The 59219-nt window shown below is 49.0% G+C and overlaps 1 protein-coding gene across 1 annotated transcript; it reads left to right on the forward strand.

Moving 5' to 3' along the window:
• The first annotated feature begins 253 nt into the window (after positions 1-253).
• On the forward strand, positions 254-58885 carry CARMIL3 (capping protein regulator and myosin 1 linker 3). Its single transcript, XM_054994609.1, has 43 exons — positions 254-308; positions 11764-11858; positions 20245-20295; positions 20420-20479; positions 20580-20701; positions 21918-22015; positions 24437-24507; positions 25326-25399; positions 26704-26779; positions 27548-27636; positions 28076-28170; positions 28269-28355; positions 30284-30393; positions 30626-30703; positions 30818-30894; positions 31385-31489; positions 33068-33137; positions 34632-34713; positions 34798-34894; positions 38380-38434; positions 39423-39595; positions 39936-40004; positions 42775-42868; positions 42974-43072; positions 43280-43408; positions 44777-44890; positions 45939-46114; positions 46305-46392; positions 46981-47109; positions 47223-47286; positions 49533-49739; positions 50009-50014; positions 50082-50108; positions 51106-51181; positions 51549-51876; positions 51964-52098; positions 52200-52266; positions 52977-53066; positions 53519-53661; positions 54670-54868; positions 56977-57087; positions 58168-58284; positions 58370-58885. The coding sequence occupies exons 1-43, from the start codon at positions 269-271 to the stop codon at positions 58393-58395; spliced, it is 4299 nt and encodes a 1432-aa protein (XP_054850584.1). The 5' UTR covers positions 254-268; the 3' UTR covers positions 58396-58885.
• The last annotated feature ends 334 nt before the right edge of the window (positions 58886-59219 follow it).

A 59219-nucleotide genomic window follows, 5' to 3' on the forward strand; every position in this document is an offset into this window, starting at 1 on the left:
CCTCCGGCTTTCCTGGGGGCGCCGCGCCGGCTGCCAGAGGGGAGGGACGGAGGGAGGGACCCAGGCGTCCGGCGGGGAGGAGGGCGGGAGGCGGCGGGCCGGCCCAGCCCGGCCCAGCCCAGCGCGGCGCAGCCGGTGCCTGCGGGAGGGAGCGAGGAGGAAGCGGCGCGGGGCGGGGGGCGGGCGGGGGAGCCGAGGCTGCGCAGCCTCCCTCGCTCGCTGGCTCCGCCGCCCAGGCGGGCATGTGCCGGCTCCTGCCGCAGCTGCCATGGCCCAAGCCGGAGGGGAGGTCGCCCGGGAGCTGCAAGGTACCTGCCGGGGCTGGGCTGGGCGGGGAGGGAGGCCGCCGGGGGGAGCCGCCGCCGCCCTCGCCCCGGACCAGCCTCCTGCCCTCGCCGGGGGACGGCCTGGGGCGCCCCTCCCCGACCGGAGCCCCCTTCACCCCCCACGGCACCCCGCCTCTCCCCCCACCTTCCGCCTCCCTTTCCTGCTCTCCCCCCTCCAGGCAAATGGGCCCCTCCTACGAGAAGGACCCCCCCAATTCCCAGAGAAGGGGTGGCTTCTGCCCCAGCCCCCCCTGTCGCGCTCCTCCGCCCGCGCGAGGCGTCGTCTTGGACCCCCCCCCCCCGGAGGGATGCCCCCCACTTTCTCGCCCCCGGTCTAGCAGCCCCTGCCTGCCATGGCCAGCCAGGACCAGGCGCTGGGCTCCCCCCTCCCTCCCAGATGCCAGCGGGATAGCGGAATGCCCGAACCCCGTTCCCGAGAGCATCCACACATTCAAAATGCCATTCCGAGGGGGTGGTCTCTGCCCCCTCCCCCCATCTCTCCAACACCCCAGCCCCAAATGAGGGGACAGAGTCATGTTTGCCCCTCCAACCCAGCACGCCAGTGCCTTGTTCTTTCTACCCACCCCCCACCCCCTTCCAGGGATGTATCTCCTCTGCCCCACACGCTGGTCTTCGCCACCTGCAACTGGGCACCTTCCTGGTTTTCCCTTTTGCCTGATCTCTAAGGATGTCCTCCAACCCCCCATCACAACCCCTCCCTCCCTCCCTCCCAGGGAAATTGTGTGCATCCTCCAACCCCCCCACCCCAGCTACAAGTGTTGGACTCTCTGTACCCCCCCTTTCTCCCCCCTTCCCACCCCAGGAATATGGGCCTGGACCGCTCCCTCCATCTCTGTCCATGGTCCTTAACCCCCCTCCATCGCCCACCCCCCTCTCTGTCCTCTGCCCTTCATCTCCTAATGGTCCCCTGAGAAAAGATAGGGAGACTTGGGAAGGGGGAGGTGGAGCAGGGAGGTGCCTGAGCCGGGGAAAGGCCAGGGCTCCTGGGTTTGGAGTGCGGGGTGTGGGGTGGCCAAGGTGGCCTGGTGCTTGGGAGAGGGGGCTCGGGGCACCAGGATGGCGGGGGTTTCCTGCCTGCGGCTCTGGTTGTGGAAGGCTGTTTATCTGCCAGGACTCCACCTTGTGCTGCCCGGTGGATTATTGCTGAAGGCGGCTTGCTGGGTAATGGGTTGTCTTCAGAGGCTGTGGATGGGGTGGTGTGTGTGTGCGTGTGTGTGCGTGTGTGAGAGCGTTGGATGCCGGTGTGCTCCCCCCCCCATGACTTCCCACCGTCCTCATTCTTCACCTCGCTACCTGGATGCTTCTTTTCCTATAGGCTGCAAGGAGTGGTTGTAGGGGAAAGAAGAGGAGGTATGGACACAATCGGGAGTGTGTGCGTGGGGGGAAGGGATAGCCTTGTGCAGAGGAGAAACACACCCGTAAAGCATCTCCTAAGGAGATGCGCAGACAGGCAGAGTTCATGCAGATGGTATTCAGGAATGTCTCCTGGCCCTCGGCGCACTGCAAAAGCGCATGCAAAGTTTAAGTCGGGTTTGCCTGCATCTTCTCTCTAGCTCTGTCTGCCCGTCTGTCCCTATTTCATCTATGGGAAGGGCTCAAAGCAAACCCCCCCCCCCCATGCACGTGGCAGGGCCCTCGACAAGCACTCTCCCCAGCCACCTTGGGCCTGTGTGGCAGCCCAAAAGCCATGCCTCCCTTTGATTTCTTTTCAGATCCAGCGGGCCACTTTCTCTCTCCCTGTCTCCCTCCCTCCACCAAGATTTTTAGCAAAAAACGCAAACCTCTTCTCACTCACACACTCCACTCGGCCTGTTCCTTTATTGTGTACCAAGTAAAGATTATCTTTGACAACAGCTATACAGTCATTTATAGGGGGGGAAATAGCCTCTCAGTTGTCCAGGTGACACGGTGAAAAGCAGCGAGCCCACTTGGGCACGCCATTCTCTTATGGAAGACCTCCTCTCTATCATACCCAGGATTGCACAAAGATGCGCATACCACAGCCACCTTGCACAACCTTCAGTGCTGTGGACTTTGTTCCATCTTACAGGTGGTGGCACAATCTCTTTAGTGAATAAAGGCTACTTGGGAGCTAATTTGGGGATGTAGAGAAGCTGAGGCTTAATCCTACCTGAAGGCCAAGCTTCCTAAAGTTAAGAGGTGTGAGGATTTCTTTGTGCTGTGGGAAAGGTACTCTGTTCGTGCTCAGAGGCATCTTCCACCTTGGTAGTGCTACACGGAGTCCAACAGGGCATGCTAAAGTAATTCTCTCCTGCCAAGGGTTAGTGCATTCATAAAACAAGAAGGAAGCCTACAAGCTCCGACACCTTTGGCACTCGTGCGGAATGTGCCGGCTGAATGTCACACTTCCTCCCGGGGGCTCTCACGCATACGCACTCGAGATAGTAAATAAAAAGGATGGCGACTCAGCTTGAAAGAGGTGGGCGCAAGCGGGGATATGTAGATTTGTCTGCTTTTGAACAGCTCCACTCATTCTGCCTCTGGCTGGAAATTTCCACTTCTCAAAAATAAGATAAGTTGATGGTGTGGACTGTACAACTACAGATGCCGTTTCTTGCCCTTCTCCACACAGGCAACCTCGGCGGTGGGGGGGGGGAGATTACCCCGGTGGCGTTCTTCCCTGTTCCATTCCTTATTGTGCTAGTTTTCTGCTTGCAGGGAGGTGAGATTATTTGTGTGTTTTTTAAAACAGAGGGAGCATTACAAAACATAGTTCCACACCCACAGGATGAAGTGGTACAATCCGTCCATTGCTAAAGGACTCTACCACTTCTGTCTGTCTCACATATAGACCCAAGTCTTCAAGGGAGTTGTGGAAGGTGCAGCCCTAAAATGACTGAGGTAGTTACAGCACCTTTCCTGTGAGTAAAAACTAGAGCCTGGAGTGGGGGTGAGGTTTAGAAGATTAGGAGCTGTGCGTGTGCCTGTGAGAGGCCAGAGAAAACACCCCATGCGGCTGAATGGTGTGACTCCCTAAGGAAGCATTCCTTCATGCAGCATTTGTGAAAGAATGCTTCCTTCCAGCTTATAAAGTGAAGTGGCTCAGTATGGTGGTAGCTCAGTGGCTTGGGACAGCTTGTGGGGGCTACCCAGGGCAGCCAAGAGGGAGGCATGCAAATCGCCAGCTTGTGGGGGCTACCCAGGGCAGCCAAGAGGGAGGCATGCAAATCGCCAGCCACCGGGGAGGGGCTCATTCCAGCCTGCTGTGCTTGGGAGGTCCCAGGTGGGGAGCGGGTCAGGTCGTAGGGGCACAGCACGGGCGGAGATGAATGGATGCTTCAATATGGTCCAGCAGGGCGGAGAGCCTTCCCAGTTGAGTTCTTGTTTACTTCCTTTAAACACGTATTCCTCATACAGCACATCAATGAAAGAGACAATATTGGGAAGAGGGAAGGGGGGGGAGAGAGAGGATATGCGGCGTTGGGGAGGGGAGAGATCAGGCAATAGTGCAAGCAGAGGAAACCCAGGAGAAGTGATGGGTATTTGGAAAGAGGAGGACAAATGTAGGGGTGACGAAGCAGGCAAGAGGATCTCTTGAACCGGACTGGATTAAGTTGGTGGAAGGAATGTGCAAGTTTCAGAGAGTTACAACAGAATTCTAAACATGTGTTACTCAAAAGCTTGCATCAGTCTCTCTCTCGATTTGATAAAAGCCTGTCAGCTTGGGGCCAGCACAACCATCTTCATCCTGTGAACTGCTGGGGGAGAAAAAGGAGAGGAAGAAGACCTGGCGGAAGCCAAAGGGAGGGAGTGGAAGACACAGATAACCTCTCTGTTGTCTTCTTGTTGGGTGCTGTTCAGTCCACGGTTTTGAAACTCATTCATCGTGTATACCTCTTGGGGTGAGTCTCTGCATGTCCCATGGAGCTTACTCTTGTGTAAGCATTCATAGGATTGCTACGTTAAGTCTACTGAGAGCAGGCCTGAGCAACAGTGATTCAACAGGTTGATCGCCCCCGTACCACGGCTTGGAGGTGGCACGTGTGCCGTGGCCTTCTTCCTTCCATGTAGGTTCCCCCTTCTCTCCTGTGGGTTGCTCTAGCTTGAAGTGAGCATTATATCCGGATTAATGATAACTAGGTTTAGAACTGACTAGCATTGCCTGAACTCATAGCTGGTAATCCCATTTCCAACTATTTTTTTCCCCAATGTAATCCTGGATTGCTCTAACCCAAGTTAGCCCCGATGAGGATGCAACATTTCAGCTGTGAAGCCTTGGAGAGAAGAGAGGGGGAGGAAATCCTCTTCACGTTCTTGCTCTCCAGAGCCAGGAATTCTTGAATGCAGGACAAGGCAAGGTATACGCGTGGAACCTGGTAAATAAAAGAGAACCCGTCAGCTCTCCTAATAAAGCAGCGAGTGTGTTCTTCCACGCTCGCATCCGAAAGACAGAGATCTGCAGCATCTAAGGGCTTCCGCCCACGCCTCTCAGCATGCCAACCTGAACGAATAATTTATAGCGATGCCATCACTAATCCAAAGCACGGGTCCTCTACCCAGACAGGAGTATTCGGAAAATGCAGATGTGCAAACTGAGGAGAAGAGCTGGATATTTCTCCCTGTCTCTCTCTTCTCTCTCTCTCACACACACACAATATTAATGCTGCTTTTAACCAAAGGAAGCCAGCTTTAACCACCCGTTTAAATCCCCTAATCCAGCTCAAAATGAATGTGCAAAAGGTGACCCTACCCAAACGGTTGGGAGTGTTTTGTTTTTATCCGGAGGGTGAGGCTGCAGGGAGCTGATGGGACTTTAGAGGGTGAGGAAAGGTGGCCTCTTGCCTCAGGCCTCTGAAGAAAATCAGCCGAACTTCCTCAGTTTTGAGGTTTTCTTGCCCAAGAGCCCAGCTCAGCGGAGAGCACACAGGAAAAGCCGATGCGCAGACCTAAAAATGGACTTTGCTTCTCCTTTCCTCTTGACTTTAATTTATCATAAGACCAATGAGGTAAGAGGGGCCTGAGCCTTGGCGCTTCCTCTCTGTGAAAGCCCTGGTTCCTAATTCCGCATGCATCTGGACTCATGCAGAGATGCAATGGACAATCTCCTCAGATAGCAGACAATTCTGTTACAGCTCTACATCAGGAGCAAAAAATCCGTGTGTGCACAATGCAAAGATCTTGCAGAATGCAGAAGCCCTGGAGGAGGAAGAGTGGAAGATTCAAGGCCAGATTGCTAAATCATACAGGGGTGCACCAGGCAGTTTCCTGAATGGATAGTTTGAACAACTCGTTCATTAATGAAGTAATTCCTTGCAGTACACAAATCCCTGCTACCTGGAATTCTTTAACTGGATAGGCTAAAGATTTCACCAGGGACTGTATCTACACATGAAGCATTATATCCTGCCTCTTAGTTATGGCCGCTCTTTCTACCAAAGGAAGGGCTTGCCTACATGCTCAGAGGCGCTCTTTCCCCCCCTATTGATCCTGCACATGCACAGAAAATTGCTTGCCGTTTGCATGATAATGTCTAGATGGATTTGGGGGAAGGAGGAGAGTCTAATTCCAATGAATGTGATATTGATAGGGCACTATCCCAGGTTTATTAATGCTTAGCACAAACAAGTATAATAATTATCTGTATCAGCCAAAAAGACAAACAAGTGGGTTCTACATCAAATCAAGCCTGAATTCTTCCTAGAAGCTAAAATGACAAAACCAAAGCTATCGTACTTTGGTCACTTCACAAGAAGACAAGACTGTCTGGAAAAGTCAATAATGCTGGGGAAAGTGGAAGGCGGGAGGAAAAGAGGAAGACCTAAAACGAGATGGCTTGACTCGGGGCCAAGCTACACATGACGAATGACACTTGAACGGCAAGTGGATTGAGTGGAGGGCAAGTGAACAGGGAGAAATACACTTGCCGTTCAAGTGTCATTCGTCATGTGTAGCTTGGCCCACAGTCAAAGAAGCCACGCTGTTCAGTTTGCAGGATTTGAGCAAGTTTGTTAACGATAGGACATTTTGGGGGTCTTTCATTCATAGGGTCGCCATAGGTCAGAGGCGACTTGACGGCACGTAACACACACACACGTTAATAGTAATTAATAAACTGCTCCATCAGTCATGATAGGTGAGCCAGGGCTTAATCTAACCTGGGTTTTCCTCGAGATTTCGCCCTGGAATGTTAGTCCCTTTGAACGAAGATATAAATATAACTCACTTTTCAGCAATAGGAGTTGGGTTGAAAAGGGAATTCTAGGGTACAAGGACTGTGTCTATGCTATGGACATAGGCTATAAAACTGTCATGGCTTCCTCCAAGGGAATTCTGGGAACAGTCGTTCTACAAATGCTGTCTAACAGAGACCGTGTGCTGCCCTCAATATACTACACATTTTCGAGGGTCCACTGATGGAAGCCAAGACAGATACCCAGTTCGAAATCCACTCTGTTTTCTGTTTACCTTGGTTGTGTAGAGGAGGGCAGGAGACTGGCACAGCACCCTCTCTTGCTGGTAAATAGTATTTCGCTCTCGTCCCCTTTGGCTTCCGCCAGCATCCCGTAATGTTCTTCAACCCCATTCAATTTCCCATCTTTTTCATGTCAGCAGTTGTGGCAATATTGGTTTCTATCTCTGTGTGTCAATCTCTCTACAATGGGAAAATTGGCCAGGAGAAAAAAAGACATTAAATCGCAGAGGCCCGAGACGTAGTCTCTGATAACATGACTTTAACCACAATGGCCTGGATTTTTTCCCAGCAGCTATGAAGTTGGGACGGAGGCAATACAGTGGTTCGTTTTTCTTTCAACTTCCTAAGGCTAGCCGCCAGGTCTCGATGCCTTGATCCGTCTCTTCAGGTGCTAGGTGGCAGAACACGGTTGGTCCTTGGGAGTGTGAAACACTCTTCATTTGTTCAGAGACATTTTAGAAGGTTATATTTCCAAGTCGATAGGCTGGCATTTTTTAAACCAGGTGCCTATCGGTAGCCCTGGGTGTGAGAATGCAACAGTACCTCCCTGGGAGACCATGACCTGCGTTGTTCAGTTGGAGAAGCATTCCGGGGAAGGCGTTGTTTCGTTTCTCAGCTCGTCATCAAAAAGTCTGGGGCGCCTTTGCTTCAAAATGTGGAAGCCTTGATAAGCGGAAGAAATGGGTTTTATCGTCATATTTGGGGCTGGGAAGGGATTTCCCTCCGTCTCTAATCGGTTGTTGAGAGCAGGGCCGGATCGAGGGGGGGCAGGGGGGGTAGTCTGCCCCCCCAGCGCCGCCAGGGAGGGGGCGCCGGGAGCAGCTGCCAGCTGCCAGAGCGTGCGGGCAGCAGCACGGGCAGCCTCACAGCCCCACGTACTGCCTTTCGCGGCTGGCTTGCCGCACACACCCTGTTCTGCAGGGCAGGCAAAGGGCAGCATGGCCACCCACACCATTCGCCTGCCCGCAGGAGAGGGGGAAGCTGGCTGCCCTGTCCTGCAGGGCAGGCGCATGGTGCGGGCGGCCTCACAGCCCCCCGCGCTGCCCTTTGCCTACCCTGCAGGACAGGGGGTGTGTGGCAAGCCGGCCGCCCCCTGTCCCGCGGGGCAGGCGAAAGGCGCAGGCGGCTTCCCAGCCCCGCACGCTGCTTCCGCCACCCTGTGTGATGACATCACCAGAATGACGTCATCACGCTGTGCCGGGAGCACTCGCACAGGTCGGACTAGGGTTGCCCTGGGCGCCGGCAACCCTTGATCCGGCCCTGGTTGAGAGGGAGAAGAGTGCATGGCTGGCACAGGTTTTCTACTCTTCTGCAGCACTCTTCATGTGAGAACAGGGGAGAATGCCAGGTTGAATTTTGATCAAGGGTTCAACTTTGAAATCTGTTCTCACTGCAAAGACAGAAGCCCAGAAAGCACGATGTCCAGATAAATGAGAGCGGCTCTGAGCAGGTGAAGAGTGTCTACTAGAGATAGGCACGATGATTGCTCTCTTTAAATATTTGAAAGGCTGTCATTTGGAGGAGGGCAAGGAGCTGTTCCAGTTGGCAGAAGAGGGTAGGACGCGAAGCAATGGGCTTAAATTACATGCAGAAAGGTACCGGCTGGATATTAGGAAAAACTTTTTCACGGTCAGAATAGTTCAAAAGTGGAATCAGCTGCCTAGGGAGGTGGTGAGCTCCCCTTCACTGGCAGTTTTCAAGAAGAGGCTGGATGAATATTTGTCAGAGATGCTTTAGGCTCATCCTGCACTGGGCGGGGGGTTGGACTAGATGGTCTGTATGGCTCCTTCCAACTCTATGATTCTATGTATGGGGCACCCTGTGGTCTGGGATGATTAAGTTTGAATTAGGGTAGAGTGGGAGCATTTGGATAGCAAGCGGACTCCTAGCCAATGGGGGAGCATCTCTTGGGGAGCATTGAGTCCGTTTTGACAAGCGTTGTGAGGGCAGAGAGCGGTGTGTGTGTTTGTGTTGGAGCCCTGCTGCCTTCTCTTGCAAAAGTGGGTTTTCTCTGCCTTGACTGTCAGGAGTGATCCATCACCTCTGCTGGGCCTGTCGCCTCTGATACTTCACCCCAGTTCCCAGCAAGCCCAGCTGGGGACATGCCCCCCCCCGCCCCGACTCACTCAGATCATACAAGGCAGAGAAGACCGGTGGCCTCAGTTTACCCCGCAGGCGTTGCAAATGGAAGCAAAACATTCCGGGCACTGTTTCATCCACACACTCTTTGCTTGGCGGAGGCATACAAATGATCCAGAGCTTGATTGATTTGCGGGTGTTTTTGAGTTTGTATGGGGAAGATTCATCAGAGTCAGGCCTGAGCCTCCAAATTTGATTTCACTTCCAGGGCTAGTTGCAACAGTTTTGTGAAATAATATGATGACAGTACTTCTGAACATGTGCAGAGTGCCTTTGGCGAACAGGAGGGAATGCCAGGTTGAATTTTGATCAAGGGTTCAACTTTGAAATCTGTTCTCACTGCAAAGACAGAAGCCCAGAAAGCACGATGTCCAGATAAATGAGAGCGGCTCTGAGCAGGTGAAGAGTGTCTACTAAAGATAGGCACGAACCAAAATATGAACCAAAGTTTATCATGAACTGGGCCGGTTTTTTGGTTGGCAAACCAGTGTTTCATCAGAGGTCATGTCTAATGAACTGCAACAATTTTTAGGCCAGTTCATTTGGTTCATTTTTCAGTTTGTCACTGCAGACAGCCTGGCCCTGAACAATCAGTTTCCTAGGCAACGTGGGGCGGGGTGGGGAGTGAGCTTTCTGCAGACCTTCTGCTGCCCCGGAAGTGACGTATTAATGAACCAAAAGAACCAGTTCCTGAACAGGGCAGTTTCATGCTGGTTCATGGTTCGTGGTTCATGACAAACTATGAACCGCAATGAACCGCCATTTTCTCAGTTTATGCCCATGTAGTGTCTACCAACCATAGCTAGCAATCTGGGGTCAGAGGCAGGATTTCTAATCCACAGGGAAGGGGGATACCTGTGTGATGCTATTGCAGAAAAAACAAACACCAAAGATTAGCAGAATTTTATTCCAGCGGAAGATTTTGTGGATTGCAGTCCATTTCTTTGGATGCAATAGATGGATGCTTACTACATGGTCTTTGTATGGAAAAGGTTAGAAACAAACAGCATAGTCAAGGAGCTATGAAATACAGAAATTACTGGATGAAATGTAGTGGTGTAATTTTAAACTCTAATCAGGAAAGATACAGAGGCTGTTCACTATTTGTGCAAAGCTAGTTAATACTGATAGTAATTCGGAGCCCCAGGTTTTGTCAAGACAATCACAACTAGAGGTGGGCACGAACTGGGAAAATACTGAACTGTGCGGTTCATGGTTCATCGCGTTTCACAAACCACGAACCATGAACGTTCATGAACTTGCCCTGGTTTGTGAACCAGTTTGTTTGGTTCGTGAAAACATCACTTCCGAGGTGGCAGAAAGTCTGCAGAAAGCCCCTCCCCCCATTGCCTAGGAGACTGATCGATTGGTGCCAGGCTGTCTGCAGGGACGAACCAAAAAACGAACCAAATGAACTGGCCTAAAGTTCGTAGTGATTCGTCAGAAATGGGCTCTGATGAACCGCAGGTTCATGAACCACGAACCGTCCCAGTTCGTGACAAACTTTGGTTCATATTTCAGTTCATGCCTGCCTCTAGTCACAACTGTAGTCAGATGAAAAATCCTACAGATTCACGCATTGCATTTGAAGAACGGGATGTAGTCTGTGAACGCTGATGCTGGAATAAAATGTTACTAGTCTTTAAGACCTCTCAGCGAAGTTTAGTTTCTAAAACCAGGTTTCTTGTGTCTCTCTGACTGGGCAGCTGATCCTCTCTTGCTCCTGGATCTATTGAGGCTTGTTACCATTTGGAGCTGAAATTGTTTTTGTTTTTTGCACATGCTGGAAATTGGCCTAAATTATTTGATGTCGGATAGTGCATTTTTGGAATGATGTCCATATTCTGTTTTAGAAACGAATCTTTGAGGGCCTTCACTTTACCTCTCGAACACTACTAAAGAATTTCCCTAAAATCTTTAAAACCTATAAAAAGGAACACTGAAAACTCTAAGCTAAGAGAAGAAACAAATCCAAGCCCAGAAAATATACTTGTAACTTTTCCATTTAGGTTCTATCATGATTAATTAAGTGGTTACGGAAAGACACTTTGCATATGCTCAGAACGCATTATTATTGTTTTCATATTCCAAGTTTAAGCCTTGATATGGAATCCATTTCCAGGACAGAGCCTTTAAAACAATCCCAGTTCGGCTAGGGATCTTGACTGTATTTTGCCATCTTCTGGGCATGGTGCAACGGTCATTGGATATGTGGGGGGAGGTAGTTGTAAATTTCCTACATTGTGCAGGACAAGGCTCATTTCAAGGGGGAATGCACACAAACACAGTTCCGGCAGTTCCCCAAAGAGGTCACATGTCAGGTAGCCCCGCCCACCTGAGACTCAGCCATTTTGGGCCCATTTCAGCCTGGATTGGGGCCGAAACGGCCCGGATCAGGCTTCTGATAGGTGGTGGATTATTCTCCTGCTCATCAGCAGCCAAATCTGATTCCTGACCATTTTGGGCCCCTTTTCAGCCATTTTCAGCCCCCTTTGCCATTTTGGGCCCAATTTCAGCTCTGAATGTCCAGGATTGGGTCCAAAACAGCCAGGATAGGTGATGCCAGGGGTGTGTGGCATATGCAAATCAGCTATACTAATGACACACTTCCAGCGATGGCAAGAGGCATGGCATATGCTAATAAGTTATGCTAATGAGTCATGCTAATAAGTTCCTCCAGCTCTTTTTCTACGAAATAACCCCTGGTGCAGGAGGTTGGACTAGATGACCCTGGAGGTCCCTTCCAGCCCTATGATTCTCTCTGGAAAGCTAACAAGTGGGATGTTCGCAGCAACAAGAAGAGATCCTTTCTTCCTGCTTTAACCACATCATTGTTCTTTGCAGACAGCATCCGGAAGTCCCTGAACCGGCCTCCCATCCACCTCCTGGTGAGGGTGAAATTAGAAACCAAGCCCAAGAAAACTGAAGATCGGGTGCTGGTAAGAACAATCTTGGGGCCTGGGAGGGGAGGGGAGGGGAGGGATCGATGACGGGGCTGGATGGTGGGTGGACCTGCTGACACCTCCCCACAAATCACAGTCTTCACCCTAATGGGTTCTACTGTACAGAATGGTTTAGAAAGCTGTGCAAGTAAAGGTTTAGGGACTGTCGTCTGTACTACTTTGTACAGCTCAGGCTGCCTGTTGCTCTAAGTAGGATCCTACTATCATTTTTGCATGCTTTAATGCATCGTGTTAATACTTGGGCTTTGCTCAAGTTCAGTTCCACCTTATTTGAGTGGAACTTATTTATTTTATGTCATTTATGCCTCCCGCCTTTCTCACCCATGGGGACTCAAAGCAGCTTACATTATTTTCCTCTTCTCCATTGTATCCTCACAACAACCCTGTGAGGTAGGTTAGGCTGAGATCATGTGACCGGCCCAAAGTCACCCAGTGAGCTTCCATGGCAGAGTGAGGATTCGAACCTGAGTCTCCCAAATTCTAATTAGACACCTAGCCACCGTCCCACATGACTCTTGAGGTTTTTGTGTCCAAAAACGTATCATAACCCCCACCCTCATTTTTGGGCTCTCTTACCTCAAATACCATTTTTTTTCTAGTTGTGTTATACAGATAGCGTTGATGCACTTTGAACATTTAGTAAAAACTCAGTATAAATATTTAGTATTATTAACCAATTGAGAGAACGTAAAGGTGATTAGTTAATTAATTAATTGGATATATGCTTGTGTGCCATATATTGAGTATCACAGGCTGCACTAAAGATTGGCATGAACTAGGAAAATAGCAGTTTGTTGCTCGTCACATTTCATGAACCATGAACCGTGAACCGGCATGAAATTGCCCAGTTCGTGAACCGGTTCATGTGGTTCGTGAAAATGTCACTTCCGGGTCAGTAGAAGATCTGCAGAAAGCCCATCCCCCCCCACCCCCATTGCCTAGGAAACTGATTGATTGATGCCAGGCTGTCTGCAATGAGGAACCGAAAAACGAACCAAATGAAAGTTCACGAACCACATACCGCCCGGTTTGTGACGAAATTTGGTTCGTATTTTGGTTCGTGCCCATCTCTAGACTGGACTCATTCCTGCTAATCTCACACTGTGGCAGACTATAAATGACATGATAGATAGATAGATAGATAGATAGATAGATAGATAGATAGATAGATAGATAGATAGATAGATAGATAGATAGATAGATAGATAGATAGATAGATAGATAGATAGATAGATAGATAGATAGATAGATAGATACTCCCCTCCACCGATTCATGGAATTGCATAAGCCTTCCATCCCCCCAGCCCTCCAATGCAACAGTTGTGTTTGTGGAACACCAGCGCTTCTGGGGAAAAAGATGATACATCTGCCATGATGCCCCGGGTGGTGGGGGGGGGGCAGCTCTCCTCCTCCTCGCCCTTCTTTCTCTGCCTTTCTGTAGCTTTCAGGTTCTGTTCTCTCAAATTAGGTCACAGTTTGCAGATTTGCTACTGGCAGCAAAATCTTGGGTCACAGGCGAGGGTGGGGGGCTCGAGTGACAGAGGGGTTCATGCCACTGCTAAAACAAAAGCGGCTTGTGTGTGCCTGTGATTCCGAGAAGGGAGGCATTGGCTGAAATGGGAGGTGGGCGAGAACAGGGGTCAGGGCAAGCAACCGGAGCTAGTGGATTTCCACAGAGCTGGGAGAAAGGATGGGAAAATAACCTTTTGGGAGGTGGTGTGTAAAAGGAGCCAAACTGGGCCATTTGAGGTGGGCAGACTGGAATGAAACTGGGTGCAGCCAGATCAAGAATTTGAGAGCAAGCAAGCAAGCAGGCAGGCAGGCAGGTGTGTTTGTATAAATCTGAGGAGGGGCATGTTTAACATCTGAACCTGCCATAAACCAAGTCAGACCACTGAGTTGTTTGGTCCAGTACAGTTAACTCACTCTGCCAGTAGCAAGCAAGCCAAGCCATCTTTCTCAACAATTTTTACCTGGAGATGCTGGGAACTGAACCGGCGACCCTGTGAGCTCTTAACAGTGGACCATGGGCCATCCCTTCTTAGAAATGGCAGGACAGCAAAAAGATTTGTGGAATAGATGAGGAAACCCTGGGGGCTTTGAGGGGGGAGCCCAGAAGAAGGAAACAGAATGAGGTCCAGTTTACACGTGAGGGTCAAATTTGAGGTATTCAGAGACAGACTAAAAAGAACAGCCCATTGTGGCCTGAGGAATCCATCAGATTTCCTTCCATAGGAAGCATGGCTAGTGCCACCATTTTGCACACTCTGAGCACATCCAAGCTAGACAACTGTAACGTGTTCCATGAAGGGCTAGGCTTGAAGACTGTTTCAGAGCTTCAACTCACACAAAATGTTGTAGCGAAATTGCTTACTGCTGCGCACTACAGGAAGTGTGCTTCAAGTCACACAAGATTTCTGCCAATGCGCTTCGGGGTCCAGTTCAAAGTGCTGATCAGTACCTCGAATAAAGCTTATCAATATATATTTTTGACAAGAGATATTGCAAATTCTTGTTATAGGAAAAAATGCCCAAATGCTGCTTTTGGGATTAACTATTTTATACCGAAAATCAATTAGAATACCTGAATAAATTCAGGTAAAACAATAAATTCAGGTATTAAAACACCAAACAGGTGTTAAAACAAGGCAGTTTCCAGATGGCTTACCTGCACCCGCAACGTCGCGCCACGTTGCGGGGAAAATGCAAAATACCGTGTTTTCTTGTGTGAGTTTTGCGCGACATCGCGCAAAACTCGCACGAGAAAACGCGATATTTTGCGTTTTCCCCGCAACGTGGCGCGACGTTGCGGGTGCAAGTAAGCCATCTGGAAACAGCCCAACTTGCGTTATTTGGATGTCACCTAATTCAAATGGTATAAAATGTAACACGACCAGTTTAATAGTGTATTAATTTATGTAACGATTATTCAACCATTTTATGTTTGTGTGGTAAGCAGTCATAATAATGAACAAACAATTTGTATTAATTTATATAACAATTATCCAACCGTTTTATGTATGCCTGGTAAGCAATCGTAACAATGAACAAATAATTTGCATTAATTTATATAACAATTATCCAACCATTTTATGTATGCCTGGTGAGCGATCATAACAATGAACAAATAATTTAATTGCAAATATTAACTAACAAATAACACAATAATTACACCACCACAAACACACATGACTAGAATTGCCAACCTCCACATGGGTCTTGGAGGTCTTCTGAAATTACAACTGGTCTCCAAACTACAGAGATTGGCTATCCCTTGGAGAAAACGGCTGCTTTGGAGGGTGGACTCTATGGCATTATACTCCGCTGAGGTTCCTTCCCTCCCTAAAACCCCACCCTCCCCAAATCTTCAGGAATTTCCCAAGCCAGTTGGCATCCCTTTACAGGGCCACTCCCTCATCAGGGTATCCCATCCCCCATGTCTCCAGGACAAATATCCCAACAACTAGGAATTGCCGTAACGCCACTTTAAGTGCTCTCTGCTGTATCACGGCCAACTCAGTGCCATTAGCAGGTCTGCTCGGGCCAGGAGGCCCATTTCTGCTCTTCTCTCCTCCACCTGTTCTCCAGCCCAGGCTCCAGCTTTGGGCATGGGCTCTTGCCCAGGCCTTTACATCCCAGCTTAGGGTTGCCAGCTCCTGGTTGGGGAATTCCCGGATATTTGGGGGTTAGAGCCTGCGGAAGGTGAGGTTTGGGGGAAAGAAAATGCCACTGAGTCCACTTTGCAAAACAGCAGTTTCTCCAGGGGAATTGATCTCTGTCACCTGGAGATCAGTTGTAATTCCAGGAGATCACCCGGCTGCTGGCAGCCCTGTCCCAGCTTCAGGCTGTTGGATTTTCCTTACAGAACTAAGCCTTGATCTGGCTGGACTCTCACTATCCCAGCTAGGGCTGCCAACTCCAGGCTGGGAAATTCCTAGAGATTTCGGAGGTGGAGCCTAGGGAGGGCGGATGTTGAGGAGAGAAAGTGGGGTATAATGCTGGGGACCTAAGTGGGGTATAATGCTGTGGAGATGGGTTCAGTGGGACCTCAGTGGGGTATAATGCTGTGGAGATGGGTTCAGTGGGACCTCGGTGGGGTATAATGCTGTGGAGATGGGTTCAGTGGGACCTCTGTGGGGTATAATGCCTGGATGAAATGGGTTCCGCACCAGAGTGAGGAAATGCTTATTACAGGCAGGCAGCACACGGACAGATGGATGGATGGACATACAGATTCTTTTATTATGATAAAGCCTTAAGCAGCCTGGGAACAGGGTATCAGAGGCACTGCTGTCTGCCCATCTGTTGCACGTAATCCCACTTTCTGTAATGCGGGACACACCAGGTGAAGTATCTTTCTACATAAAAGGGAAGCCGTATTGGCGATGACGCACATTTATCCTGGTGCACCTGTGCAGGAGCCAATACGGCCTGCAGAGGGCAGAGCCACCACAGGAAGCCCAGGGGAGCCATCCCATCCCTCCAGAGGGCCTGGCAGCCACAGAGGGGGCAATGCCCACCCAGCACTCCCCCTGCCCAGATGGGGTGCAGGGGAGGGGCCCATGCCCAGACTGGCCACCCTGCACTCCCCCTCTCAGATGGGACACAAGGGAAGGGCCCATGCCCTCTTCCCTCCCCCCACCGAGATTGAGGCATAGGGGAGGGATCTATGCCTGGCCCAGGTTCCCTTCCCTCCCCCCACTCAGATGGGGTGTGTGGAAGACGGCCATGCCTGCCCGCCCTACCCTTTCTAGAACCCATTGTATTTTTTCCCATAATGGGCTTTGTTGCTAGTTTCTTCATGTAATGTGATGACTAAATTGAACTTCCATGTATATCTGATTGCTGATATGCGACAGGAGGTGGTTTGGTCTCTGTGCTTTTGACTGGAGGCTTTGTGGATCATCTGATAGCTTCTTGTGGGGAAAATGCTAGAATAGGTGGGCCTCTGGGCTGCTTGAGCTGGGCCTTTCCTGCCTTGGCCCCTCAGCTGTGGATTTCCATTGCTACATTGGTTTTCCTTTTGAGATTTAGGCCCCAGGTGAAAATGTTTCTCTTTTCACAGGCTTTTCCTTGGGCCGTGATTCCGTTTCCTGCTAGCTTTGTCATTGATCCTACTCTTTTCAACTGTTTAATTTTAAAACATTATTTGGCTTCTGATGTCACCCTCGTCGTGGGCTCATGTAAGCTGTCTGTCCCTGCTGAGTCACAGTTTGAGTTGCTCTGTTTTCTGCTGATTTATAAGGCTTTAAAGAAAGAAAAATTAAAACCTTTTAACCGCTAGATGCAACAGTCTTTGCATGAGTTTCTAACTGAATGGTGTTAATTGTTTTGACTGTTTTTCCTTTGATGTAGAAGGCACCTTGACAGTGTAGTGCTGGGAGGGTGGGAACATAAGTACATGAAAAAAAATGAATGAACAAGTGAGAAGCCACAGACTGGCAGCTTCGGCAGTGGTTCTTACGGATCACCCTCCACCCGTAGTGGAGCTCCTGATGTTTTGGACTGAAAGATATTGAGAAGTTTGTTCCAGCAATTTCACTGGCCGTTGAAAGGACAATACTTTGTATGTGGCCATTTGAGGGCAGTCCTTAAAGCACCCCCCCCCACACCCTCCCATTTGCGCAGGCAGTGCGCTTTTGGCTTCACGCGGTCCCAGGGGTATTTGAGCATCCATGCAAGCTCTCAGCAGGCCTGAGCTACTGATAAGAATGGTGGCAGCTAGCAAAACTCTAGTCTGGGCAAGTTTATAGTAGAATAAAAAGTTTTGTAGGTGCCCCAAGACTCGATTGCTTTTGCTGCCAAAACTCTTCTGGAATTAAAAAGAGAGACTGGTGGGACTCCGAAGAGGATAAAAGTGGTTTGCAGCCATGCTGGTCCAAAATCAGATTCTATAAACAAGCCACAGTCCATATAATACCTTTTATTAGTTTAATTTAGTTTATTACATTTATATTTCACCCTCCCTGCTCACAGACTCAGGGCGGCTCACAACAATGTTTGAATGCAGAGTTTAAAATAATACACCTAAAATGACGATAAAACACATAAAACCAATCAATAAATACTGGCATCAATCAGAGTCTGAACTAAGGCAGCCCAGGCAGCAGCTAGGTTGTTAGGGTCGGGGCTAGGAGGTGGAGGCTGGGATTGGTGAAGGGATAAAAGGGGAGTCCCCCCTACAAGCGAGGTGGAGAGTAAGGAGTCAGATGAGAAGTGTGGAGAGATGAGGAAGAGACAGGAGTACCGTGAGAAGGCAGGGACTGCAGTTAAAGGGGCAGTGGCTGACCCCAAACCCAGGGGTGCTACTAACCCAGAGGGGAGAGCATCACAACGGAGTTCTTTGAGGTCCAAAGATGCCATCTCTTCTGTGAAAATGTACAAGCTTTTGAGTTCTCCAGAACTCTTCTTCAAGTTGCATGTTACAAAATAAAAAAAGAGGTGAAAGGAGAAAAAAATGTTTCATGCTGTGATTTTTAGGTTTTTTCTTACCAGCATCCCTCCACTCAGCGCCAGTGGGAAAGTGGATGTACGTTGGTGCCTTAGATGTCAGGTGACATCATGATTTCTGTGAGCAAGGGAAACTAAACGATGTCTCTCCACTAGAATAAGGAAGGCATGCAATTTTCCTTGTATCTCTCTGGCACCCAGCAAGATTCACAGATCTCTTGTAGGGTGAAAGCAAAGGAATTACTTAACAGTCATTGCATTAACAATTATGGAGATAAATTTAGGGTGATGCACGAGGTGTAAAGTCAATTAAAGCCAAATTGGGTAGTTTTAGCTCATGTCGTGGGTTAATTCCCATATGCACAGTCTCTTGTTAGTTCATTCTCTTCCAGTTCACACTCTTCTTGGCTGAATTCAGGTATATCTAAGGTAGCCAAAAGTTGTTTGAGGCCCTGCATGCTGGGAAAAACAATGTCTGGTTTGCAGAGTAAGAGAAGAAAACCCTACAGGGGACAGCAAGGGATTGTCAGATAGGAATGTGAGGTCAGCACCTCTCTTTCTATTCAGTGTCACTTCCTTGTCTTGTCTCCTAACGTGTGGCTTTCGTTGTGTAAGGCATTCTGCCAACAGGGTTATGGGCCCAGAGCATGTGCATATTGATTTAATGTAGAAAACTGCCTGAGGCTCATACTTGCCGGCAGGGGCAGTTTTCACATGTCGTACCAGCCACGCAAAATCACACAAAACTCCCAAAACGATGGCGTTTTCCTGGCACGATTTCCCGCCATGACTCCAGGAAATCACATCACAAACCAGAGTCATGCGCCAGGAAGACGCTGTCGTTCCTGGAGTTTTGCACAATTTTGTGTGGCCAGTAAGACATGTGAAAACGGTCAAAGATAGATGAGTATGGCGGAGAACAAAGGATCAGAGATGGCGACCTCCTGTGGAGCACATCACAGCCTTTGGCTAGATAGACTAGCAGATGATAATTATCAGATTTGGAGTGAAAAAATGAAAACCCATCTGATCGAACATGATCTTTGGGATGTCACCCAAACTAGCAGACCTGTGGATGGAGAAAAGGAGCAAGCAGATTGGGATTCCTCTAACCGTAAGGCACTATGCCAACACCGCAGACCCCTCATTCTACCCAAAGCCAGCCCTTCTGACCTCAAACTTGTTGGTATCACAGGTTTCCCAGACTGCCGCAGGGGGTGTTCTGCACTGTTGTACTGTGGGGGTGGGGGTAGGGTTTCTTAACTGATCACCCCCTTCCTCATGATGAACGTGTATATTGCCAAACCTTAATGAAAGTGCTTTTTTGGGGGGGGGAGATATTGTGTGACTTGAGAGCAGGAAATAGGGAATGAGATCAGATTTGCAAAGCGCATCTAGTGACGTCTGGCCAGAGGGAATCACTTCTAGGCTATTAGGCAGGGATTCTTTTTTTCTCTTTGACAACGGATAACTGAACCAGATGCTTCTTAGTGGGCTTTTGGGCTAGTATGAAGGCATCGTAGGCTAGCAACTTCCGTAGATTTCTTTGGCACGAGCACTTCCTCTTTTATATATTGAAGCTGCCATTTGCCCTCTGGAGAAGAGTCTTCTCTTTAAATGTTTCTTTTCCATCATATTTGAGGAACAAGCAATCATATTTCAGAACTAAAAAGGCTTAAGCGTAAACAAGTTCAAGACCCATTAGCATTGTATAAGATCCAGGTTGAAAAGACATATTAAGATGGGTGTTAAGTGGATTCGGGTCTGGGGAAACTGCTTCTTACAGGGGAGTCTCTGGTGCCAGAAGTCCAAACAGTTCACAGGGCATATCCTCTTAACTACAATTGTGTCCACCTATTTTCTGGTGAAAATCAAAGGTTTGCGTATCATTCAAGTGAATCTTTCCTTCTAGGTCCTGACTGCCTGGCGTGTCTATCTGTTTGGGGTCAAGGTGCCAGCCAAGGTGAGTGGGGGACGAAGGAGGGCTGCTTGCTATTTCGCATCCTCCCGACTCTGGATGAGCAGCTCAGGTGCCGGCTGCCGAGTCTTGATTTGGTTGTTTCTCTCCCCTCCGGTTTCCTATGCAGATCGAATGCTCTTTCAATGTGCTAGAGATCCGTGCTTTAAACGCCCTGAATCACAACCAGGTCAGTGGCTGAATCTCCCGCCCCAGTGTCTGCTACAGTCTTGTGGGTGTGAGACTGGGTGTGTATTGATTCTTCCCTCATTTCCCCTTTCCGCATTCAGATCCTGGTCGAGACAGAGAAAGCAACTTACAGCTTGAAATTCCCCACCCCAGAAAGCGCCGACCAGGTCACGAGGCATGTTAACACGGCCTTAGCCAAAATATTTCCAAGCCCGGCCTCTGTGTAAGTATTCGTCGGTGCCAGGGAGTGCAGAAAAGTTGGTGACTTTCCAGTCACCCACCGCAACTGCACCTTTGAGGATAGTGTGATGCGCAGGCATTTCTCTCGGTGCCTTCAGAAGTGAAATCTGCTCTTTTCTCCAGATCTGGCTGCTGCCAAAGGCAAAAGAGTAGGCCGGTGTGTTCTCTGGTCAGGTAGCAGCCTTTGAGAAACGCAACCTGTAGTGGAACTCAGCAGAAACGGCTGTTTTGGTTTTGTGCGGGAAGTGGTGGGTGGCAGCGTTAATTAATTTAATTTGATGATGATGATAACAACGTTCGATTTATATACCGCCCTTCAGGACAACTTAATGCCACACTCAGAGTGGTTTACAAAGTGTGTTATTATTATCCTCACAACAATCACCCTGTGAGGTGGGTGAGGCTGGGAGTGCTCTGAGAGAGCTGTGATTGGCCCAAGGTCACCCAGCTGGCTTCAAGTGGAGGAGTGAGGAATCAAACCCGGTTCTCCAGATTAGAGTCCCGTGCTCTTAACCACCACACCTAACTGGCTCTCAGTTAATTTGTTAGATTTCTTGCCCACCCTTTGCGAGTGGACTCAGGAGTAGTTATATTACAATATTATATAGTGGTACAACTAATTAAAACAACAATACACAATAAAAGATAAAATGCACAATTGCATAATTCCAATACAAAAGTAAAAACCACAATCTAAAATGAAGCATACGAGGCTTCACCAATTATATAGAATTGTCACCACAGAGATGCCAAGGCCTAGAGTGGCCCTCTGGGGCCACAGCCAGAGGCAAAGCTCCATATATACTGGAAGACCAGACTTTGTGTCACCTGTGTCATTTTCTGTCTCTGTGTTAGCAACAGGCCTGAAGTGGAGAAATTGCCTTGTCCACCAGAGACTCCCTCACTTTGCTAAGCCCTCAAGCTTCACCCTCAAATAGTATCAACACCCCGATCTCCATCACGGTGGCTCCATGCCTTCTGGAAGAACTTGTCAGCTGAGTTTCCTTGTAGTGCTAGAGGCAGGATTTTAAATTACTTTTAGAGGGAACAAGCCGACAGAGACATTTGTTAAGCAGGGTAGGAAAAGACTGACCTGAAACTGGCAAAGAGTCTTGCCCCAGATTTTGCACTGAGCTGTTCAATGTGACGTAGGAGCATGGGAACCTGCGAATATTGATCTTTCTCTCTCATTGATCCAGTTGCTTGATACGCCATGGGAATGCTGAGACCCCGGAGACGCCACGGGACATGTCCCCTCACTCAGAGAGCTCCAACTCCACCACCCACAGCATCTGCGGTAAGAGGGGGGGCAGAGAACACAGACCGGTGGGGAGAGGAAGGGGGAACAGTGTGAGGGGAGCGTTTCCGGTCGCCACAAACTCTCCCTTTTTCAGAAATGCGTTAGTCATATGACAAGAAGGCATTACATGAAACTTTAATTACATTTGCTGCATTATCCACTTAACCCGCTGACCTGAATCCCGGAAAAGTTCTCGGAAGAATTAAAAACTGCATTGTTGAGTCAGCCTGAAGGTCCACTTAGCTCAGTCTCCTGTCTGCAATGCTGATAGCCAGCTGGAAGCTTGGAAACAGGACCCGGTGGGATTCTGCACCCTCTTTGGATTGCGTCTGGCCACCTGGCAGTCAAAGGCGAGGCTGCCTCTTGACTTGGAGTTCCATTTTAGTCACCTGCGGAGATCATGGATAGATTTAAGTTCCCTCAGTTTGTCCAAAACATGTTAAATTTGTGTCTTGTGGCAATGAGTCCCATATGTTAGCAGTGCTTTATGTTTGTTTATTTATTTATTTATGTTTTAGATTTTTATACTGCCTCTCCTTCAAATGAGGGCCAAAGCAGTTTACGATATTAAAAACGATGAAAAGCATTGATAAATATTATCTGTTAAAACTAAAAACGTTACTACAATTAAAGGCTCCCTCAAATACAACCAATAGTAAAAAAAAAAAATGACAACAATGCCATGATATGTAACAGCTGATTAAAAACCTGCTGAAACAATTCCGCCTTGCATGCCCTAGATAGACGCCGCAGGGCAAGCGTACTGTCAGACAGAGCGTTCCACCAGGATGGGGCCACCATAGAGAAAGTGGAAGAGAGAGACGAGTCACTCGTGAAGTATTTCCTTTTGTTCGTCATGCACAACTTATGACTGAGTCCACCTAATGCAGTACAGGAGCAGTATAGGCCAATTCTCCCTGCCTGGGAACATTTCAATACATGACAGCACTTTTGCTTGGTGGGTCACGGGTCAGGCAGGCCCGTGTCTGGATTAGTGTTTCTGAATTCTTTCCAGAGGAGTTAGCCATGTTAGTCTGTAGTAGCAAAATCGAAAAGAGTCCAGTAGCACCTTTAAGACTAACCAACTTTACTGTAGCATAAGCTTTCGAGAATCACGAACCACAGCTCTCTGACGATGTATCTGACGAAGAGAACTGTGATTCTCGAAAGCTTACGCTACAGTAAAGTTGGTTAGTCTTAAAGGTGCTACTGGACTCTTTTCGACTGAGTTCTTTCCAGTCGTCCCCATGCTACGTCACATACTCCTTGTTCATATTTCTCAGTACCACAGTTGGGGGCATCTGTCTTTGAAGCTTCTCCTAGTTACTCAAGATTCAATATTTTGGAGAAGTCAGGGCATTCGGATACACTTTTCACTGGCTTCTCATGCTGAGAAGGCTGGAGATGAAAATCCAAGACTTCCCATGATATTAGCAGCCATGAGACAGGCGGAAGAGGTGTAACCCTTCTCTCCACTGATGTTGCCCTCCTTCTCCCAAATCACTTCTATTTGTCTTGTGGGGGAAAGGCTCAAGCAGTCTGACTCTGTGTCCCTGACCTAAATGCCCCCAACAGCTGTTATTTACTTTAAAAAATCAGGAGTCCAGTAGCACCTTTAAGACTAACCAACTTTATTGTAGCATAAGCTTTCTAGAACCACAGCTCTCTTTGTCAGATGCATCGAGGCATCTGACGAAGAGAGCTGTGGTTCTCAAAACCTTATGCTACAATAAAGTTGTATCTAATGAAGAGAGCTGTGGTTCTCAAAAGCTGACGATGCATCTGACAAAGAGAGCTGTGGTTCTCGAAAGCTAATGATGCATCTGAAAAAGAGAGCTGTGGTTCTCAAAAGTTTATGCTACAATAAAGTTGGTTAGTCTTAAAGGTGCTACTGGACACTTTACTGTTTTGCAACTACAGACTAACATGGCTAACTCCTCTGGATTTAAAAAGGCAGGGAGCTCTGTTAATGAATCTCCAGACACCCCATCCTGACATGTAGAGTTCATATTTCAAGGAGATATGAGTCAGTTTTCTTACCATCTTATCCTGTAATGCCCAAAACATTTTAGGCAGATTAGTTTTCCCCAGGAAGAGTAAAAGCAGATGTGGTTGTGTGTGTGTTTGTGTGTGCATGGCGTTGCTTTGCCAGCAAGAAAAAGCTGTGGGGAGAGGGTTCCATTGTAAACCCATTTGGGGATGGCACCACTTCCAGCTTGCCACAGGGCGTGCATGAATTAATGTTCCTCCTCCTCAGCAAAAATAGTAACAACCTTGCACATAGAAAGCTAGCATGTCAGGAAGAAGAGCTGTTGCCTCGCCTTCTCCTGCCTGCAGTTTCTGTGAGGATAAGGCCTTGAGAAAAACTTCCTAATGAAAGAGGTCGAATGGTGACAGTCTCTTCTTGCCACTCCTCAGGAGGTTTTTCGGAGACATACGCCGCACTGTGTGACTACAATGGGCACTGTTGCCGAGAAGAGGTGCAGTGGGTAAGTTCTCACCTTCAGGTGTGTGAGGGGCAATTGGGGCTGGTTCTCCAGCCGACAGCTTGGATGGTGCGGAAAGAAGGGTGTTGGCACCCCAGAGGGCTTGATTCAATCCTGGCAGATTGGGACATGATGGGAATCCGTTCTCAGACCCTTGCAACTGCCAACTGGGTCCAGTCCAAGCTTACACCTTGCTGGCACTGGCATGGAAGGAAGTAAAGGGTTGTACTTTACCTGGGGCAACAAAATACCTCCTGAGAGTGGTTGGAATGGCCCAATTCTGAGGTAGGAAAATCTGCTTTGTGATTGCTTACCTTCTCGGTTTGTTTGCGTTAAAACTGTCTGTTGGAGAAAGGCCCCCTCCGAGGCATGTGCTTTGAGCATTCTTGGGCGGAGTGTGTGTGTGTTTAATTAAATGCATAAAAATAAAGTTACCGCTTTTGTGGAGAAAATGGCTACAGAAATTAGCATTTTTGCCCACGTGTTGAATGTTTCTTGCTCCCCCTCGGTGGGAGAAAGCGACCGGGTGGCGACTCCTTCACTTCTCCACGGGATTTTCTGCGTTGGCTCAGAGAAGGAATAAAGAGGGCCTCCTCTTGAGGGAGGAAAATCCAGACCACAGTTACTACGGAGAGGTTGGAAAATGTTGTGGGGAGATTTTCCCGCTGGCTGGAGGTTTGCAGCTTGGGTGGGCACCTAATTGCAGTGGGTCCTGCCTCTCCTGATGGGGTTACGGATGCGTATCATCTCTTGGTTTTCTGGGGAGAGCATCAAAGTCCCCCTTCACTCTCTTTCTGTCCTTTCTGCCTTTCCCGTTCCAGGATGTGGACACGATTTATCATTCCGAAGACAATCGGGAGTTCAACCTGCTTGATTTCTGTCACCTGGAAAGCAGGTAAGAAGCAGCAATTGAAGATGCCCAAGTTAAATGTGCAGCCGCCGCTGCTCAAGCCCCAGACCTTCATCTTTAGATATCAGCTGTCCAAAATCACCTCTGAACGTCTTTGCCATGGGGGCTGAAGAGCCAGAGCTATGAAGCAAGAAGTCCTGGGTTCAAATCTCTCCTAAGGCACGAATTCACTAGGGGGCGTTAGGCAAGCCTACACTCCATGTCCTTAGCCCAAAATAACCTCACAGGGTCACAATCTGCCCCATTGAATAAACAGGACCTTTATGTTTTCCCTGATGGAGCACATGGCAGCCCTGTGGAGTTGTTTGGGCCAGGACAAAGCCTTGAGGAAGGCTTAAATTCCTCTTCTCCGGCACTGTTGTCCTGATCTGAATCAAACCTTGGCTACTGGTGGTGGTGGTGGGAACACCAGGGATATGTAATTCCCAAAGTCTTGTCTGGTTTGGCCAATACTCTTGCCCCGGTTGGCCCCTTGGGCACCTGCCTCTTCTCCCCGATTCTGAGATCTTCTTTGTAGTTAGTAACCCCCACACACCCTCAGAATTCTGGGGGAACTCATTGTAGTGGAGAGACAAACCAATTGTGAGGAGGAACAGAGGGCTGTACGACATGGGGTGCTTTTTAACTAGTTGGATTCTAGTTCCCCAGACCTGACTTGCTTTCCCAGCAGCCTGACAACAGCTGTGGGGAATGTCATGTTAAAATTCTGCGGGGCCCGATTTGGCTCAAGACTGTAGCATAAACAAGGGTCCCCTGCCTCCGCACTGAGGTGTTTTCCCAAGATGATATGCCCCCGGGGGGAGATTTTGCTCCATTTTGGAAAAACCATTCCCTGCAGATCCTATGAATCAGTCTCTCTCTACACGAGACATCTTATATGGGGACGCTCAAGTGTAGGGACATGCAGTGTTAGCCGGGAAGCATAGTTTAAAAAGACAGAGCAAGCAGAGAACGTTTCTCAGATGATTTGTCAATTTCATCTTCGCTTCCCCTAAGGTTCTGTCAATTTCACCTCCCCTTCCAGGAGGTGAAGATGAAATTAACAAACCCTCTGAGGAGTGATCTCTGCTGGCTCTGTTTTTTTAAACTATCCTTCCCGGCTAACATTGCATCTCCCTACACTTAAGCATCCCTTTGTAAGATATCTCATGCGGAGAGACACTCAGTGAGGATAGCAAGTCAGGTCCAGGGACCCGACTCAGCAACAAATATCTTGTATAGTTTGGCCTCGAGGTGTCCCCTCCCTTGCCACTCCCATGCATTTATCTCCTCCGTTTTATGCCTTTCAGGGACCTGGCGCTAATCGTAGCTGCTCTGGCTTACAACCAGTGGTTCACCAAAATCTACTGTAAAGATCTGCGGTTGGTATGTCCTCCCTGGTTGTGCCTGCTTATTGCTCACGATCTTCTTGGACACACATCCCTTTCATCTGCCGGCAGGCCCAGCACTGCCAAGAACCCAGAGGCAGCCTCAACCTCCTCAAAAGCAGCCCCCCACAGACTGCCAGGCTGTAGGCAGATTGTGCAGGCCCAGTAGTCACAACTCCATGTTCCAAAATCCAGGATTTCTGAATTCTGATCAAGCAGCTGGGTCGATCTAAAGTCGCTTGCAAGTTCTATCAAACTAAGATCAGATTGGCAAGAGATCGGCTTTAAATTGCAGTGTGTCATGAGCCGCCATCAATGGCCTGCTAGCCCCGCTATCTGCCTCCCACCGTCCCTGGTGGGCATGGCTCACACTCTCCGTCGCTGCCACCACTCACTGATTTGTACACCGCCTGACTGAGGGGCAGTGAGACCCCTCCGGCTGAATTTCCGTACTGGGAAGTGAATTACCCAATCTTTGGTTGGGCCCTGGGGAATTGGCAACCCACCAAGGTCTAGCCTTATCAGTTTCTCCCGTGCTCCCTCCTTTCTTGTAGCGTGCCAAGTGGGGGAGGTTCTTTATATTAAAAAAGTATAATTTAATAACTATATAGGGAGCACTTGCACACAAAGCAGGTAAAGGCACAACACTTAGGTATAGACCCTCCTTTTCAGAACCCATAGGGCAGAAAATTAAACCAAGCCATGCGCCTCCTCACAGCTTTTCTCCTGCATTTTCCTCATGTCTGAATGTTTCTTCTTTCTGTAGGGCTCAGAGGTAGCCGAGCAAGTTCTGCACACGGTGAGCAAGTCCCATCACATGGAGGAGCTGGTCCTGGACAACGCGGGGTTAAAAACGTGAGTTTTTGCCAGTATTTGAAAGTTTGCAAAGGCCTGGTGGCCCCAATCAGGGCAAAAAAGATGGGGGATAAATTTTGTAAATAAAATAAGTTTGACATGGAATGCCAAATTTGGAACTTGCCCCCTCCATTTGGGCAAGTCGTTCGGTTTTCCTTGAGCGCGTTCATGTGAAATTTGGTCAGAGTTGTGCAGCAATTTCTTTGGGTCAGAAGAAAACCGTTTGCGTGAACTTTGAACATGTTGAAACCCCTTTCCGAAAAGTCCTAAATGCTTTCGTTTTAATTCCCGGGGAATCTCGTCCTCCCTCGCCTTTGGACCCTAATTGGGCCCTGCTCCAGACGGAGTCTAGCCAAGACTTCCCCTCCTTCGTGGTGTAAATGCTTAAATGCAGCTGGGCCCCCACAGGACATGCCTCACTGTTTCTCTCTCTCTGCAGAGATTTTGCCTTGAAGCTCTCCTGTGTTTTAGCAGAGAACCCGAACACGGCTCTCCATGCCCTGACGCTGTCCCACAACCCTCTGGAGGACAAAGGTGAGGGCAGTGTAGCGGAGACTGGTGAAGTGTCACATAGGGATAGGGCCTCTTGGCTGTTTGCTGACCCCTCCATGTGCCTCTGCCTTCCTTGACAGGTCTCAGCGCTCTGAGCCAACAGCTGCTGTGTTTCCACAAAGGCCTGAGCAAACTCTGCCTTTCCAAGACCAGCATCACCGCCAAAGGTATGGTTGGTGCATTGGATGGAGACAGAAGAAGGGCCCTGGGTAGAGGTCTGGGTTCTTCAGATAGAATGAATTACCCAAACCAAGCACTTGACATATGTTCGTGTTTTTGCGTGGTTTATTCAGCTTTTGCTAGCTACAAAGAGAGGCACTCAGAGGCAAGCTACAAGACATGAATTACACGAGGAGGAGCACATGAAGGGAGATGCAATGTTAGCTGGGAAGCTGAGTCAATTCCCCCTCTCTACAGAGCCAGGGAGCTGGCTGCTCAGAGGGTTTGTTCATTTCCTCTTTGCCTCTGGAAGGCTCTGTCAGTTTCACCTCCCCTTCTAAGGGGCAAAGAGGAAAGAAACCTTCTGAGCAGGGATCTCCCTGGCTCTGCAGAGAGGGAAAATTGACAGAGCCTTCCAATCTCTTTTAAAACTCAGCTTCCTGGCTAACATTGCAACTCCCTTCATATGCACCTCCTTATGTAATTCGTCTCTTGTAGCTTAGCTCTCAGAGTCTCTCTGCACATTACTAAGTGCCTAGGGATGTTCAAGTGAACCTCATTTCATGTGTCCCCCCTCCAACTTTCCATGCACTCGCTTGCATAGTCCCACTTCCATTTGCTGTACATCACGTGTTTGATATCAGTTCCTCCTCAACTGCTAAAAGTATCCCAGTTTCCCCCACCTCCCACGTCCAATCATTGAAATGCAGATCTTCACACTTTCTCACACCTTAAAGAAATGCAAATTGGCAATTGAAAGGAGCCTACAGTACTTGTTCTTGCAGCAGAAACAGAGCGGAACTGGTGTTTTACCCTCCGGAAACACTTGCAGATGCAGTCACACAAAGGGAGCTCCCGTGAAATCGGCACTCTCATGCACTGAGCAAGAAGAACCTGCACGTGAATTGAGGACTAGACATACAATCCTGCACTTGAGCATCCCTAGGGACTTAGTAATGTGTAGAGAGACGTGTAGAGAGAGTGGCCATTGGAAAGCTCTGCTTGTTCTTCTCTGGCCATTCTCTCTGAGATTTCCTAGTCGCTGCTTGTACTTTTTCAAATCTGAACACTCATGAAGACTGGAAACTTTTTTTTAAAAAAAATAATACAAGCTGAGGTTTTCAGGATACTGAATCTGCTACTGGATTTGGTAATTTGAGCCGTGTGATTGTGGGTACCTGGAAACCAGGCAAGGGTGCCATTAAGTCAGCCGCCCCAAACCATTTCATGTACCGAACTCTTGATTTAGGAGATCTTGAGTTCAAATTTCAGCTTTTGGGGGAGTTTATCTTACAATCATAGAATAATAGGGTTGGAAAGGCCCTCCATGGTCATCTAGTCCAACCCCCTGCACAATGCAGGAAATTCACAACTACCCCCCACCCACCCACCCCCACACACAGTGACCCTTACTGCATGCCCAGAAGATAGCAAAGCACTATCAGGATCCCTAGCTAAACTAGCCTGCTTCCTGACCCCAAAGCAGCAATTGGCATTACCCTGGGCGTGTAAGAAGGGGCCATGAGTACTAAGCACTGATGTAACCCTTCCTGCCTTGGGCAAGCTTCTCTCTCTGTACTTGTTCCTTTTTTTGCAAGATGCATACATATGGATTTATATCCTGTCCCATTTGAAATGTTGGGGAGACTTTCAGCAGAACAGAGGACGAAGCTCTTCTGTCTGAGAAGGCTAGTGGTTGGCATTGCTTGTCACATCACAGTGCTGCAGGGCTTGGGCAAAGCTGCTCACTGACCAAAGCTCTCCCTTCTCCACCCTGATAACTGCGCAGGAACTGGGCTCTGGGTTGCATTTGGCAACCTTAAAAAGCGGGCACGGTGGAGACTTCCCTTGTGGGGGTTGCCGTGAATAAAGAAAGGGCAGCTAAGCAGCTCAAGGGCTCCATGAATGGTAATGATACGTCTGTCCCTTACTCCAGGACTTGCAATTCTGTGCCAGACATTAGGTGCCAATCCGGCTTTCACCAGCTCCCTCCGCCATCTTGACCTAAGCAAGAATCCGGGGCTGCTGGGGACCGAGGAAGCAAACGTGAGTGGTCGCGGCCGTGTTCGTTTAGTACATAGACCGGGAGGCCTTGCTAGAATCAACGGTGCTTCTGGGCAGGATGTGGAGCTAGCTGGGGGATCTCGCGCACAGGGGCCTCTGGGGCTGTGGAGGAGGGCTCGCCTGGAGCTGCTTGGCTCTCAAGGCCAGCGGTTGTCCCCGGACATTGCCTGGCCTCACCGTTTGCCCCTCTGTTGCCTTCTTCTTTCCCCTGCAGGGCTTCTATTCATTCTTGGCCCAACCCAATGCTCTCGTTCACCTGGACTTATCCTCCACAGACTGTGCAGTAGATGCAGTAAGGTTTTAAGAGGAAGGGTGTTGGGGGGGGGGAGTGCTGGTCGTGGCCCAAGAGCTTGGAAGCTCATTCGCCTCTTGGTTACGGGTCCTCCTCTCTCCTCTCTCCCTCTAGCTCTTCGGGGCCCTTTTGCATGGCTGTTGCCCACGGCTTAGCTACCTCAATCTCGCACGAAACACCTTCTCCCACCGGTAAGAAACGGACTTCTCTCATGCTCAGGGCTTTTTTTTTCTGGGAAAAGAGGTGGTGGAACTCAGTGGGTTGCCCTTGGAGAAAATGGTCACATGGCCAACTCCCCTCTGTCTGGAGATCAGGGGGCGGGGCCACCAGCCATGTGACCATTATCAAGAGGTTCCGGAACTCCGTTCCACTGTGTTCCAGCTGAAAAAAAGCCCTGCTCATGCTTCTGGTGGAGGGCTTGCTCTACTTCCCCCGACTTCTCTTTCTGTGGCTCAACCAAAAGTGTAACTCTGGCTGAGCCAAAAGCTCTTTCTGGCGGGCCTTTGCACTCACTTGGCATCTTGTTGGGGTTGCCACCATTCGCACAGGTGACAAAACCTCGTGCGAGTGTGAACGGAGAGGCGTGGGCTCCTTTGCCTCACCGGTGTCACATTTAAATTGGGCCCTCCTTGACACTCAGGAAAGGGGCTCAGTTGGGGTTGCTTCCGTCTCGTTCTGCAGGAAAGGAAAGGGGATGCACCCTTCTCTCAAGCAGTTCTTCTGCAGCGCCTATTCCCTCAGCTACGTCAACCTCTCAGGCATCAAAATGCCTGTGGAGGCATTAAGGTGAGTGGGTGTGGTGGGACTCTCTCCGGGGCTTGTTGCAAACTCCTGGGTGACTATGGAAAGCCATCCAGGAGATCTCGCTAGGGGTATTTTAAGAAAATGCATCCCTCCCCCAGCTGCCTTTCATCCCGGCGCCTTTGACCACCTGCTTGGCTGTCACCATCCTTGCCCCAGATCTGGTGCCGGAGACCACCTGGCAGCCCTACAGTCTAAGTATCAGATGACGCATTTCCTGGCAGAGGAGGAAGGCATGACAAGGGAGGGCAAGTCTCCTGGGGTGAAATCTTCTGGATTAACTTCAGCGTTGGCAATCTGGGCAGATAACAGTGGGCTGGCGTGAATTCCCGTGGCTTCATGGGCCATTTCCACGCGGCTTACCTTGTTCTGGAAAACAGCGAAATCTCACACAAAATTGCGTGAAAAGACGTTGTTATCGCACGAAATTGTGCGAGAAGACGCGATAACAGTGTCTTCTCGCGAGATTTCGTGTGAGATTTCACTGTTTTCTGGAACAAGGTAAGCCGTGTGGAAACGGCCAAGGATTTCAGTGTTCTAAACACAATTACCACCGTGCTAAGTCTAAATTCCAAACGCTGGAAGAGAACCCCCAGCTCTCCAGTCACCAAACGTGCGCCCGGTGTGGGTGCATTTTCGTGAACTTACTCAAAGTCGCTTAACATACACAAATGTCTTACGGAATCAAAGCCTGTATTTATTATTTCCTGTCATCAATTTGCTGACGATAGGATAAACGACTGCAACAGTACAGGCAACTGTCTGCTTCCGAATGTAATGGCCGAAACCTTAGCATCGTCCAAACATAGCAAGTTTGTTCACTGGAAAGCTAGAAGTTCTCTTCAAGAGTTTGGAAGAAAAAAGAAAAATAGAAAAAACATTAAGAGACTTTGGTTATCTTCACATTTACCCTTTGGAATTTTGTACGGTTATTTGTATCTTTGCAATTGTGTACTATCCCTTTAAGGAATTGTGTATCCTTGTAAGAATATAATTTTAAATACAAGTGTACAATGGAAATTACTAAAAATATTTGAATTTTAGTCTTAGCACGGCAGTAATTGTGTTTATAATGGCTTCAAGGAGTGCTACTCTAGGGGTAGTCGTTCTGTAGGGCACGAGGCAATTTTTTTTAACATAAACTCTCAATATCCTAGCAAATGAAATATGAACACCATGGCAGGTTAGCAAAGGGATGAAGTTTGTAGTTTTGAATTTACTGGATCAGGTGCCCTCTGTTGGAGAATGCAAGTTCTACCTCTGATAACTTATGAAAAAGGCTAAATTCTGGCCGTTTCCACACGGCTTACCTTTTGCCAGAATGTGGCGTGTTCTCACACGAAAATCATGCGAAAACAGCATCTTCCTGGCGCAATTTCGCACACGAAGACGCTGTATCCTGACAAAAGGTAAGCCATGTGGAAACGGCCTCTTTTTCAAAGCGCCACTGTCCCATTTTCCAAGCAATATGGAGCTGTTTCAAAAGTAGGAGCAGGGTCCTTCGGGGGTCTGGCCAAGGACTCCTTATTCACCGGACTCCTTTTTCTAATTTTTTTCACACAGGTCTCTTTTCCAAGGTTTGTCAGCCAACACTCACCTCAGTGACCTTCACTTGGACTTGAGCGGATGTGAGGTAATGCGGACAATGAATATATCCTTCCTTACGTCCATCCACTTTGACGTTCACCAAAGTTTGCAGGACAGGCACATGCCCTCGTTCATTCTCAGTCACTGTTACCCTTCGCATGATAATGGCCACTTAAGATGGCCTCTGCCTAGTGACGAATCAGCATGGTCGCCATTTTGTATGAAGCAACTCTTCGTGGACAAGATGGGGCCTTTCTCAGCCTCTGACAATTGCAGAGTGTCTGGTAGTATCACAGAGGCTGGCCCAACGATGGGTCAGTTTTCACAAAGAGCCATTCTACATGGAGAGGAAGCTGATTCAAGAACCTGAATGTGGTTGTCGGAACATGTAGCCCACCCTCCACCCTCCATCACATGCTTTTAAGCCGCCTCGTGCCTCCACACACTGGACTGTTTTTGTCCTAGAGCAGTCATTCACAACTCAGTTTTCCTGTGCGGGCCAAGACAATCCAGGAGGTGTAAGATGGCTGTAGCTTAGCGATGTGCAGATGCAGCCAAAGCCCCCGCTCTTCTGCCCAGTCTCCCTGCCCACTCTCTCCTTTTCTGATCTTATCTCCTTCATTCCTCTTCTGTGTTCTGGATCACCCTGTATTGCTCAGTATAGCCATTTTTAACATGAAGCTCTGAAATCTTTGGCACTCAAGAGCAAATGTGTGCAAGGCGGATCCGTAGGAATAGCCTTAGAAATTTTCACATCTTTCTTTCTCCATGAACTCGCCAGGGGGCACAAGGCCAGCTGTTATCCTTTGGCCTCAGTTCCTGTGAAATGGGAATAATGATCTGCCCAGCTCCTATTGCAGGGATTAATAAGGTAAAATCTGTAATGAGATTTGGACATTTAAAATTGCTTTAAGAGGTATTGAAATCTGGAATACCAGCGAAGTTCCACAAAACTAATGACACAGACTTCTGCTGTGCTCCCATGTGCTATTTCTCAGAGATCGTTAGTGTTCTCCAGGTAGCCTTCCCAGTTGTCCACCGGTGGCGGACAATCTCCTGGGGGTTTGCCCCATTGCCCGCCGATCGCTGGTGGTTGGCGGTAGTTGCAAATCCCCCTGGAGATAGCTTGCCACCGGAAAGCAACCAAGGAAAGTGCACTCCGGGTGTGCTTCCGCACTTTTCTGGGGCCAATTTTGGCCCTAAACAGGCCAGAATTAGCCTCATACACCTGTGGCTGGCATGATGACATAACTTCCTGGAAGTGACATCATCATGTAAGCACCGGGAACATGCACTCACTTGGCGTTGGAGTGTCCAAAGGAGAGCCAGGGTGAAAAGCCCTTCTGGAGTAAGAGGCCCCATCCTGTTTTCTCCTCTGACTGTTCTTGCACTGCCATTGTGTTGTGGATACAACAGGATGGGGCCACCTTCTTTCTCAGCACCTCAGAGCTTTCAACAACAGACCAGTAATGAACAGACGTCTTTCCCTTCTTCACCTTGTATTTTTCTTCCCTCGCCCTCCTTTTTGACTTCCCCTTAGCTGCGTTCCCCCGGGGCCCAGGTTCTTCAAGAGCAACTGTCTGGAATTAGCGCCTTGAGTAGTTTGGATCTTTCCGACAACGGTGAGTTGGCGTGTTTTGAGGCCACCGCTTGGCTCCCATCTTTGCGTTCCCATCCAAACTGACTCGGTCTTCTCTTTCCTCCAGGCTTCGATACAGACTTGCTTACCTTGGTGCCAGCCCTGGGCAAGAATAAATTGCTGAAGCACCTCTGGCTGGGCAAGAACTTCAACGTCAAATCCCGGTGGGTTGACCCCATCCCCATGTTGCGTGATCGTGAACGATCCCTTGCCATTAAGGCCCTGCCAAAGAGGGCAAAGCTGCCTTCTTGATGATAATGTATGATCGAGAGCAGAGGTTCTCAACCTTTCATATCTGATGTTGCACCACTCTTATAAAAAAAAAAACTGGGTCCCACCAGGATAGAAACAAAAGGCCCACTTTTTATGAGGACATTTACATGTTTTCAGGCATTCTGTTGTTATTTATTTATTTATGTATATATGTTTGTATGTATGTCCTTTGTAGTCTGCCTTTCTCACTGAGATTCAAGGCGGATTACACAGTGTGAGATTAGCACAGTCAGTATCGAGGACATTTCCAGAAACAATGCCACAGGGTAGATAAATGCAAGTTTACAAAGACAGAGCATTAGCAAGTATCCGATACAGAGTTGAAGAAGTGCTGAAATAGAGCATAAGCAATTCTAGGACTGGCGTTAGACAACGTAGGGTCGTACTTAAAGCAACAGGTAGTACATAGGAGCACACACTTAAAACAAAAAGAGTCCAGTAGCACCTTTAAGACTAACCAATTTTATTGTAGCATAAGCTTTCAAGAATCACAGTTCTTGCATGGAGGTCCAACAGCTAGTTCAAAAGGCAACATAGTGGTGAAGTCTCTGGTCCCTAACTCATTAGTGGAGCATCTCTTTGAGACCCCCTCCCTACAATACAGCCCTCCTATCTGTGTAAAAAGCCCTTTTGAATGATTCAGTTTTGCATTGTTTGTGGAAGGCCAGGAGCGTGTCAGACTGGCTTGTTAAAAGTTGCAATCCAGACTACCCCTTGCAATGAGACAAGAGTCCATCGATTTCAAAAGGTTTACTGAAGAAAAACAACCATTATAGTCCACATTCCAAGACACAAGGATCTTGGCTGATATTGAAGCATTGTTACGAATGACAGGTAAAGGCTGAGGTACAGAATAGCAATTCCCCGCAGGCTCCATCCTCCCCCACAGTTCTCACAACAAACGGTCCGAGGGTAAGAAAGTGAAAGTTTCTCAAGGCTTGAAAGGCTGTAGACAAAACATTCCTCTTCTCCCTGGGATCTTCCAGCGAACAGCTTGCCACCTGCAAAAGAAGCACTTAAGATACTGACAGGATTAAAATGGAGTCTCTTTGGTTGAAACATACCTAAAACATAGCCAGAACCTGACAGAGAGGAGGCCAAGAAGGCAGTCCTGACCTCCTCAGGCAGGCCGTTCCATAGGACAGGGGCCAACGCACAGAAAGCCCGTGTACAGGCAGCTATTGATTTTGCCCATGTGCAGGGTGGCACCTGCCGGAGACCCTGTTCAGATGAGTGAAGCTGCCATGAAGGGACACAGTGGAAGTGACGGTCCCGTGGGTATGCCGGACCGAGGCCATGTATGTGATAGCCAAAATCTTGAACTGAGCACGGTAACTGATGGGTAGCCAATGGAGTGACTGCAGGACGGGAGTGATGTTCGTGCTCCTGCTTAACCTAGTTAACTTAGATGGGAGACCTGCGTATAGTGCATTACAATAGTCAAGTCTTGATGTTACCGTAGCATGGATCTAGGTGGCCAGATCGACCATGTTGAGGTAGGAAGCCATCTTCCAGGCTAGAGCGTTATGGTGCATTTTGAGGAGATAAAATGTTGCAGTGGTATTCTTGAGAATCAATTTGATTGCTATGGCTAACTAAAAGGGACTGAGGGAGACACATTCGTAGCAATTGTTGGCACAGCCCTGCACCCCACCTCATAGAATCATAGAATCATAGAGCTGGAAGGGGCCATAGAGACCATCCAGTCCAACCCCCCGCCCAGTGCAGGATCAGCCTAAACCATCTCTGACAAGTATTCATCCAGCCTCTTCTTGAAAACTGCCAGTGAGGGGGAGCTCACCACCTCCCTAGGCAGCTGATTCCACTTTTGAACGACTCTGACCGTGAAAAAGTTTTTCCGAATATCCAGTCGGTACCTTTGTGCATGTAATTTAAGCCCGTTGCTTCGGGTCCTACCCTCTGTTGCCAACTGGAACAGCTCCTTGCCCTCCTCCAAATGACAGCCTTTCAAATATTTAAAGAGAGCAATCATGTCCCCCCTCAACCTCCTTTTCTCCAAACTAAACATTCCCAAGGCCCTAAGCCTTTCCTCGTAGGGCTCAGTCTCCAGACCCCTGATCATCCTCGTCGCTCTCCTCTGCACCCTCTCAATTTTGTCCACATCCTTTTTTAAGTGAGGCCTCCAGAACTGCACACAATACTCCAGGTGCAGCCTGACCAAGGCAATATAGAGAGGGGCTATGACCTCATACGATTTCGGTGCTATGGCCCCTTTTATACAATCCAGGATTGAATTGGCCTTTTTTGCCACCGCATCACACTGACTGCTCATATTCAGTTTACAGTCCACTCTTACCCCAAGATCTCTTTCACACTACTCTTTCAACTACTTCTCCATCGCTTTGGAGGAATGTGTGAGAACCACAGATCTAGAATCTGAGGTGGGACCAGTCCAGTTGATCTGGCTAGCATGTTTGTATCCTTCCCTTCCTCCAAGGAGCTTGGATAGCATGCATGGTTCTCCCTGCTTTTGCAACAACCCTGCAAAGTAGATCAAGCTGAGGGAGAGTGATGGCCCAAAAGCACCAAGCAAGCTTGCTTGGCAGAGCAAGGATTTGAATATGGTCTCCTATATCCTAGGCCATCACTCTAGCTGCCAATATATCACTGGCCTGGCTCAAGAATGCTCATTCCTGCCTATAATATTAGAGGCAGTTTTGTATAGTGGTTAGCAGGGCTTTTTTCTGGGGAAAGGGTGGAACTCAGTGGGTTGCCCTGGGAGAAAATGGTCACATGGCTGGTGGCCCCTCCCCTCCCCTCTGTGTGGAGATCAGGGGGCGGGGCCACCAGGCATGTGACCATTTTCAAAAGGTTCCGGAACTCCGTTCCACCGCATTCCAGCTGGAAAAAAGTCCTGGTGGTTAGAGTTCCAAAGCTAGGATTTGGGAGAACCAGATTCAAACTTTTCACTCTGCAGCGAAGGTCGCTGGGTGACCTTGGACCTTGCTCTCTTTCTGTGTAACCTCCCTCACAGTTATGTGAATAAAAAGAGGGAATGAGAATCATGTATTCCATCTTAATAGGGTTGCCAACTCCAGCTTGGAAAATTCCTGGATATTTGGGGGTGGAGCCTGGGGAGGGCAGAGCTTGACGAGGGGCAGGACCTCAGTAGGGTATAATGCCACAGAGTCCACCCACCGAAGCAGCTGTTTCTTCCAGGGCAACTGATTTCCGCAATCTGGAGATCAGCTGTAGCTCTGGGAGATCTTCAGGCCCCACCGGGATCTTGGTAACCCTACATCCTAAGCTCCTTGATGGAAATAGCGCACAAGATCCTGTTTGCAGTTCCCCCCACCAGCCCAAATTATATTCTCTTGTTGTTCACCACGGTACATCCCTTCCTATCTCTTCCCAGGACTTTGGAGGAAATCTTGCAAAAGATTGTGCAACTCATCCAAGAAGATGATTGTGTAAGTCTTTTCTGACATGGAGTTTTGGGAGGGAAGGAAATTATATTATGGGTGGCAACCTGAATGGGAGGGTGTGTCAATAACTGAATTATTGCTACTAAAGACATTCTCCTAGATTAGAACTTCAGAGCACCACACAAAACTGGAAAAGGTAGCATTAAAGTAAAAGAATTTAAACTATAAATTATACAAGTCACAGCAGGTCCCTTGATGGTGACCAGCTGTAATGATTAACAGAGCAATCCTAAAAAGAGTTACTGCAGTCTAAGATTATTGAAATCAATGGGCTTAGACTGGAGTTACTCTTCTTAGGATAGCACTGTAAGGGAGCTTCCATGTCCAGAGACAGTATACCTCGGAATAACAGTCTTGGGGGCAGCATCAGGAGAATTCTATTGCCTGTTTGTTGGCTGTAAAGGGCAACTGGTTGCCCACTGTGTGAAACAGTATGCTGAACCAGATGAACGACGGGTACCTCTTACATTCTTAATCCAAATCCCTGCAAAGGAGAAATAACTATGGTGGTAGAGAATGCCCTCAAGTCATAGCTGACTTATGGCGACCCTTGGTGGGCTTTCTCGGCACGAGACTAACAGAAGTGGTTTGCCATTGCCTGCCTCTGCAACCCTGGTCTTTGTTGGAGGCCTCCCATCCAATTACTAACCAAGGCCAACCCTGCTTAGCTTCCGAGATCTGACAAGATCTGGCTCACCTGGGCTCTCCAGGTCAGGGCATTCCCAACCTTAGCAGGATCTATTTTGGATCTTCGCAGCTGGGTCCTGATTCAGGCAGGAAGAAGAGTAAACATTTGCCAGAGAATGAAATCTCCCCATCAGTCCTCATTCTCCCAATCACAGCATGCTTGAAAAATAAAAGGCAGGTCCACAAATTGCAAGCGTGCCAGGTTTGTGGTGCCTGCCAGGCCTGAAACAGCTTTGTCAAGGGTTGAGAATCCAGACTCAGTCCTCCGTCCTGTCCCCTCCCAAAGTCCCTGCAGACTTTCTCGGTCGCTGATTCCCGGCTGAAAACTCGCACCAGCATCCTCATCAACGCCCTCGGCAGTAACACTTGCTTGACCAAGGTGGACCTGAGTGGGAACTGCATGGAGGACATCGGGGCAAAGATGCTGTCCAAAGCCCTGCAGATCAACAGCACGCTGAGGTGGGAGTAACAGCCCTTTTCTGTGTTATATTGCCAGCATTTCGCTCTCATAAATGTCCGTGTCCATTCTCAAATTATGGCGAGAGGGAGTGACGTGGGTAGTCACAAAAGCCCCGCGGGCCTGGACCTCCCAGAATGCAAGCACCGTATTTCCCTCTTATGCCAATTCCTAGCAGCCTTGTGGTAAGGCCAGCACTGAGATGGTGTACCTATCCCTTCATGCCACAGCCTGAGGGCACAGAGCCAGGGCCAGCCATGACTCTGGCCATGGGTGACAGTTTTCTAGCCGGTGAATGGGAAGGAAAAACCACATGGAGTGTTTCCCCTTTCTGACTTCTAGGAGTATTTCCTGGGACAGGAACAACACAACCGCACAAGGTTTCCAAGACATTGCCCGGGCCTTGGAGAAGTGAGTGACTTGGGAGGTATCCCTCGATGGACATCATCACCATCTGCAGCGCTTCTTTAGTGAAAAGTGTGGGCTGGTCAGGGAAGGAAGGGGCTTTTAAGAATGAGCACAGAAACAGCTAGCTGGGATGCCGATGCATTGGTTGAGCTGGTGGAGAGAGCTGGGCTGAACGGCAAAAGAGAACAGGGTTGGTCTGACGCAGCTCGCCACAGTGCTGGGAAATCCGTAGTTTGTCATGGCTGGACAAAAATGTGAGCTGCGATTTTTTTTTTCCCAGTTGGCCAGGTCTCTGGAGTTGGATGGGTGGAGCTTTCGGCCTTGTGAGGGAACGAGCTTTTTTTTGATAAAGGGGAGGGGGGGTGAAAAAGGATAGTTCTTTGTTGCAAGCCCGTCCCCGTGGGAAACATCTTCAGCTAAGCAATACAGGTGGCCTCTTGGGGCAGTGGAGCGAGGAAAACATGGATATACCTAGGGTTGCCAGTCCCCCGCTGGAGCGGGGGATCCTCTACTCCCACCCTCCACCCCCTGCCCCCATTTTCCTGGCTGGCGGGGGGAATGCAACTCCCGGGGTGTGCTCCTGGGTGGCGTAGCACACTCCTACATGCCACAGTGGTCCAATTTGGGCCTGAATCGGGCCACTGCAGAGTGCCGGAGCACTACAAAGCCCCATATGCCACCCAGCAACACTCCCATGCACCACAGTGGCCCGATTCAGGCCAAATTAGGCCCAAATCGGGCCTGAATCTGGCTGAATCCAGCCCAATTCATCCCCCTGGCGAGCGCTGAGGTGCTCCCAGGGCAGCAAGTGGCCTGCGCGATGATATGACTTCCCAGAAGTGACATCATTGCGCAGGCTGGGAGCGCGTGTGCGAAGAGAAATCAGAAGGTATATGCCAGGCCTCCCACCTCCCACCCGGGGGTAGGGGGACCTGACAACCTTAGATGTACCCCAGGGTCTGGAAATATTCCTAGCCAGCAGTAACTGAGAAAGTGCCTAGCACCATCTCTTGGGAGGGAGCTGCCCCTGGTTGGGTCCAGCTCAGACCTGGCTGGCAGTGGCATGGGCCCAGAAAGTGACAGGGTGACAGATTGCCTTGACAGATTGCCTTGAACCAGCCTAATTTGTGGGTTGATGAATTGGCCAAGCTGGCTGTGCTATGGAAACGAGGAAAGGTGATAACGGAAAGCAGGAGCTTGAGGGACAGGTGGAATTGAGTCATCAGTCACTGTCACAGGGGTTGTAGGACCGCACAACAACGTCTGCTACGATCAGAGGCCCACCAGGTTTTGTCGTTGTTTTCTACAGGACTCAGTTTCAGAGCAGGGGGAAACACGTATGTCTTAAACAGTGCCATTATAGATCAAGATGGGTAGCCGTGTTAGTTTGCCTGTAGTAGTAGAAAAGAGCAAGAGTCCAGTAGCACCTATAAGCAGGGCTTTTTTTCAGCAGGAACGCAATGGAATGGAGTTCCGGCACCTCTTGAAAATGGTCACATGGCCGGTGGCCCCACCCCCTGATCTCCAGACAGAGGGGAGTTTAGATTGCCCTCCGTGTCCAGTGGCGCAGAGGGCAATCTAAACTCCTCTCTGTCTGGAGATCAGGGGGTGGGGCCACCGGCCATGTGACCATTTTTGCCGAGGGCAATTTTAAAAACCTCCCCCCTTGTTCCAGCAGACCCAAAGTGACGTCATTGTGCGGTCTTGAGTTCCACCACTGAGTTCCACCACCTCTTTTCCCAGAAAAAAAGCCCTGCCTATAAAACTAACAAAAATTGTGGTAGGGCATGAGTTTTTGTGAGTCACAGCTCACTTCTTTAGATACAGCTAGAATGTGAGTCCATCTGTCCTTATAGCTTGGCGAATGGGGTGATTTCCACACCTTTGGAGTGGGAGCAATTTGGAACAAAGTAAGTTCTTGGCATCTGAAATCATTCCACTCACCAAGATCTAAGGATGGATGGACTCACATTCTAGCTTTATTTGATTCTTGCTCTTTCCTAATGCTGTTATAGTGAGTAAATCTCGTAAGTTTATCATGGCCGATTCCAGACGGCCCTCCGCATCCCGAAACGTCGCGTTTTCTCGCGCGAGGTCGCGCAAAACTCGCGCGAGAATCCGCGCGACGACGCGCGACATTTCGGGATGCGGAGGGCCGTCTGGAATCGGCCCAGGTCAGAAAAAACCCTTCCACACCAGGGGATCCCCATCACCACCAATATCTGGAGACTTATGCTTGGAGATTTTAAGCGAGCGCTCGTGCAATTTCAGATAAAGCCTTTCTCTCAACACACACCATAACTACCATGAAAGGGAGGCACCAAGGTGTGTATTTGAACCTCCGAAAAACAAAAGTTACAGAGAGTATACATTACATATATTGTGTGTACTGGTAACCCAGCAGATCCTCGAGATGAAGAAAAGCTTATATCTAGTGGGGGGTCATTCGAGGTAGAGAGGCGGAAGGATGAGAACTTTCTTTGTTCCGAATTGCTCCGAGTGTGTGGAAATGCACACTCAAAAGGCTGACACTGCGTGGGGAGAAAATTCGGAGGAAAGAAATAGCAGGCAGAGAAAGGGGTAAGAGCTTCACCCACCCCCCACCCCCTTGCTGCCTCCACCAGGAATAGCTTTTCCTCACTTAATAGGTTCATTGGGCTATCATTTCACATCTCTTGGGCTTTGTGTCTATTTGTAAAAGCAGCCTCAGCTGTGGGGAAGGGGTTTTCTTCAATATGGCCTATCACTATCACTTCCACTTCCTCTCCTGCAGCAACTACACCCTTAAGTTCATGTCCTTCCCTATGAACGACATCACCGCAGCCTATCGCAACACCCCCGAGCGGACAGATGAAGTGTGGCAAAAGGTGAGTCCTGACCACACCCTCCCCCTTCTGCTGAGCCAAAGGAGCGTTGCCAAAACCTGCCATGCGTCACCTTCTCTGTGTCTTTCCCATCTTCCTCCGCTTCAGATCCAGTGGTGTCTTCTCAGGAACAACCACTCACAAAAGTTCCCCCAGGATCAAGCCTTCCGCCTCCACCAAGGAATCGTCACCAATAGCGCCGAGCAAGTAAACGTTCCCATCTCCCTGTACAACCCCCTCCCTCTCTGCCCGTCCTAATGCCGTGGCGCCGCACAGTTCCTCTCCGTCTAAAGATGGAAACGGGATGCAGAATAGTGCAGGATCTGCCAGCCCGAGGCAGGGTGAAGGGAGGTCCAGGGCTTGGTGGGGCTGGTGGGGCAGGAGTTAATGGCTCTGTGTCCTTCCTCTCCCCAGATGATGAGCCGCCTGTGTGTGAGAGTCCAGGAAGAAGTGCGGGTGCTCCGAACCTGCTCGGCTGATTCCGTCCAGGAGGAGGTGCTGTATGCACGAGAGCTCATGAAGGAAGCCAAGAATTCACGGGCGGTGAGATAGCCACCTTCATCTTGGTGGCTAAGAATTATTCCCCCTCAGTGTAGTCTCCTCCATGCATATCTGCCTTCGATATCCATGGCCAGAAGTTATTGACCCTGAATACTTCCTGTTCCACACACCTATAAGGGCTCGTCTATACGAGAGGTGTAATGCATTCCCCCTCACAGCAGTCTCCTCCTTACATATCTGTCTCCAATATCCATGGCTAGAAATTATTGATCCTGAATCTCTCATGTTCCACACACCTATGAGGGCTCATCTGCACATTAGGTGTGTGATGAGTCCACAATCCAATTTTCAGTCACACAAAACATTCGGGGGACTCGCCTTAGAAAGTGCTCCATCCCTCAGAGCTCTGCATTGAGGTGTGAGGAGAGGCTTTTGCCTTCTCTCCTATGGTATTTTCCCTTGTCCACTGAGGAAAACATTGCTGGAAGGAAGGCGTAAGTCCCTCGTCCCCATAGGCAGCGCACCTGAGTCACATTGACTGCTGGAGGGCTTTCTAAAGTTCTCTGATGCTACATGTGAATGAGAGTCAGGTTGGGGAATCCCCAACACAACTTGCATCCCACATCTCTTGTAGACGAGAGCGAAGCTTATCACCCAGCTTAACTGGAGCCACAATTTAGCCCCAGACACTGTCATATGGAGTTACCTCATTCTGATTGTTGGTCTCCTGTCACTCACAGTTAGCTACAGTCACTGGCAGCCGCTCTCCAAAGTGTTAGCCAGAAAAGGGTCTTTTCAAACCCCCAGGCCAGGGCCCTTCGAATCCAAAACTTCAGGGGCTATTTTGGGGACCTTTTGTGTGGAAGCAGATGCGCTAACCTCAACTATACAGCTCTTTTCCCCCTGCAGGAGCCCAGCCGGGACCAACAGTACATAATAGAGAAAAGAGCCAGTTTGGTGTAGTGGTTAAAAGCAGCAGGACTGTAATCTGGAGAGCCAGGTTTGAGTCCCCCACTCCTGCACTTGAAGCCAGCTGGGTGACCTTGGGTCAGTCACAGCTTTTCGGAGCTCTCTCAGCCCCACCCACCTCACAGGGTGATTGTCGTGAGGATAGTAATAACACACTTTGTAAACCGCTCTATTGTAAACCGTTAAGTTGTCCTGAAGGGCGGGATATAAAATGAATGTTATTAATATTATTATTCCAGAGCATAAGCACAGTGCCTTTTCCTCAAAGTCATGAAATCCCTGTCATCCCATCATCACTTCTGGGCAGAATTAATTTCCTCCAGATGGTCCTGGTCCATAAATTTCTCTCTCCACTTTTCCCACCCTCGAGCTCAAAGGCTTCCCCACCAGTGTCCGCTTAGCTATATCCCAGTGAATCCCTCTTTCTGCTTTGTTCCTCAGCTCTTCCCCAGCCTGTACGAGCTTGGGCATATATTGGCCAGCGATGGGCCAGTCCGACACAGACTGGAGTCAGTAGCCAGTGAGGTGTCAAAGGCCGTGGACAAAGAGCTGCAGGTAACTCGAAGGGGAGGGAGAGTCAGGGAGGCACCCTCGTGCTCTTTCCAATCAGGGCACAGGTCTGGGCAGAATATTTAGATGCTGCTCTGATCAGGACAGGAGAAAACAATTCGGGGCCTATATATCGGATGGAGGCAGCATTTGAGATACCTTGTTGGGACCGGGCCTCTTAACATAATTTCTACCTCAGAAATCTTGCGGAAGCCTCTCTTTCCAGGTGTGTTTATCAGGGTGACCAAATTTACTGAGGGGAAATCCTTCTCCACCTGTAATCGTTTTGTAATTCCTAGTCCTGTTGCATTGTTTATGGGATATCTTAAGCAGTATGACTACATTTTCTCTCTCTTTGTACTGTATAACAATAGAAAGTGCATAGAAACTTATACAAGCACTACATTTGAATTCAATATAAGCTAATAGAAAAATATATTCAGAATATATAACAGCACAGCTAAATTATATAATAACTCTCATCCCCTCTCCTTAGTTGCATTCACCCAAACTTTAATGTCAATAATTTTTAATCAATTATTTCTCCTGTGTTTTATCTTCGTGGCATAATTAACTTACCTTAATCTTATCCTTAGTAATCAAAGAAATTTTTCTGTTTTTTCCAAAATTCTCCTGTTGGTCTATTGTGCACATACAAGGTTAATTTGGTTGTTGATGCGTATCCGTACATCTTGTCTATCCTCTCTGGCATGTCAGGGTATAAATCTGTTTTCCATTTCGCTGCATATAGTACCTTTGCAGCTGTCACTATGTACCGGAAAAGATCTCCCTGTTCTTTTGTAACATTATTCGGTAAAATGTTTAGTAACAAACTTCTCGGATTTAACTCAAACCTGAGCTTGAGAACCTTCTGCATCTCTTCATGTATCTTTATCCAGTATCTTTGTGCTTCCTTACATGTCCACCACATAACAATGTGTTTGATTCCTTGAAGAGGCCCTCATGCAGACACACCATGTGTGTTGGACTGCTGGGAATTTTGTATCCCATCATGCTCTTCTCCTGTGTGATCCGCTGCTCCTGTCCTCTCCAGGTGATCCTGGAGTCTATGGTCGCCCTTACCCAGGAGCTCTGCCCGCATGCCGTGCAGGCGGCCGAAGAGCATAACAAGATGTTGGCAGCCGTTTCGGAGCGTGTCACTGTCCCCCGAAACTTCATCCGGGGGGCTCTGCTGGAACAGGCCGGGCAGGATATTCAGAACAAGCTCAAGTGAGAAAAGGCGGGGTGGATGGGGGTGTGGGAGGAGGGTGAGCGGAGACGTGATTTCTGGAGCGAGGGTGGCACGGGAGAGTGTCTTGGGCAAGGTCCGGGGCTTTGGACAATGGTAAAGGCCACAGGACACAATGGGGGATTAATGTCTGCTTGACCTCTGACCCTCTCGGTTCTGACCCCTGCCTAGCGAAGTGAAGCTCTCCGTCGTGACGTATCTCACCAACACCATCGTGGAAGAATTGTTGCAGGAACTCTACCACGCTCACAAGAACCTGGTGAGAAACGCCCGCAAACTGCTGACAGCTCGCATTTCACAATCTCAGGGCTTCAAAGGTGAAGCCCTGGAAGCTTATTTTTATATTTCGAGCCTGGTCTTTCCCCTGGCATAAAGGGAAAAAATAACCAGAAAAGGTTCTCTCCATCCAGCATGCACGTTTCCTTCACTGCCGAGTAACCACAACATACACCCATGCACCTAAAGTTAGTAAGCAGGGTGTGGCTGTTTTAGCTGTTGGAATAGCAGCGAGTACTTCTCGTTTTAGAAATGAACTCAAACCACAAGAGGTTCTGTGGTGCAAAATGTTGAGCTGATGAGCCACAACTGACAGAGAAGAACCCCCCTTTTCGGGCGGGGCCTTGAAAGAAGCAAAGCACAAGCCCATGGTTGGGGGACTTTTTGCCATCCTTCTTGTTATGAGCCCATCCTGTCTTCTGTCTTGGCAGGCGAGACAGACAGGCGAAGCAGGCTACAGAGTTTATACCCTAGCTTGCTTCATTCTTACAGCTACATTCTTACACACGTATCCTCAATGTCCCGTAAAGTCACCATCTTTCTCAATCTCTCTTCTCCTTCCCAACCACAGGCCCAGCACATCACCCACCTCCGCCGGCTTTCTGGGGGTCAAGAGAACGCTGCCTTCCCGGAGCAACTGGGGAAGCCCCGTCTCCGTGACCACGAGGAGACCACAGACGATGAGCTTGGCTCCAGCATCGTAAGTACTTGTAGGTTGGCCAGTGTGTGGATTACATTCTGGGGAGATCCGGTGGGCCAAAGTTCCGTGCTCGCAAGGGTGGGTCACCTGACCTCTCTCTTGTCTTCCCGCAGGACACCATGGCCATCAAGAGGCGAAAGAACTGCCGGAGAATCCGGCCTGCTTCTGCTTTCATTAGTGAGTCTACGTCCCAATCTTTCCAGACTGGTCCTCTCTCCTTCTTGTGGTATAAACATCCCGGTGCTGATTCGGCTGCACAAGCTGCCTGAATGGTCCCCTGGAGCAGAGCAGAATTCCAGGGGGAACAATGATGCCACGTGGGGCCCCCTCCCCAGCTTCTTCCTTGGCTACATTCCTAGAGCTCCACCACGGGATTGTTGTGGAAATTGTCGCTCTGCAACCAGGGACCAGTCCACTCGTTGCTGTCGGTTTGCTGCTTGGGTTTGCCTCTTACCATAGGCATGTAAAGAGTGCAGCCTCACTTGATCTTTCCCTCGTACTAAACTGATGTCTCTGCTAAGAATAATGTGCCAGCAGCAAGAAGGTCTTAAGCAAGACTGGAAGTATATTATTTATAAAGGCATAAAAAAAACCCGTTGGGCAAGGCACCAGACCTGGGCCCAGCCCACTGACCACTACAAGGCTATAGAGATAGATACAGAATACAAGTTAGCATGCAAGATACAACAATATTATAAGATAACTACAGGGAAAAAAAACTTCCCTCCCCCCATTCCAGAGCTCTGGGACCCCTCCGTTGCACAGCCACAAAGCTAAAGCTAGCCTTTGCATGTTGGCAAGTGAAGGGTACAGAGTTCTTGTTTCGTCCCTCTTTTATAGGGAAATATCAAAGGATTGCCTCATTAACATCTTAATCAATCACATTGTCTTTGTTCTTGAAAGACAGTTCCATTGAGAGTCTTTCATCTTTTACCTCTGTGATAGACTGCATCTTCGATACGCATTTGTAATTTGCAAAGGAATGTTCACACCTCACTAGCTGAGGGTTTTAGATACCTTGTCCTTCCTAAAGATAAGCTGTTTGTTGTTTACTCTCCTTTTGGTGATTTATATGTAGAAGGCCAGAGGACCCTTAAAAAGGTCTCAAACAACTAACAACTTTTATGGCCCTATCTGTTTCCCGTCGCAGAGGGTGAAATCTTGTCAGGAAATGCAACTTTTATTCTGCAAAGAGGGACGGAGAGCTTTTGGGAGATTTCTTTTTCCCAAACTATAGTTGGTTCCCTATTTCTAACATGAGCCACAAAGGCCTGGTTCCGACCCACTAACAAATTCTGACAACAGGGATGTTGCAGGGCAGTTGCTTAGCAGAGCCAAAATGGCTCACCTGCATCTTCACCCGTACCCCGTCTATCTCCATAACTATCTGTTCCTGCACTCAGATCCATCTATCGGTAAGTGCAATACCATGAAGGGTCCCTACCGTCCCTCTTGACGTGCTTCCCGAAAGATACTGTTGATCCATCCACACTTCTGTCCCTCAGTCCCCCGACAGACTTGCTTCCTGGTTGTTGTGGGTTTTCCGGGCTGTATTGCCGTGGTCTTGGCATTGTAGTTCCTGACGTTTCGCCAGCAGCTGTGGCTGGCATCTTCAGAGGTGTTGCACCAAAAGTCAGAGATCTCTCAGTGTCACAGTGTGGACAAGATACAACAGATGCTACGATCAGCAAAAGACAGTAGAGACTCCCTCACCTCTGCAGGAGTATACCGTATACCCTGCAGCTGTGGACAAGTTTACATCGGGACCACATCCAGACAAGAATAAAAGAACATGAAAGACACTGCAGACTTGGACAACCTGAAAAATCAGCAGTGGTTGAACATAGCCTAACTCAAACAGGGCACAGTATCCTATTCCAGGACACCAAAATACTGGACAACACTTCCAACTACTTTGTCAGACTGCACAGAGAAGCCATTGAAATTCACAAGCATAAGCAAAACTTCAACAGGAAGGAAGAAACCTTAAGAATGAACAGAGCATGGTTTACAGTTCTGAAAAACACCAGGCTAACAAAACACTCTACACCCGACAATATCCCTGCAGGGAAGATTAGCACATCAAGTACCAATCCATAAGCAAAAGAACCTCCTCAGGATACAGTGAAGCCTCCCGCCATTAGCATCCCACACCCGGGGAAACTCTTACAGGATGACTCAGCTCAACCTCACCCCTCCTGAGTAGATACAAATGACCTGCCAACATCTTTTCCACACTGTGACACTGAGAGATCTCTGCCTTTTGGTGCTACACCTCTGAAGATGCCAGCCACAGCTGCTGGCGAAACGTCAGGAACTACAATGCCAAGACCACGGCAATACAGCCCGGAAAACCCACAACAACCATCGTTCTCCGGCCGTGAAAGCCTTCGACAATACATCAGACTTGCTTCCTCTTGTAGGTGGCTCAGAACAGGACGGCGACTTGGCAGTTCCCAGTATGGACTCCTCTTTGGGGTGGATCTCCTTGGCCAGTGGGAGCCAGTACTCCCGGTCCTGCAGCACATCTTTTGAGGCTCTCTCTGACCTGCCAACCGAGGGCATCCGGCTGCAGCACCATACCCGGAGCAGACCCCGACCCCCTCGCACAGCTCCACACAACGGCTTCCGTTCCAATGTGAGCACCGCATACAAGTTCTTTTTGCCTTGCTCCTTTCTGCTCTTTGTTCTCCCATTCTCCTGCTTGTGTTAATGGTTCATTTCTCTTTCTTGTACAACTGCACAGGAAGTGTCTGCCTCCACTATATGGGACTTCCTGGTTTGCCACTTCATTCATTCATTCATTCATTCATTCATTCATTCATTCATTCATTCATTCATTCATTCATTGAGAGCCAGTTTTGTGTAGTGGTTAAAAGTTCGGGACTGTAATCTGGAGAACCGGGTTTGATTCCCCACTCCTCCACTTGAAGCCAGCTGGGTGACCTTGGGTCAGTCACAGCTTCTCGGAGCTCTCTCAGCCCCACCCACCTCACAGGGTGTTTTGATGTGGGAATAATAATGACATACTTTGTAAACTGCTCTGAGTGGATGTTAAGTCATCCTGAAGGGCAGAATATCAATTGAATGTTGTTGTTGTTGTTGTTGTTACTGAAGGGTGGTATATAAATCAAATGTTATTAGGAATATTATTATTCATTCATTCATTGGTCCATTTCTTCTTGTTCTGTCACATGGTTGTCATTTTGCATGCAAATTTGGCCTTTTTTCTAGGATTCTTCAGGTGTTTGGTTAAGCCTCTTCCAGGTTTTTCTGTTCATTTCCTCTTTTGCTCTCTCGTTCTGTATATCACCCGCTTTTTGATAGCTCTGTTCTGGCTTTCTTTTCTTTTCTTGCCGATTCAGCGTTTCAGTCCCGCTTTCCATCTTTAGTTTGCATCTTTTTTTTCTTTTCATTCATAGAATCATAGAACCATAGCTTTGGAAGGGACCTCCATCTAGTCCAAACTCCTGCCCAATGCAGGAAATTCACAACTACCTCCCTGCCCCCATGCCCAGTGACCCCTGCTCCATGCCCAGAAGATGGCAAAAAATCTCCAGGATTCCTGGAGAAGGGGCCACAAAAATGAAGCACAGATGTAACCCTTCCTGCCCTCCCTCTCATGATCTGCCTAGGTTCACAGAATCAGCATTCAAATCATCCATGCTGTCTACGTCAGCATGGAACAAATACTCCCCACTTTCCTCCCGTATTAAAATAAGTTACCCTCTCTTAAAACAAGAATTCCCACATATTTGAGGGACGGCACCATGTTTAGCCAGCCCTCTGGAGGGACATGCGCTGTTTCAAGACATGACAAAGCCAATGAGATTTTCCTTTTGTTTTAAAATGGGAATTTCTGTTCCTTGGATGTGGGGCATTCCATATATTCCTTCAGGGTGACAGTAAAGAAATATTATTTGAAGTAATTAACAGTCTGACCTCTGTCTCCCCCTCAGAACCGAATACTGGCATCTGTTGAGTCCCAGGAACAAGAGAATGGGTTGGTACCACGGCTAGATGAGGGTCTGGATGAATTTTTTAACAGAAGAGTTCTTGCTGACAACACCAGGTGAGCCAAGATGTATTGCACGTAACTGCACTGACTTGCCGCATGCCTTAAAAATGCTTGCACGCTCCATGTATCCCAGCCATACTGATTCTGCAGAGCTGGTGCCTTTGAAACCTAGCTGCTATTGATCTAGAGGAGTTAGCCGTGCTAGTCTGTAGTAGCAAAATAGTAAAGATGCATCATCAGATGCATCTGATGAAGAGAGCTGTGGTTTTCGAAAGCTGATTCTGCAATAAAGTTGGTGAGTCTTAAAGGTGCTACTGGACTCTTTACTATCTAGCTGCTATTGGCCACAGTTGCACCTGAGCACCTCCACATGGGCTCTGCTTGGTAGCTGCATCCCTTCCTCTCACTTCTTTCCCTGCAGCTATCCCAGGACGCCCAAGAGTTGCGGAGTCAGGCCAGGCCCTTCTGACCCGCTCCCACCTCAGCAAAAGAAGAGGAGGAGGGGCCTCTTCCATTTTCGGAGGCATCGCAGCATGAAGGGGGAGCGGGACCCCGACGATCTGCCCCCAAGTCCTCCCCCGCCACCCTTGGGTGGGGAAGAACAGAAGCCTTCACCTCGCTCTGCCTTCAGCCGAGAGGAAGAAAGGAAGTTAGGGCAGGATGCCCTGGGAATGGCAGTGGGTTTCCCAGGAATGGGGGCAACGGCCCCGGGAAGTGGGGTGAAGGGTCTGCCGAGCAGAGTAAGACAGGTAAGGGAATGCTTGGCTGCAGGGAACCAGGTGGAGGAGTACGCGGAAGAGGTCCACTTTTTATTTCTCCCCCGCCCTATTATCTAGGGTTCCAATCCTGACACAGAGCGGACAGAGCTAGAGGCCAAAGGGACAGAACTCTTGCAACCTTCAAGGGTCCAAGGGGTGGCATTGCCGGGAATGGGCCGTGCAAAGGGGTGGAGCCTGGATGCCAAGTTGGAGGTAACTGGCTGCAAAATGGGGAGGTGTGGCTCTGGGAGGCAAAGTGGGCGGAGCTCCCCTTGCCTTGCCTTGCGTTCATGTGCTTTGCTGGCTTGTTCCAGAGCGTGGACCTAGAGCGAGGAGGCAGCATGCGGGACCAGCAGAGAAGACGCTCCTCGGATGACTCAGGTTATAGCCTTCCCCACAACCTTCTCATGCTCCCTCCCCCAACTTTCCCAAGCAAAGCTTAATCTCCTCGGTCTGGTTCTTGGAAACATTCAATCTCTCAGTCCTGGAATGCAACGTAACACGCGTTCTACTGCACGCTGAGGGCTGGCCTTTTGAAAATTTGTTACGCTTTTTCGAATTCAAAGCAGAATTTGAGGCATCCCATTAAAATCTGGAGACTCAAGCCTGCCAAATTCCCGTCACTTTCAACGAGGAACATAATCTTTAATCACACTTTAATCTCCCCTGTTTAAGCATACTTAAACATGATCTAATCTCTCCTATCCAAATCAATGGGATTTCGACGTGCTGACCTTTGCCCGTATCACGGCCCCCAATTTCTAACATCTTGCTCATAAAAGTCTTAAATCACGTGAAGGGCTAGATTCCGTATTTTATAGCTTCTCCGCCCTGCTGCCAATCAACCCCAAGAAGACCCCTAACAGAGAATGTTGTAAATATTAGAATTATGATAAAACAACAAATGTGAAGGTTTGGCTTGAGGGGTGACCTTGGGCAACTTAAAATCTTTGCACCTTTGGCCCTCCCTCATCCTTCTCTGTAAAATGGGCACAATGTTGATGAAACCTCTTTCCCATGTCTGTCTGTCTGCAGCCTTGGTGTCTGGCATCTGTGGAAACGTTGGCTGTTTTTCTTTTTAAACTGCACAGGGCAAGCCGGGTGGAGACCCCATCCCCCATTGCAGAGCACCAAGCCAAGCTTCGCCACCATCCGTCGGGCCGAAGCCACCTGGGACATCGGTGAGTCTGAGCTGGGAACTCCCCTTACCAGGGCACTGACTGCCATGGAGATGCATCCTTTTACATGGCACCAACTAAGGGGCAAGACAGCTTTTAGCAACAGCTATTAGCCATGATTGCTAAGCAGGACCTCCATGTGCAAAGGCAGTGTACCTTTGAATACCAGGTGCTGGGAATAAATGAGGGTGCATCATGTCTTGAGTTTCCCGAAGACTTTTGGACAATGGGGAAAGGATGTTGGCCATTGCTATAGTTCAGCAAAAGATTCCAAAGTTTTTCTATTAGCTGATTATTAGTCTCGGGGGACAGTGGAGCAAAAAGATGTCAGCAGGCACTGAACATGCCTTAAGTCTCCGTTTGCATGCGTCTGCTCCTTGCAGATGTGTGTGTGAGTTTTTGGGAGGTTGGCCGTATTCATCCGTTTCTCTGTTCCTGCTTCCCCATTTATGCAGCTGAAGAGAGCTCCCCCCGGGAAACCAGGGGAAAGGAGCCACAGAAAGATGCCTCCCAGGAAAGAATGCTGAGTGGGGCAGATGAGAGCAGAGTTTTGCCTACACTCAGCTCTGAGAAGGAGAGTCTGATAGCAGCAGTGAAGGTGAGTGAACGGCTCCCGGGGCGGGGGGGGGGGGGAATGGATCTGGTGGGCTGAGTGGTAGAGCCCCTGCTAAGACGGGAAAGACCTCTGTTACGAGTTAGAAATCAGGGGCCATGAGACAGGCAAAATTCAGCACGTTGAAATCCCATTGATTTTGACAGGAGAGATTAGAGCATGTTTAAGCGTACTTAAACAGGAGAGATTAAAGCATGATTAAAGATTAAGAGTGCAATCCTAAAAAGAGTTACTCTAAGCCCGCAGGTTCCTGTGATCGTGGGAGACAAGGAGAATTGTAGGTGGGTTGGGGAGCTGGAAGGAAATTTGAACAAACAATAATGAAGTGGACTGCAAAGAATTTTATCCACAATGCTATTGTGTTGAGACCCGCGTGTCTCTTTTGCAAAATCGAGAAATGTCTCTTCTCTGAGTCTTGTCCTGGAGAGGCAGTTGGTGCCAATGGGCCCTTGAGTTGTGTTTGTCTAAAACCACATTGCAAGGTCCCAGAAATCATATCGGCTTGCCAACGGAAATGCTCAAACCAGTTCTTTCCCTGGTTCAGGAGATTTATTATGGGGTTCCCAAGCAGAAAGCCTCTCCCCCTTTTCTTTCTTTTCTTCCTTTTTTGCGTAGAGTTTTGCAGCAAGCTTCACTGAGCTTTTGTGCTTGCTTCTGTGGCCCCTTTAATGCCTATCGAGTTTGCACATCCGTAAATACACCGAAACACTCTCAATGTCCAGTATGTTCGGTTTCCAAGGGAACGGATGCTGTAAAGCCTGTCCTAATGCCCCATAAATAGGAAAAAGGGGAGTATGAAATAGTCTGTTTTGGTGGGCCTTGTTAAGCTGTTGTAGGAATATGCAAGCTTTTGAGTTTTACAGGACTCTTGGTCAGAAAAGGAGGAAGACATAATGCTGTCTTATGATGGCTCTGCAGGGGTGTATTTGTGTTCCCCCATTCCTACATGCATGAGCACACACACACACACAGCTTGTTTCTTCTGTTTTACAGCAATTCAGGGATCCCTCAACCGCACCACGGCCTCCCAAACCAGTTGCCCTCCCCCGGGGCCGGAAACCCCCCAGCCAACCTGAGAGAAGCCGTAGCAACGAAGAAGCAGGCCTAGCAGTCGGGGCAGCTCCAGAAGATACACGTACGTCAACCCCAATAGCCCCGCCCCGCTGCCGACCTAAGGAACATGAAAATGAAGGTGATGTGGGATTGGAGAGGGGGGCTGAGCATTTCTCCATGAGGGTGCTCTGGTTAAGGTCAGGGATTGGTTAGTACAAGCCACAGCTCAGCGATAGAGCTCCTTCTTTGCAGACTGTCCCATGTTCAGTTCCTGGACGAGACAAAGCTGAAGTTGGGAACTGGGAACCAACTTCTCCTTTTGGTAGCCATGTTGGTCTGCAGTAGAACGACAGGGTTTGAGTCCAGCGGCACCTTAGAGACCAACAAGATTTTCCAGGCACTGGTGCAACATTTTATCCCATGTGGTGGACATGTAAGAAAGCACAGAAACATTGGATAAAGATACATGAAGAGATGCAGAAGATTTTCAAGCTCAAGTTTGAGCTAAATCCGAAAAAATGCTATTAAACATTTTACCAAATAATGTTACAGAAGAACAAGGAGACCTTTTCCAGTACATGGGGACGGCAGCAAGAGTGCCATATGCAGCAAAATGGAAAACAGATCTGTGCCCCGAACAGGGCTTTTTTTTCTGGGAAAAGAGGTGGTGAAACTCAGTGGGTTGTCTGCATAGAGGCAACTCTTGGCGGAAGGTGGTGCCCCTGGTACCACATGTGCTCCCGCAAAGTGCGCACACGCTCCCAGGGCCAATGACGTCACTTTGGGTCACCTGGAACAAGGGGGGAGTTTTTAAAAGTTTAAATCGCCCTTGGCGAAAATGGTCACATGGCTGGTGGCCCCGCCCCCTGATCTCCAGACAGAGAGGAGTTTAGATTGCCCTCCGCGCCGCTGAAGCGCGGCGCGGAGGGCAATCTAAACTCCCCTCTGTCTGGAGATCAGGGGGCGGGGCCACCAGCCATATGTCCATTTTCAAGAGGTTCCGGAACTCCGTTCCACCACGTTCCAGCTGGAAAAAAGCCCTGGCCCCGAAACATCAGAGTGGATAGACAAAATCTACGAATTTGCATCTATGGCCAAATTAACTTCTTATGTGCATAATAGACCAATCGCTGAATTTTGGAAAAAACAGAAAGATTTCTTTGATTACTTAGGTTAAAAGTAAAATAAATTAAGGTAACAATTTACAAAAAATAAAAAAATAAAACACCGGAGAAATGGTTAAAAATTGTTGATATTAAAGCCTGAGTATAAGTAACTAAGGAGAGGCAATGAGAGCTAGTATATAACTTAGCTGTGCTGTTACATACTTTGAATGAATCTGTTAGTTTAACTTTAAATGTAGTGCCTCTATAAGTTTTAATGCACTTTCTATTGTTACATCTTTTCTTTTTAAATAATTTTAAAAAAAAATTTCCGGGCATAAGCTTTCAAGAGTCAGCTCCCTTCTTCAGACTGGAGCCATCCTGAAAATCTTAACAACAACAACAACAACAACAACTGCGCTTACATACTGCTCTTCTAGACAGATTAAGGCCCCGCCCATTTGGGGCTGCACCATGTGTTGTGTGGTGGGGGGGGCGGGCGGGAGAGGACGGCCAGGCGGGAGGCACGTTTTGCCTGGCGGGGGAGAAGGGGAGGAGGCCAACATGGCCGGTGCAGCCCCGTTCAGGTGAACTCGCCAGCCCTTCCGGAGGGAGCCACGGCAGCCATCCTGCCACCACAGCTCCCTCCGAAGGGGCAGGTGGGCTCACCTGGCCTCCCTGCTGCAGCACCATTTTGCGGCGGCAGGACCATCCGGAGGCCGACGCACATTTTATCCTGGTGCTCCCGCGCAGGTGCGCCAGGATAAAAGTGCGTTGTCGGAAACCCACTTACTGAATTATGTAGTAGGATGAGCTTTCGAGAACCACAGCTCGCTTTAGCCTCCATGCATCCGACGGAGAGAGCTGTGGTGCTCGAAAGCTTACGCTACAACAAAGTTGGTTAGTCTTAAAGGTGCTACTGGACTCTTTGTCAGTTGAACCATTCACTCCTGCTCTGTTCTCACGGAGCGAAAGGGAGGAGCTACAGTGGAGATGAAGCAGGAGAGCAGAATCCGCTGGAGAGAGGGAGGGCTGCCCTGTGCTCCACTGCATGGGGCGTCTCCCATCCGGCTCTTTGCGAAGGGCAGGTGGGGAGGTAGAGAGGGGGCCCAGGGCTGTCTTAACACTCCTGTTTCTCTTCCAGGGGACCCTGAGGTGGGAAGGAAGGCAGCCCCTCTCAAACCAAAGAGGACACGGCGAGCACAGTCGTGTGACAAGCTCGATTCTGATCGGGGCCGACATCTGGGCTCTGGAGGTGAAACTCTTCTTCCCTTGTGCATCCACAGTGGGACCTGAAAGGGGCATAGGGGGTTGCGGGCTCTGCCCTGGCCCACAGGGGCACATGACATGGCAGGAAGAGCTGCCGGAGGGGAACCAAGGCCAGGCTGGTGCGCAGCAAAGTAAGAAAGCTGGGGACAGAAAGCACAGGCCGCGGTGTGTGCCGAGGGCTGGAGCAATTCTCTCCAGCGCCGAGCAGCCTCGGCTCCACCATCCTTTTACTCCTCTGGATGGGCAGGTGCAAAGATAATAGAAGAATGGAATAATGGAATCATAGGGTTGGAAGGCACCTCTAGGGTCATCTAGTCCAACCCCTGCACAATGCAAGAAATTCACAATTACACTCCCCCCCCCCCCGCACACACACACCGAGTGTCCCTTACTCCATGCCCAGAAGATGGCAAAACACCATCAGGATCCCTAGCCAAACTGGCTTAGGGAAAATTGCTTCCTGACCCCAAAGTGGCGATCGGCATTACCCTGGGCATGTAAGAAGGGGCCACGAGAACTAAGCACTGATGTAGCCCTTCCTGCCCTCCCTCTCCTGGGGTGATGAAAGAAGGGTTGAACTCTCGCACTCTCCCCTAGCACATTCACAGCAGGTTCTTTTGGCGGGGGGGGGGGGGGACAGGACACATCCCACATGTCTCTAGGGACCTGTGACCCAACTGAGGGTCCAGAACTAAGGGCTGAAGGCCACTGATCTAGCCACAGGGCTTAGCCACCCTCACAGCACCAGAATAAAACCCTGCAGCCAGGATCTGGGTTCGCTGGGAGCCACCCAGAACTGCAGAAAAGAGGCTGGGGACAGTGGCATGTGGAGGCAGAGACTTGGGGGGATTTGGAGGAGGCCTGTTTGGTCCCTCTGAATTGTCAGTGGGAAAGGTTACCCCTGGGGATAATGCCTGCATGGCCCGCACGAATCCTCCCTTACGGCGTGCTTTAAATTGATTTTAAAGTGCATGACAACTGCAGTGTGAGCATCCCTTCAGAGCCCAGTTCCCCGTTGCTAACCTCCTCTCCTTTCTTCCTTCCCCCACAATACCTCCCCCCCCAGGTGCCAGTGACACACCCCTGCCTGACCCCCCTCCTCCCCCTCCTGACTGCAGCCTGCCCACCTGGAAATCTCGCCCTGCTGTTTCCCATCCTCTCCTTCCAGCGGACCGGACTGTGGGTAGGTATGATCGCCGAGAAGGGAAGATTCACCCGTGCCACCCGCCCCCCCTTTCTTCCCCCTTTACAGCTCCTTCTTTCTTCAGGAACTCTCAAATCTGGGACAGAATGATGGATAGACGTTCCCTCGATGCTGCCGCTGCAAGCTGCGGTGCCTTTTCATCTTCTGACGGAAGCAAGGGAACATGAAAGCTGCAAAGACCGAGAATCACGGGGGAAACCTTCCCCAGGGTCCCCTTCCCACAAAGAGGGGCTGACCCCCCACCCCACCCTACAGAAACCATCCAGGACCTGCTTGGTCTTCAGTGCTGCTGACCCCCCCCCATTCTTTCCCCCCTCCTCCGTTTGTGCCTGTTTTCTTCCCTTGCTTCTGGGATGGACCCAGTTTACCCTATCACCCGGAAGGACACAACCACCCCCTTTTAATCCTGGAGGGGCTGAGAAAAAGCCACAATGAATTCTCCCTCTCAACCAGTCGATTTGGGGGTGTTGAGACTGACCCGCTCCCTGGAAGAGAAATTCCATGGCCGCCTTCTCGGTCCTCAGTTTCCTCCTCATGCGGACCCCCACCCACCCATCCTGTCCTCCTTGCTGCTCCTGCATTTCATCTCCCCCCCCCGCCTTACATTCATCTCCCCCCGCCTTACATTCTCACTGTTCTATTTTCAGCTTGTACAAAAGGAAGAGAATATTAATAAATTATATATGGAAATCAAAAGCCTTTGGGGTTTTTCTTTGATGTTGTAGCATCATTTTTAGGAAACCGCTGGGAAGGAAAAAAACTTTATTTATTTTTTCCGAATTACCAACATGTCATTCATACTGATTCCATCAAACAGGAGATAGAAATCTTTTTTTATTATTTAAATTTTATTTAGTTTTTGTTGCTGAACCTTATACAAAGAATGAAAATTAGTAAAACATTTAGAATACATT

This window comes from Eublepharis macularius, chromosome 12 (genome assembly GCF_028583425.1).
Source record: "Eublepharis macularius isolate TG4126 chromosome 12, MPM_Emac_v1.0, whole genome shotgun sequence".
Taxonomy (NCBI): domain Eukaryota; kingdom Metazoa; phylum Chordata; class Lepidosauria; order Squamata; family Eublepharidae; genus Eublepharis; species Eublepharis macularius.

Coding starts and splice junctions, on each gene's coding strand:
- CARMIL3 (XM_054994609.1), top strand. CDS start 269: ATGGCCCAAGCCGGAGGGGAGGTCGCCCGGGAGCTGCAAG. Junction 25,400..26,703: donor TTCTGTCACCTGGAAAGCAG/GTAAGAAGCAGC, acceptor TATGCCTTTCAG/GGACCTGGCGCTAATCGTAG. Junction 51,182..51,548: donor GTTCTTGCTGACAACACCAG/GTGAGCCAAGAT, acceptor CTTTCCCTGCAG/CTATCCCAGGACGCCCAAGA.